This window comes from Arachis stenosperma, chromosome 10 (genome assembly GCF_014773155.1).
Source record: "Arachis stenosperma cultivar V10309 chromosome 10, arast.V10309.gnm1.PFL2, whole genome shotgun sequence".
NCBI lineage: Eukaryota > Viridiplantae > Streptophyta > Magnoliopsida > Fabales > Fabaceae > Arachis > Arachis stenosperma.
Genome location: NC_080386.1, coordinates 114,435,706 through 114,507,794, shown reverse-complemented (window position 1 = coordinate 114,507,794; position 72,089 = coordinate 114,435,706). Strand labels below are relative to the sequence as shown.

The following is a 72,089-nucleotide window of genomic DNA, read 5'->3' as shown; positions in this document are numbered from 1 at the left end:
TCTCCGTGGGATCGACCCTTACTCGCGTAAGGTTTATTACTTGGACGACCCAGTGCACTTGCTGGTTAGTTGTGCGAAGTTGTGATAAAGAGTTGAGATTGAAATTGAGCGTACCATGTTGATGGCGCCATTGATGATCACAATTTCGTGCACCAAATGTCCGAGGACCGGCGACGCACTCCACCCTTGGATCCCTCTCTCTCCTCGGCCACCCGTCACCCGCGGGGCGACGGAGCATGCGTGGACCAGCTCACCCTTGAATCCCTCTCTCTCTCCTTCGTGCACCGCCCTCCTCGCGTCGTGCTCCTCTTCTTGGCGACGCACTCCACGGCGGCAGAAGCATGCATGAACAGTCCTCCCTTCCACCGGCGCTCCCTCTCTCTTTCCCCTCTTCTCTTCTTCCCCGTCGCAGCCCCTCTCCTTTCTTCTTTCTTCCGGTGACGGCGACGGCAGCTCCAAGCTTCGCCGGCGCCGTCCCCTCTCCCTCCCTTCCCCCCTTCGCATTTCCTTTCGGCCCCCTCACCCCCCAAAAACGCGTTTTCTCCCTCACCCCCCAAAACGTGTTCTTTTTTTTTTAAAAAAATTTATAATTATTTTATTAAAGTAGGGGTATTTTAGGAATAAAATTCATTTTTTTTAAAAGGACGATTTTAATAAAATAAAACACGTTAAGAATGATTTTAAATCAAAATATACACTAGGGACGGATTCGATTCCGATTCTCAACGTGAGAGACCAAAACAATACTTATCCCATAATTTTACTAGTTCAATTAAAAGATCAAAACATGCATGAAACTTGTGATAAAACATGTGAATTTTTTAAACAAAAATAATAAAATTGTCTCATTGACGTCTTAATTTATTATGCAGATATTTAGCAATCAAAATTTATAGGAAACATTTGACAATTGCAAAAATCTAATATGGTTCAAAATCTAAATTCTAGGAGCGAAATATAAAGATTTCAAAAAGAAAAAATTTTGAATTTAATTAATAAACAAAGTTAAAAACATTTCACAAATTTCCAAGATGTTTACATATAAAAGAAAAACTCCATAGGAATTCGGAGTGAAAATTACAAAGAATAAAGATTTCAAAAACACTAAAGGTATAATTTTGCAAAAAATGTAAACCGTGCATGAACATAAAATAAAATGCATGAATTGAAAATAAAATGAAAGAAAAGAAAAGATAGAAAGAATCCTATAAAAAGAAATAATTTAGACGAGACTCAAAAATTTGTTGGGATATAAATAAATGAAGTATATTTTCTAGTGAGAAATTTTGACATTTTGTTCGTCATTTATCACCCTACTTATAAACATCCTAAACCAATCCTATTTTACCATGTCTTGATTTAAGTAGACTTGATAACCACCGTCTTGCACACTTCGTTTACAAATTTCTTTAATCAACTTTTCCCTTGTTGACACTACCCCCATCGAACCCCTCAGTCGAAAGTCTCATTGTTGACATTATTTTATCGACTAACACCGAGTTATAGGGAAAAAATGTTAAGTACAGCTCAGTTATAAAGAAAATAAGAATTTGTAACTGCAAATTGATTGTTCTAGAACCTTATTATGATGTCTTGATCATATAGATAAATATTATTTATAAATGATCTTATAAATTACTATTATAGCTTAATAAATGTGATAAAAATATTTCTAGTCAAATTTCTATGATTTAAGTAGGGCCGTAAATAAAGTTTGATGTTTAGGGCGTGGGATGTATTATTGTTCATGAGAGATGGTAAAATTAAAGAACCGTTCTTAATGCCGAAGGAGTGACTATTTATTGCATTGCAAGCTATTGCGAATTCTATGCGTCATGGTATCATTGTTCTTCTACTACAAAGATTCCTCGTGCAACATTATATAGAAATAAAATAAAATAATAAATACGTTTTCCTCTGAGTTTTATTGAGAAATGATCTTCTATAAACAACTTTTAAAGTTGTTCTAAAAAAAAGAAAGGGAAAACTGGTCTAATAATGAAGAGGCTTAGCTTGTGAGATAATAATATACAAGCAAATTAAATAACATAAGAAATAAAACAAAACACATAACCGTAGTTGATAAGTTGATGCATACATATATATAGCAAGATAATTCACCCAAAGAAGAGAAACAATGGGCATAGTGGATATTGAATTAAAATAAGTGTGACATAAATATAGCAAGTGATCCATACTAACACGTCGCTTTTGATTTAATATGTCTCTTCCGTCGGGGCCCTTTGCTTTCTACCTTGTTTCTTTGATCGCAATCTTTGATCATACTTTAGTTTATTCTCTATCTTTTCCTTTATTCCTTCTTCTTTACCACAACCAAATAGTTTTTCATGAAAGCTATAACTCTGCCATCACTAATAAAGAACATTTCATCAATAAATCCATATCGTCGTAGCATCTCTCTATATATATACATTTAACATTTTTGTTTTCGGTTCATGTATATTGCCCATGCCAGGGCACGTGCTACGCACACTCCTCGGGGTCATCATCTTCATGATTTTTTTTATATTATTATAATAAAATGAATTATTTGTATGTTGTAACAGACAACATATTAAATGCTTTTTGGCTTATAACATGTCAACTGCAATTTTATTTAATAAATTTATTGTATTTTGCAAACAGACAAATATTAACTGAAAAATATTTTAGAAAAAGATGTTCGTTTTATATATGTACCGTCAGTGTCATGAAATTATTTAGAAAATCACTCAAAAATCAAAATAATATCAACTAATTAAGATAATTCCTTTTAATTTGAAGATGTTAGAATATATTTAGAATAATATATATATATATATATATATATATATATATATATATAATTGATTTATATTTATTTAGTTTCATATTATATTAATTTTATTATTATAATTAAATTGTATTTTAGTCTATAAATAAATATTTTGTGTATATTTTATAATAATATTTGATATTTATTGTTGAGTTATTATAATAACTTCATAAAAAATACTTTACATCATCAACTAATCATATTCTTCTGCTTATACAACGAGTTAACTTTCATATGCACTCATATAGATAGTGATAGTAATATAGTGCTATTGCCAGAGTTTTCTTAATAGATATTATTCAACATATGGTGGACAAGAAGTTTAGTTTAACTAAATTACTCAAAGCGTTGATTAATAATTAAAATTTATTTAGTTTTGATTAAAGTTATTTGAATAGTAAAATTCTGAATCCAGAAACACATTAGTAGTTAATTAGCTATTACTTATTAATAGTAGCAGTTTAGTGCATACTGCATAGCATGCATGATGCTTATGGAGTTATGGGTGAGGCAAAGAAATATGGCCCAACAAGTATTACATTATCTTTCGATAAAAGGAAATGTATGAACATGCTTTTTTTCGGATTGGAGACCTGTTCTTATAATTTTTTTTTTGTCTTTATAAAAAGAATAAACATTAAAATTAGTTTTTCAAAAATTTTAAATTAGACGCGACAACAACAACAATATCAAAGTCTTGTCCCACTAGATGGAGTCGGCTACATGAATCAAACGACACAATTGACTTTTGTCATGTATCATGTCTACAGCGAAACCGTTTATATGTAGATCTCGTTTGACCACCTCATGGATGGTCTTCTTAGGTCTTTCTCTGCCTCTCACCCATTTTCCATCTTCCATCTCATCTACCCAACTGATTAGGTGTTCTGTCGATCTTCTTCCCATATGTCCAAACCACCTGAGACGCGATTCTACCATCTTTTCCACAATGGGTGCTACTCCAACTCTCTCTCTTATATCCTCGTTTCTTATTTTATCCAATCGCGTATAACCACTCATCCATCTCAACATCTTCATCTCTACCACACTCAGCTTATGTTCGTGCTCCCCTTTAGTCGCCCAACACTCCGTACCATAAAGCATAGCCGGTCTTATAGCAGTGCGATAGAATTTTCCTTTAAGTTTTAAAGGCACTTTTTTGTCGCATATAAAACCAAATGCACTCTGCCATTTTGACCAACCTACTTGAATCCTATGATTTACATCTTGTTCAATCTCTCCATTATTCTGTATGATGCACCCAAGATAATTAAAACTCTTAACTTTCCGTAGGATGTTTTCTCCGATCTTTACCTCTATATTATGGTTTTCCCTTCTCAGACCGAACTTACATTCCATATATTCTGTCTTGCTACGGCCTATGCGCAGACCATACACTTGTAGATCTTCTTTCCATAAGTTCAACTTTTTATTTAGGTCTTCCTTTGACTCTCCCATGAGGATAATATCATCGACAAAAAGCATGTACCATGACACAAGCTCGTGGTTGTGCTTTGTGAGTATTTCCAAGAATAATGTAAAAAGATATGGACTTAAGGATGATCCCTGGTATAATTCTATACCAATAGAAAATTCTTCTGTCACACCACTTTGAGTCTTCACACTAATTGTGGCCCCATCATATATACATGTCTTTAATTGCACGAATATATACGATCCTTACTCTTCTCTTTTAGGCAAAAATTTTAAATTAAACATTTTGATATTTTGATAAATGTTTCTTTAGAAGTTTTTGAAATTTTTTTCGTCAGATAGATATCGGCCATTTTATCGCTTTTAGTTAATTTTTTTAATATGTATATTAGACAAATAAATTTTTAATTATTATAAAATAATTAAATTTCAAAAAATGTATTTACAAATAAAATATATTTAGTTCTCTTTTAACATAATAGAATGACTAATCTATTAAATAGCAGTAATTTTTGAAACTTTTTAAAAAATAAAAATGTATTGGGAAGCAAAATATTCGATCTGAAAAAAGGAACAACAATATTTTCCTTTATGCAGCAAGAATATCCTTGCTTTGCTTAATAATTCAAGCTTATTGAAAATTTCTCCCTTATATTGAGTAGTCCATCATATTCGTATTGATTTCACTCCCCTTGCTGACTACACAATCCCTAATAATATGTCCCTATATCAAATTCCGTGAACACATATATTATATATATACTTGTCATCATTATCTTATCGCTGTTGTTGAGCCTCACAATTCCTTAGCTATAACGATATATTCTAACAGGCCAGATAATAATACTAACACCACCCTCATTCAAATTGCTGAAGGCAAATTCAGAGACCAAAATTAAAGACCTTTCTACGTCAACCAAATTTTGTTCTTGTTCTCCATCTCCAATTAAGAGTGGGTCATGCATGTATATCATTGTTGATATATGTCCTGTGGCAGCAAAACATGAAGGAAACCAAACATTGGAAGACATGTGATGCGATGATCTTGATGACAAGCATAATGGAGGCAAATCCATGGTGCTCAAATTAAAGTTAAGTGCCAATCATAATATGATATGGTGGGGTTTGTTGGATCTTAGTGCCATATTGAATAATATAGTTAATCATGGTGTTGCTCTTTTCTAAAACTTAATTTTACGTACTATTTGCATTCAAAATGCTATGTGTATTCAAAACTTAATTTTACTTTGCTATTTGTATCACTAGGTTAATATATCGGAGGCCACTTAGATAAAGACGCCTAAAACGTCTTTTTTTTAAAGATGTTCTTATGTTGTGTTTTAATTGGTTTCTGTATAATTTATTCGGTGTTCCTCATCACATATTATTAAATTTCTCAAAAGATTTTATTTCCAAAAACAATAAAAAATAATAAATTAACTATTAGATTTTTTTTAAAAGATTATTTACATAAAAAATATATCACATTCATCAAATATATATATATATATATATATATATATATATATATATATATATATATATAAAAACTCAAGCCTCTTAAATTTTTTATAAATAAAAAATTAATTAATTTATATTCGTACAATATATAAAATAATTATTATATTATTATTATATTATAGATTAAGATTCACTAATTTAAATTTTTTTTATTTTTAATATAAGCATTAGAAATAAATAAAATTTTTATAACTAAATGTAGTGTAACAAAATATATATAATATTAATTAATTTTTAAAAAATTTTAAAAAAATAGTTTCTTTCATTTTAGTAAAATAATTATTTATTAAAGTAGACAAATTAATTATTTTCTTTTCATATACAGTTTTTTTAAGACATAAAAATAATTAATTAGGACATTGGTTAAGATAATTAAAGTCACTATTTCAATAAATTTTTAATTTAAAGAAAAATCCTTGTTAATTTTGGTATAGAAATTTCGAATTTGAAAACATTGATAAAAATTATGTTGAATTTTGATTTATTTGATTCTCATTTAAATTAATCACTACATAAGTTAAATTTCTGTTTTGAAGTTATATTCGAGCTTTAATCTAATTTTTAAAGTTTCAATTTACTTAATTTGATTTTTTAACTTAGGTATCCGTGACTCGTATTAGGGTTTTAAGTGTTTAGTTGAAAAAAAAAAGTTAAAAAAAATTTCAATTGTCACATCAAATAGTTGTTAGAATGTATAATGTAGCAGTCGTTAGTCCATCTCAGCATGTCGTTAACGATTTTGTGAGACGGTGACAAAAATAAGATTAGGAACCAATGTGAGTCATAACTATTAAGTTGGGAGACTAAATTGAGTAAATTGAAATTTTTGAAATTAGATTGAAATATAGTTGTTAGAACTGAACCAGTGATCGAACCAGTCAAGCTACTGGTTTACTGGTTTATTGGTTCAACTGATAAATTACTAGTTGAACCGATAAAATCGGTCTCACATAAATATAAAATATAAAATAGTTAAAAACTTAAAATTAAAATTTGAAATACATATATTCACCAACATTTTATGAAGAATCAAGTCTCAACTTCTAAAAATAACTAATATAAAAAAATCATAAAATTTTAATACTACAATAGTATCTTATTTTGACACAATAAAAAATAATTAATTCACAAAGTCTATCATTTAATTATAATATCAGTAGATTTTAACACTAACATCAAAACAAATAACTTTAATCACAATACTAGTAATAAAATAGATCAAGTAAATTAATAAATTTTTAGTAAAATTTATATTTATATTAATAATGGTATATAACTAAAATATAATTAATTTTAAAAATAAAAAAAAAATAAAAATTAAATTAAATTAGATATTTATGTATGCTATACAATTAGTATTTGTCAAATATAGTATTTAGAAGTATAATGGCTAAGTGACAAGTAAATGTTATTTTTGTTCCAAGGTTCTTGGTTCGAGACCTTGTGGAGACATTTTAAAATTTTTTTCAAGCAGACCAGTTCAATTAGACCGGTTTGTACCGATTTTTACCGGTTCACAACGATTTTATTCCTTAAACGGTCTAAGGAGTAAACCGAACCGGACTAGGATCCGGTTCACTAGTTTCCAGTCGAACCAGCCGATCCAGTTCAGTTTTTACAACTATGGATTGAAATACGAACATAATTTTAGAGACTAATAAGTATTATCGCTTTGTTGACAATTAAGTTGTTTTAATAGTAATTAAGATCTAATAATAGTTTATAATAAAAGAAGCATTCTTTTGCAACAATGAACCTATAGTAGTAGTTAGGGGTGTTCATAGATTAGATCATATCCATATAAATCCATAGTATTTATCCGTATCTAATCTGTAATTTGAGAATATGATCTGATCTGTAAGATGATCGGATTGGATCGAATCGGATCCACACTCTAATCAGATAAAAGTAAATATGTTTAAAAAAGTAAACAAAAAAATATTGACTTTTTTATAAAAATAAATTTTTTTAGTATTTTTTATTTTATGGATATATTTGATATCTGATCCAAACATAAAAAGTACAAATATCGAATTTGATCTAATGAGTTTAGTGCGGATTGGATCGAAATTTCAGCCATATCCCATCTGTAAACACCCATAGCAATAATAACTAAAAAATTATAATGATTATATTTTTAACTAAGAGGAAGTGCAAAAAAAAGTACTAAATACAAGAACATTTAATCAAATATTAAAAGAAAATTTTACTTTAAAACAGTTGGACTTTTTTTGCTCATATATATATATATATATATATATATATATATATATATATATATATATATATATATATATATATATATATATATATATATATATGTAATAATAATAATAATATGATAATTATTTTATATATCACACAAATATAAACGTTTTTTTTCTATGATCTTAAGAAATGTTTTGTAAGCCCATAACCTTGTTATTGATTTTTGTAGTGTTAGCCCTCGTATTATCAATTCGATTCATATATAATTCGGATGATAAATTATTTGGTGACATGCTTCCTTTTTTACTATGATATTATTATTATTATTATTATTATTATTATTATTATTATTATTATTATTATTATTATGTACATTAAAAAATAACAGGCCAAATTATTGCCATAATATAATAGAAGTATGAAAATTTATCATTCTTCTCTAATGGAGGAAACAAAATTCTTTTTAATAGTTTATTTAACGTTTAGTAGAATAAAAATAAATTTTATTAGAATAAATTTTAGTACGAATTTAATATTTTTATTCATCATAAAATATTTATAGAATTACTCGTAAATAAATTTCGGCGGTGTATGGTAGTCCCAGTCGGGTTACTAGGCGATCACTTTGGTGCAACCTTACCACTCTAGCCGAGAACATTAATCATTCTTGATGCCTTTTAGGGGATTTTAATGTCATTCTCCATCAACATGAGAGACGTGGTAACAGGTCTGTTAGGATTGCTTCTGGTAACTGCTCAGAATTTCAAAATTATGTTTCGACCTGTGGTTTTATTGACTTAGGATATGATGGTGGGCCCTTACCTAAAGAAGGAACAATTTGGTGAAAAAATTGGATCGTCGGGTCAGTAATTTGGATTGGCAGATTCAGTTTCTAAAGGCGTGGGTTAAACATTTACCCTCTCTTAAGTCATACCATATTGTTAGTAAGGCCAGGAGATACGGATGGTAACACCACTCGAATTCGCGGATATTCTATCCGCTCGTAGTGGGTAATTACTCACTTATTCATCCCGCATTGAAGTAGGGTTTTAGTAGGGCGGATTTTTAGGTAGGATAAGACCGAATTTATATATATATATATATATATATATATATATATATATATATATAGCACATAATTTTAATATATAATATGTGCAATATATATAAAATAATTAGTAAATGATTAATAATGTTGTATCATATTTAAAATTTTATTTTAATTTATGTTATGTAAATGATGATGGTTATATAAATTTTGAAATTTAATTTTATTTATTAGATTTTAATAATTATAGAGGCGGGTTAGAGTTCAAGTTTTTACTATCCGCTGGTAGGAGAGGGGTGGATTCTATGCGGGTTATTGTAGGGTGGGGTGGGGTCGGGTAGAACAAAAATCCTCTCATACCCATCCCGTTGCCACCCCTAGCAGGAGATCATTCCATTTTCTAGCCGCCTGCCTCGTTCACTTGGACTTTAAAAATGTTGTTAATAATTCTTGGAGAACGAGGACTTCTTAATCTGACGGTGTTTCTGTTTTCAAAAAATCTCTTAAGAATTTGAATGTTAATGTGTTTGGCAATATTCTAAAGAAGAAAAAAAAGATTCTTAGGAGGCTCCAAGGTATAACTAAAAGGTTGAATTCAGCATAGAAAATTTCATCTGGAAGACCTCCAAACACAATTCCAGAGGGAGTACTAAGACATTCTGTCTCAAGAAGAAATTTTGTGGTATCAAAAGTCGAGAAGTAAGTGAATTGACTTACGAAATTTTTCCACAGATCTACCATTATTATGAGAAGGAAAAACAAAATTAATTGCCTCCACGATGATGCTGATAACGCTATCATATACCCTACTTGAGAATATGATTTTTAATTTCTTCTCCGATCTTAACAAGGATACAACCCCACTTAATTCTGAGTTTGTGCTTCAAGAAATTTTTTATATTCTTTGTGAAGATGATCTTATGAATATTGACAAGAATATATTTCATTTGGACATTAATAACACTATTTTTTATATGGACAGATTTAAAGCCCTTAGAAGAGATGGATTACAGGCCATTTTTACGAGAATCAACGAGATAAAGTGAAAAATGACCTATGTGTTCTTATTAGCAACATCTTTCAAGATCCGTAAAAGAGTTAAGAAAATAAATTAGACTCATTACACTTATCCCGAAGGTTGAATGAGTGACTAGTTTAAAGTAATTGTGCCCCATAAGCTTCTGTATGTGTCCTACAAAGTGGTAACTATGATTCTTGCTAACTGGTTGAGGGTGTTTATAGAAAAGCTTGTAAGACTTACTATTGCAGCTTTGTTCCTAGACGGCACAGCTCAGATAATATTATTATCACCCAAGAAGTCATCCACTCTATGAGAAATAAAAAAAGGCATGAAACGCTGGATGACCATCAAAATTGATTTAGAAAAAGTCTATGATAGGCTAAATAGAACTTTATTCAGAATACTTTGTTGGATATTGATTTGTCTTCTCAGACAATTAATCTCATTATGATGTGCATTTTCACGGCAAAAATGAGAGATCTTTCAAACAGAGAAAAATTGGAAGAATTCATTCCTTCAAAAGGCATTCACCAAGGGGATTCTATCTCCTTCTACATCTTTGTGCCATGTATTGAGTGTCTTTCTTAGCTTGTTAGTACAACAGTAGAACATGGTTTTTATAAGTTGATTCGTCTTAAGAAAGACGACCCTCTGATATCCCATTTATGCTTCACGGATTATCTTATCCTCTTTGCAAAAGCAGACATGGATCAAGCTAATGTTATCAACAAATGCCTTGAAGCCTTCGGCATCAGCTCGGGTCAAAATGTCAGCTTGGATAAGACACGTATTTCGTTTTCCAAGAATGTTGGAAACAATGGCAGAACCAAAATTAGCGGAGCTCTCCAATTTGCTAATGGATAATCTTGAAAAATATTTGGGAGTTCCTCTATTACATTCTAAGGTGACAAAGAAGATGTTCAATGACATCATTAACTAGCTCAACTCAAGGCTGAATTTATGGAAAGCGTCATCCCTCTCCTTAGTTGGAAGAAACACTTTGATGAAATTTGTTTTATCATCTATTCTATTATATACTACTCAAACTATTTTACTTCCTCCTAATACTTATGATTCTATTGACCATAAATGCAGGAGCTTTATTTGGAAAGACAAAAACTAAAAAAGAAAGATCCACTTGCTATGTAGGGCCAAAGTCAGCAAGCCCAAAAAGTCTAGGGGCCTTGGCATTCATCAATCAAGCAAAATTAATCATGCTCTTATTATAAATCTTTCAAAAAACACAACATTAACTTATCCAAAATTAATATTCACATCATATTTAAAAGAATTCCAAATCAATTACCTTTCCCTAACATTCCAATATACAATACAGGATCAAGCCAACCAAACTTACGAATCACGGCCTCCGGCCCAATGATAACCAACCACGGCCTCTGGCCCAAACATAATCAATCAACACTCAATCTCAAAAGCATAAATTCATTCACCAATACTTAGTCTCAAGATAGAATTAATCACAAGCATAAACAATACAAGGTAAACATAAGTAGAGAGCAGTTACAACAAGTATCACAATTAACAGTTAGACAGAAACCATCAGATAAGCAAACCAAAACACTTAAGCACACCCAACCACTAGCAACCAAATGCGATATGATGTATACATGTTCTAAAGGCCGTGAGCTCCCTTTTCGGTTATAATGCCAAACTTGACACACCTGGCAGCTGAACTGGATATCGTTCTCTTGGTTGCACATAATATCTCGGCATATCGACTGGCCATTAGAGGGAAAGTGTCCTGTCACCTTACAATCCAAGAGAAAGGCACCCCAAGAGGAACATACCTCAGTTGATCGATATAACTGTTAGAGAAAGAGTGCCCTATCTCCTTCTCTTGGGGCCCTGTCACCGTTAGAGGGAGAATGTCCTGTGATTCGTTAGAGGGAGAATGCCCTGTCATCGTGCAATCAGAGAGAACCACGAACAAGCGGCATTAACTAGGAGTGGCAGTGGGGCGGGTAGGGGCGGGTTTTTGCCCTACCCGACCCCGCCCAGCCGTCCTGACAGGCATATACTACCCGGCCCCATAACTACCCGCGGGTAGTAAATAGTAGAACCCGAACCCGCCCTTGCGGGTACCCGCCCCTGTAAAAATTAAATATTTTAATTTTTACCTATTCATATATAAATTAAGACAAAATTTTAAAATTCATAGATAAATTAAAATACAAACATAAAATTCATACAATGTCATTAGCTAAAATAACTTGAAATTAAAAAAAAAGATATTGTTAGATCACTACAAATTTAACACCATAATAAAGAAATTACAATATTAGATATAAAATGATCTTCAACCCTTATTCTTGATCACTTTCAACATCTTCATCATCATTAAAAGTTTGCAAATCAAGATTTAAACCTGAAAATTAAAAGAGATAACAATTAACAAATTAATTGGTACTATGAAAAAAATTAACATAAATGAAGATTAATCAATATATCACCTTTACTTTCCAAAGGTGCCCACAACCAACTTTGGCCACACATAAAAGCTTCAATTATGTCTTGTTTGAGCTTTGTACGATGAGGAGAAATCACATGACCACTTGTACTAAAAGCAGATTCAGAGGCAACAATGGACACCAGAATAGCATATATATCCTTAGCTATTTTTGCAAGAACTTTAAATTTCATCTGATTGTTCTTCCACCATTTCAAAACATTAAAGTTAGGATCATTTGGAGGATGAATTTCCTCCTCAAGATAATGATCAAGCTCAACATTCACATATGAACTCCTTGTCATTTTTCTTCTTTTAAGATACACCAAAATCAAGTGCTTCCATGATCAGATTGACATTTGAAAATTTAACAGCTTTGATTATACTAGGAGAGATCAAAGTGCTAGAAGGAATATCCCTGCTGCTCATATTGATATCTTACCATCAAAGTTCATGCAGATACACCATTCAGGTTAAGGTCATAAAATAATTTAGAAGCATTTCATTTAAGGTGGACCATAATCATATAAAAGTTCATGATATTAACATTTCACTTAAGGTGGACCATAATCATATAAAAGTTCATGATAAAGAAGAACCAAGATAAAAGCTACAAACTTTAGCACCAAAAAGGAAAATGGTCATCACTAGAAATGTTAATACTTACTCCAAGAATGCAGTACCAATCAATGAAAGGTGGCTTATTAGTTTTGTTAGGGACAAGTCTATGAACACATACAATAGAACGTGTGGAAATTGAGCAAATCTCCAATACCAGTTGGCTTTTGTAATCTGATTCTTATCCCATTTGAGAATAATAATAATTGAGAGTAGTGATTAGTGAGAAAAGGGTGAAAGTTCCTTCACAAGTGGTAGTGATTAGTGAACATGGTGTTTTGTAATTTTAATTAGTTTTTGAATGCAGAGGGTAAATAGTATTAGTAATAGTAATAACAATAATAATACTATAAAGAAGTGGAGCGGTTTAGAATAATAAGCAAGCATTGCGGAGTGGTTTTCTTCTTTTATTTTTACTTTATTTAATCTGTTGAGTTTTGAATTTTGAAATTTTAAATTGAAATTAAGTTTGTTTTGGTTGCAACTAATAAAGAAAGCCCTGCAGCTAAAAGATTGCAAGCAAGTGAGCAACTGATACATAAAAGTTCAAGCATTTTTATAGTATTTCAAGATGTATTTCAATATTAACATTTCACTTAAGGTGGACCATAATCATATAAAAGTTCATGATATTAACATTTCACAGAAACACTGAAATCTCCTCCTTTTTCTCCCCTTGTTTTTTACGGTTATAGTAGCATTGCTTTTCGAAAAGTAAATTCAACAACTAAAGACTTATCCCACTTGACGAAATCAGCTACAGAATCCAACGATACAATATCATAAATCAAGTAATTTTCACTTGAGTGAACAATTCTATTACGAACCAGGAAAGTATATTATTTTTTCTTTCACACCATTATCTGAAATCTGAGTACCAACCTTGCGTATGAAGCCTCGGTTCGGAAAACGAGGAGGAGGGCCAGGGTGGGTGTGGTGAGCTGGTAAGGCAGAGAAGAAGCCCTGAAAACTGGGAAATACTCTGGGAGCAGGAAGTGTACGGAGACGGCGGAGTTGTAGGCGGCGATAGCGGCGATGAAGATTGTGAATGCAAGGACTGGAGGGAGCAAAGAGAAGACAACACGGGAGGAGAGGGTCGACCGGAGGAGGCGGAGGTGGCGGAGGGAGGAGCGGTGCTGAGACGAATCAGACGATTTGACGAGTTGCGACTTGCAAAGATGGCAGAGACGACTAGACGAGCTGAGCGGAGGAGGAGCGACAGGCACAGGCGGCTTGAACGAGTTGCGGAACTGGAGCAGATTCGACGGCAAGCACTGGGTTGAACTGAACCGAGGCGGCGAGGCTATGGTCTTGGAGAGGAGAAGAGCTGAGGAGGAAGGGGTTGCTAACCCTAAATCCCTAATCGAGTTACAAACTGAGTGGCGGTGAGAACTGAAGGCTAAAGCTAATCACTAAAAAATGATATATATATATATATATATATATATGCACTCCGGGGCAGGTAGGGGCGGGTTTAGCCTGAACCCACCCCGCCCCGCCCCGCTCATCAACCCGCCACGATTTAGACCCGCCCCGCTCTGGGTCAGGTTCAAACCCGTCCCGATTGGGTAGGGGCGGGGCGGGGATCCGCGGGTACAGGTACTGCTGCTATCCCTAGCATTAACCACCATCCTTGCTCTGGCAGAGTTCAACTTAGTGTGCAAGCAGGATTCACTACCGTCCTTGCCACCGGTACAGTAAACATTAGTTTTAAACCTTCATAACTTTCGTTAAAAAAAAATATTTTTCATCCATTCTTCAAACGTCATAAACTAGACAAATTCAGTTTTCATTCAAAACTCTGCAACTTTAAAAACAACCTCTTTCCAAATCTTTGCTTTAGAAAATAGCACCCATTTCTCATTTCAAGCTTTGAAACCAACATAGTTTTCATCACAAAACTCAAATCATTGACAACATACCAAAAACTTAGTGCATTCACAAATAGCTCACTTCCAAATTCGTTCTTTTTGAAAAACAAGTGAAATCTCCATTTTTACTCAACCAGAAATCTCAAACTAACTTCAAAAAATCATTTCAAGTTTAAACATTTGAATTCAATTGCTTTTGAAAACCACTAAAAATTTTCAAAGCTTTTCCTCAAGGACCCAAAACATAATTCTTTTCTTAAATCAATCCAAGTCAAAATAAGTTATTACATTAAATTAAATTATCTTAAATCAAGATTTATTAAATTAAATTCTATGATAAAGTTCTAAACTTTAGGGAAAAACAACCAATATCATTTTATTTATTATTCAATTTGAATATAAACTTATAAAAATTTCAGGAGCGCCTCCCCTAAAACTCGGACTTTGTCACCCTTCTCAAGTCCCGACCAAACCATTTCTCAAACTCTTTCCAACAATTTTTAAAATCAAACCAATTCCAATATCAAATCATTTTCAAATCTCAAATCATGACCAAATATCAAACCAATTCTAATATCAAATCATTTTTAAATCTCAAATCATTTCCAATAAATCAAGAAAACCAATTTAACAAAGTCAACTAATGTAACACCCTACCACACTGAGCTTTACGCTTAAGCCGTAAAACAGAGGTGGTGTGATAATACGACCTCTAAAACATAATATATACATATAATAGCAGAAAGGTTATAATATACAAGGAGCCTTGAAGAATAGATGAAACAAAAGTCGCAAAATAAAAGCGCAACGCTCAAGAAACGAGTTAACTTACGTGTTAAGAAAAATATAACTATCGAACATAAGATAACAAAAGTAAGAATAGAGTGCCAAAGATACAAAATAACAAGCTCATAACTCAACCTGCGAAGCCAAGGGCTGGCCGGAGAATATTTACACATATATACACACATATCCAAAACCGAAATATACATAAACAAAATCATGTTTCTCCATAAACCTCTAAGAGGATAAAAAAGAACAATTTATAGGGAGAGAAAGCTAAATACACATAAATACATCCCTGTACAACAAAATAACACAGTTGATGGTTTCAGTGGCTAAGAGAAGGGGGGGTTGAATCTTAGCCCCCTTTTTCGAGGCTAACACTTGCTGTCCTTCTGAAGAGACTTTTCTGTTTCTTGCTCGTCACTGGATACGAGCAACTTAGTTTTGTCTCGTCCCTTGCCACGAGACTTTTTGTTTCGTCTCGTCACTTGGCACGAGATAATTCTAGCTTTTGCTCGTGTATGGCAGAAAACAGAAATGGAGTAGAAAGAGAAAGAACTTGCACCCAGATATATCCTGGTTCGGCTGCTAAGTGCAGTGCAGCCTACATCCAGTCTCCATCACAAACATGATGGAATTTCACTATAATCAACCAGATTACAACTTGTAAAGTGCTAACCCAACTTACAAGGGGATTCCAACAGAATCATGATACACAACATAGATGAACAAAGGACCTCTAAGACATCTATGGCTTTTTCTCTTAATTTTGCACTCTCTGCCTTTTTCCGCTCTATGGCTTTTTCATTACAAACCTCACTGTTTGCCTTTTACCATGAGACTCAAGACATGACAAAATTAAACAGAAAAATTACAAAACAGAAAACATTGAAGGAGAAGAGAAAACTGTTAGCTCAGGTAGCTCTGAGAACTCTGTGCCTTGCACTCTCAAATTTTCTCCTTTTTCTCTCCTTGCTTCAAACAGTGGTTGTTCCCCCTTTTTAAAGAAACAGGAAAGCCTCCACACTTGAAGCCAAAACCGAACCAACTCTCTTCCTCCTTCAACAAACCGGTTCGGCCACACAGAGAGAGAAGAGATAACCATGCATTAACCAACATGCAATTACCTCTAGTCCTTTCTTGATCATCAACCTTCATCAATCCGGGCTCTCCATCCTTGGCTTGCTCTCCAAGATGGATTTCTGGCCCTTGATGCCTCATGATGATGATGACTTCATCTGCTTCAAACTCTGCCTCCAACCATCACTTCGCCACTCTAGCTACTCCTTGTGGTGGTTGGTCAGATTCGAAGACAAGCCATGCTCCAAGAATCTCCCTTAGCTGGCCGAATCTTCTTCTTCTATTTTGAGCATGAAAGGCTCAAGATAGCTTCACCAAATCTAACCACATTTGGTAAGCATCCTAGCCACAGCTCATCTTTCTTTTGGTATGTTTTCTTGCCATCATTAGCTTGATGGTCTTGATGCATGCTTCTCTTTCCTTTTCTTCGTTGAAGAACACGGCCTCCATTGTTTCCTGGACAAGGACCGAATAGAGAAGAAGAAAGAGATGAGAGAGAATGAAAGAAATCTGAAGAGAAGAAAAGTAATGCAAAGAAGTTAAACAATTAATTAGGCATAGCTTGCTTTTACTTCCCTTAGCATAGAGTGGCGTGTTTGACATAACACCCATCAATCAATTCAGCTGTATTTTCTCTCTCATGTTCCCCATGCATTAATTAACAATGTAATAGATTTTGAAATCCATCACTTTGTTAAAGCTTGGTTCCGTTGGAAGCATTATGCTTTCATTTTTCTTTTATTTCGGACCAAGCATGGAAGCTATTCTCTTTAGTATGATTTTGGGCTTGTGACAGAATGATCAAAGCTGGCCCATTTAATAAGCATTTGCTTTCCTGATAAAATTGTGTAACGGATCAAGCATGGAAAGCAAACAATAGAGCATTGGGCCTGCAACATTATTATTTATTCTGGCCCATTAATATAAAATTTCAGCCTCATGATATAATGTATGTATCAAGGCTAATTATTGGGCTTAAGTCAGAAACTCCTTTCTCGGCCCAACATAAAATCTGCAACAAAATTATTAATCAAAAAATGTTAAATGAAAGTCAGATTAATAATTTTGCAATTATTTATTTTAATAATGTTTTAGTCATCACAAGTATTATTTTTAGAGTTTTCCAAACTCATCAATCTCCCCCTTGATGACAAACATTATTAAAATTGAAATGGAAAGAAATTAAAATTTGAGTAAGTAATACTCCCTTTGATTTGAATTTCTCCCCCTTTCAAAATGTCACATGGCTCCCCCTCAATATATGCTATTTTACCAAGGGAAGCATAAACCTGTAACATTTAAATCAAGCTTCAAGTAACAATGTTATTTAGCAGATTTTATAATGCTAAATTGCTTGATTTATGAGCAGTTTTAATTGATAATCAAAACTCATTTGATATCATAACTGATTTACTGCTCAAACTTTTCATACAAAAAGATATCCAAATATTTTTCAAATATTTTTCCTATCAGAGCAAAAACAACATAATGAAAGATATTTGAATACAAAAACAAAGCAGTTTTGATATGTTACACAATTAAAGAAACTGCCAAAAATAAATTTTTAAACCAACCAGTTTATCTATGAAGAATCAATCAGCCATGCATCATCATTATCAACCAAATGCTAAAATTGACTAATCATGATAAACAAATATAGTTCAAGCAAGTTCGAACAGCAATGACCATATACAATCAACATGTATAAACAAATGTATTTCAAACAACAATGATCATATGCAATCAACATGCTTTCTTTGAACAAGGGTAATCATGAATTTTCAAAAAATGAAAATTTCAACCCCTGTTTCCTTCCAGCCCCTGTTTCGTTCCATTTTCAATTTTTCTTTTGGAACCTAAATTTCCTCCCCCTTTTGTCATCAAAGGGGCACCTGCACAATCCATGATTAATATATCACAAAAAAGCAACAAGATGCAATAGCAAAAGTGTATCAAAGCATCCTAAAGCAGTGAGTATCAAGTCATGCTTATACAAAAAAGATTGAGCCTAGTGGAGCCAATATCAAACAGAAAAAGAATCATTAATCATCAGAAAAATGCATGTCCTCTTCTTCAGCGCCTCCTTCACTCTCTTCTCCCAAATCCTTGTTAAGATGTTCCATCATCAAGGTGACCCTTTCTTTGCAGTTTTTCCAAGCTTTCTCATTCTCATAGGCCTGTTTCCGGGCTTCTTTATGAGAGCGAAACATCATATCAGCCATGTTTGAGAATTCTCCCAAGATCTGTTGAAAGGACCTGATGGTTTTGGAAGATTCTGGCCTTCCTTCATGCTCACTGTCCGATTTTCTCCCTTTGGTTTCTTTAGTCACGCTTCCACCACGGATCATAGACACTTCATTTTCTACCTTCTCATTCAATAGATCAACTTTAAAGTACTCAAAAATTCCAGTTAAGAACATACCATAAGGCAGATTAGCCTTTCTGGTGCTTTTAACAGAATCTCACATGTGTCTAATCATAATATAACCAAAAGAGATAGGAGTAGAGGTAACCAAAGCAAACAAAATGAGACAGTCAGAAAATGTTACTCGGTTGTGTGAGCCGCTTTGGGGAGTCAGAATATGAGTGATGATTCGATGAAGCAAGGAATTGACTGGTCCAAGCGCTTTGTGAGTGGGATTGGTTCCATGCAATCCGGATAGATTTGTGCAAATGTGCTGAAGAACAGTTTTGTGAGAAATGCCAACTTGTGTGTCCCATTTTTCCACCATGTAAGCTTTCGGTCCTTCATCCTTGAAGCCCAGGGCCGCTCCAATAGTCTCAACATCAAGGGCTATTTGAACCCTTTTGACATAGGAATGAAGGGTGCCATCGATGAGCCGCATGTTAGCATAAAATTCTCTAACAAGACCTGGGTATACTGGCTTTTTGATAAGAAGCAGAGGTTTCCAGTTCAGAAGTTCAAACAGAGAGGAAATGTTGGTGTTCTTGAGATTGTCGAGACTGACAAGATATGTAGTGCACAGATGGCGTTTCTCCACAACCTCTGTATGGAACTCATATGAAGTGCATGAGTTAAACCTGCTTGGATCATAGTGGGAGTGAGACTTGCGAAACTTGTCTCGGAATTCCATGGACTCCAAGTTCGCAGGTTCGGTTGTGTCATTTAGTACAAACCCTTGATCTTTCTTTGAGTCTTTTCCGGGGGTTGTTTTCTTTGGTGATGAGGGAGGAGGTGAAGGAGTAGGAGAGGTATGAGACTCTTGCTCTTCTTCTTCGACTGCCGGTTGTTTGTTCTTTCCTCGGCCTGAGCTTTTGTGAGCAATAACTTTCTTTCTCATGGTGGTGGTTCGCTTTGATGGTGGTGAAGGAGAAGATGATGAGGTTGAGTGAATGTGTATATGAGTGTGAGTTTGAGGCGTTGGAGGTTTCTGAGAAAGAAGAATTCTCTCACTCTTTCTTGGCGCGGTTTTCTTTTTCATATTAATGGAGGAATGAGAATATGAAGAGGTGAGGTTGACAACCGAGTGGAGTGGGAGAGAAGCAAGGTGGGTGATGCATTTAATGTGGCGTGGAGAGAGAGAGGGATGGGAATAATGATCATTAGTGGGCAGTTAATGACCATTATGGGCGGTTATTGCCCAAAAAGATGATTTCCTTTTTAACTTTTGAAATCAAAAACTGAAAAGTGGTTGCCTTAAATCAAGGGATTAGATGGAGAGTAGGATTTGATTTGACACTAACTACTTTCAAGAGGATATGGTGACACAATGAAGAAGATTCTTTATTTGTATGGGAAGGAAGTTAACAAAACTGTTATTGTGGGGTCAGGGAATTTTGGTGGGGCCCATAAAATTTTGAATTCTGCGTTGCCTCCCCCTTGACCACAGCTCTTCCATTGTGCCATTTATTTTTATCTCGTCCAAACCTACGAGCAAAACAGAACAGAGTCACAACTTCACATATTTTCAATAAAACTCAAATCAAACATTCCCAAACTTTTTCTCAATGAACAGAATCTGTCTTCACAGAGAGGTTTTGTAAAAATATCAGCAATTTGGTCTTCAGATTTTACAAATTGAATATCAATAGTACCCTTTTGCACATGTTCTCTAATGAAATGATATTTTATTTCAATGTGCTTAGTTCTTGAGTGCAGAACATGATTTTTTGAAATGTTGATAGCACTCATATTATCACAAAATAAGGGTATACTATTGATTTTTAATTTGTAATCTTCTAATTGTGTTTTTAACCAAATTAATTGTGAACAACAAGCAGATGCGGAAACATATTCGGCTTCAGCAGTGGATAAAGCCACTGTGGCTTGTTTCTTGCTTGACCACATGTTGAGTGAGCTTCCAAGGAAGCAACACATGCCGGAGGTGCTCCTCCTATCCACCCGGTCTCCCGCATAATCTGCATCACAAAACCCTACTGCACAAAAGTCATCAGATTTAGGATACCATAATCCATGATTACAAGTTCCTTTAATGTATCTAATGATGCGTTTAACAGCCGTAAGGTGGGATTCTTTTGGATGTGATTGAAACCTTGAACATACACCCACACTTTGGACTATATCCGGTCTAGAGGAGGTAAGGTACATGAGTGAACCTATCATTCCTCTATACCTTGTTTCATCCACATCTTGGCCATCTTCATCCTTTTCAAGTTTAGTATTGGGATGCATAGGAGTGCCCATTGATTTGGAATTTTCTAGGCCAAACTTTTTGATAAGTTCTTTTGCATACTTTCCTTGATGAATAAAAATGCCACTAGGAGTTTGCTTAATTTGGAGGCCAAGAAAGAATGTAAGCTCTCCCATTAAACTCATCTCAAACTCACTAGTCATGAGTTTTCCAAACTCTTCACACAAGGAAACATTGGCCGAACCAAATACAATGTCATCAACATAAACTTGAACAAGAAGGATATCATCATTAGATGTCTTAATGAATAAGGTAGTGTCGGTGGTTCCCCTTTGAAAATGATTTTCCAACAAAAAGGCACTAAGCCTCTCATACCAAGCTCTTGGAGCTTGTCTAAGACCATAAAGAGCCTTAGTTAATTTAAAAACATGATTTGGAAATTCTTGATGTTCAAAACCGGGGGGTTGAGCCACATACACTTCCCTATCAATAAAACCATTAAGGAAAGCACACTTAACATCCATTTGAAACATTTTGAAACCCTTATGGGCGGCATAGGCAAGAAGCAACCTAATTGCTTCCATTCAAGCTACCGGGGCAAAAGATTCATCAAAATCAATACCCTCTTCTTGATCGTAACCTTGGGCCACTAATCTAGCCTTGTTACGAACAACTTGTCCATCTTCACCAAGTTTATTCTTAAAAACCCACTTAGTACCCGTTACCTTCTTACCATCCGGGTGAGGTACTAATGTCCAAACCTTATTCTTGTCAAATTGAGCAAGCTCCTCTTGCATTGCTTTGACCCATGATGGATCCTCAAGAGCTTGTTTGACATTGTTGGGCTCTATTTGTGACAAGAGAGCAAGATTGCTAGGTTCGGTTGGCCTTTTGGTGGATGATCGTGTTGTTACTCCTTGAGACGGATCACCAATGATGAAGTCATGAGGATAACCCTTCATAGACTTCCATTCTCTAGGCTTTCGGACAGGTGTTGAGCTTTGATGAACTTCTGATGGTCTCACTGTTTCAGTTTCTCGTCTCTGCTCAGGAGACAAATTTGAACTTTCTCCTTCAATCTGACGAGACAAAACTGGACTGGCAGATTCTTCATTCTGGACAGATTTGGGATTTTCTTTGCTAGTTCCAGCTCCTTCTCCATCTGAATCATTATCTATCACAGTACTGGGAATTAAGTTAGAATCACAAAAGGTAACATGTATGGATTCCTCTATTGTCCTATGTTCTTTGAGATAAATTCTATAAGCCTTGCTTGTGGTGGAATATCCAACGAACATTCCTTCATAGGATTTTGGATCAAACTTTCCAAGATTTTCTTTATTATTAAGCACAAAACATTTACATCCAAAAACATGAAAATACTTAAGATTGGGAGGGGTTCCTTTCCATAGCTCATAGGGAGTTTTCTTTAACCCTTTTCTAATGATTGTTCTATTCAAAATATAACATGCTGTGTTCACAGCTTCAGCCCATAAAAATTTGGGAATTTCATTATCACATAGCATGGCCCTAGTCATTTCTTGAAGGCTACGATTTCTTCTTTCAACCACCCCATTTTGTTGGGGTGTTCTAGGGCATGAGAAATTATGAGAAATCCCTAAGTCATCACAGAATTTTTCAAAATCTTGATTTTCAAATTCTCTTCCATGATCACTTCTCAAATGGGCAATTTTCAAATCCTTTTCATTTTGAATTTTCTTACAAAGGGTGGAAAAGGCATAAAATGCATCATTCTTATGAGCAAGGAAAAGTACCCAACCAAATCTAGAGTAATCATCAACCACCACAAGACCATAGTGTTTACCTCCCAAACTTTGAGTTCTAGTAGGACCAAAAAGATCAATATGTAACATTTCCAATGGCCTTTTGGTTGAGATTCCATCTTTTAATTTAAAAGAGGATTTTACTTGTTTGCCTAATTGGCAAGCATCACAAGTAAGGTCCTTATCAAACTTGATGTTTGGAATTCCTCTAACCAAATTCTTTTTGACTAACTTAGAAATTTGGTACATGCTAGCATGTCCCAACTTTCTATGCCAAAGCCATTTTTCAGATTCAAGAGATGTGAAGCATGTTACATTTTGTTCCTTTAAATCCTCAAGAGTTAATCCATACACATTATTGCATCTTTTAGCTTCAAATAAGACATCCCCAGTTTTCTCACAAACAACTAAGCACACAAACTTTTTAAAGATAACATCAAAACCTAAATCACACAATTGACTAACACTAAGTAAGTTATGTTTCAAACCATTTACAAGAAGCACATCATTTATACAAGAAGAAAAGTTTTTACCAACTTTCCCAACAGCCACTATTTTTCCTTTTGCATCATCACCAAAGGTAACAAGTCCTCCATCATATTCATCAAGCTTTATGAAGAAGGTTGTCTTCCCGGTCATATGCCTAGAGCATCCGCTATCCATATACCACATATTCTCCTTTTTCTTGGATGCTAGGCAAACCTGATCTATCTCATTTGCCATAAGACAGTGCTGTGATTTGGTCTCAGACTCTTCATCATCATTTTCTGAGTCATTTTCCAAATCTTCCCATGTGGCCATCAGTCCCTTCTTCTTTACCTTTTTCGGCTTCTCTTCCTTTGTCAACTTGGGACAATCGGATTTGAAATGACCCGTTTCCTTGCAATTGAAACAGGTTATCTTGCTGAGATCTTTCTTTGTCCTCCTGGAGCTGCTGCCTTTGCTTTTGAGCTTTGCCATTTTCCTGAATTTTTTTGCAAACAACACAAACTCATTTTCAGAAGAGTTATCACTGGATTCATCATCCAGAGGGTTAGTCACAGAAGAAAAAGCAATTCCTTTCTTTTTTGAATCTCTTTTCAAATAGGAGTTTTCAAAAGCAAGTAAGTTTCCTCTCAAATCATCAAGTGTCATAGAATCTAAGTTACTACTCTCAGAAATTATTAAGGCTTTTGTTTCCCACTCTTTTGTGAGACATCTCAACACTCTTCTCACTAGCACAGATTCTGAATGTGTGATTCCAAGAGCATCTAAGCCAACAGTGATGATATTGAACCGTTCGAACAGTTCATTAATGGACTCTCCTTCCGTCATTGCAAACATTTCATATTCCCTGTTTAACATGTCTGTCCGAGACTTCTTTACAATGGTAGTTCCTTCATGAGTGATTTGCAACTTGTCCCAGATTTCCTTTGCCGTTGTGCACCATGATACTCGTCGGTACTCCTCAAAGCTGATCGCACAGTTGAGCAGATTGGTTGCCTTGGCATTTAACTCCACCGTCTTCCTATCTTCCTCGGTCCAGCTTGCTTCAGGTTTAAGAGAGACTACTCCTTGAGCACTTGTTGTAGTTGGAAATTTAGGACCCTCCAGGATGATCTTCCAAAGTCTGTAATCCACAGCTTGTACAAATATCTTCATCCTCTCCTTCCAATAGGTATAATTTTTCCCATTGAAGAGGGGAGGTCTGTTACTTGATTGACCTTCAGCCAGATTGTATGATAACACATTTGTGCCACTGTTTTCTCCCATGAGGATCTTTACTCCAAGCTGCAAAGCTTGATCTCTTTGAGACCAAGCTCTGATACCAATTGATGGTTTCAGTGGCTAAGAGAAGGGGGGGTTGAATCTTAGCCCCCTTTTTCGAGGCTAACACTTGCTGTCCTTCTGAAGAGACTTTTCTGTTTCTTGCTCGTCACTGGATACGAGCAACTTAGTTTTGTCTCGTCCCTTGCCACGAGACTTTTTGTTTCGTCTCGTCACTTGGCACGAGATAATTCTAGCTTTTGCTCGTGTATGGCAGAAAACAGAAATGGAGTAGAAAGAGAAAGAACTTGCACCCAGATATATCCTGGTTCGGCTGCTAAGTGCAGTGCAGCCTACATCCAGTCTCCATCACAAACATGATGGAATTTCACTATAATCAACCAGATTACAACTTGTAAAGTGCTAACCCAACTTACAAGGGGATTCCAACAGAATCATGATACACAACATAGATGAACAAAGGACCTCTAAGACATCTATGGCTTTTTCTCTTAATTTTGCACTCTCTGCCTTTTTCCGCTCTATGGCTTTTTCATTACAAACCTCATTGTTTGCCTTTTACCATGAGACTCAAGACATGACAAAATTAAACAGAAAAATTACAAAACAGAAAACATTGAAGGAGAAGAGAAAACTGTTAGCTCAGGTAGCTCTGAGAACTCTGTGCCTTGCACTCTCAAATTTTCTCCTTTTTCTCTCCTTGCTTCAAACAGTGGTTGTTCCCCCTTTTTAAAGAAACAGGAAAGCCTCCACACTTGAAGCCAAAACCGAACCAACTTTCTTCCTCCTTCAACAAACCGGTTCGGCCACACAGAGAGAGAAGAGATAACCATGCATTAACCAACATGCAATTACCTCTAGTCCTTTCTTGATCATCAACCTTCATCAATCCGGGCTCTCCATCCTTGGCTTGCTCTCCAAGATGGATTTCTGGCCCTTGATGCCTCATGATGATGATGACTTCATCTGCTTCAAACTCTGCCTCCAACCATCACTTCGCCACTCTAGCTACTCCTTGTGGTGGTTGGTCAGATTCGAAGACAAGCCATGCTCCAAGAATCTCCCTTAGCTGGCCGAATTTTCTTCTTCTATTTTGAGCATGAAAGGCTCAAGATAGCTTCACCAAATCTAACCACATTTGGTAAGCATCCTAGCCACAGCTCATCTTTCTTTTGGTATGTTTTCTTGCCATCATTAGCTTGATGGTCTTGATGCATGCTTCTCTTTCCTTTTCTTCGTTGAAGAACACGGCCTCCATTGTTTCCTGGACAAGGACCGAATAGAGAAGAAGAAAGAGATGAGAGAGAATGAAAGAAATCTGAAGAGAAGAAAAGTAATGCAAAGAAGTTAAACAATTAATTAGGCATAGCTTGCTTTTACTTCCCTTAGCATAGAGTGGCGTGTTTGACATAACACCCATCAATCAATTCAGCTGTATTTTCTCTCTCATGTTCCCCATGCATTAATTAACAATGTAATAGATTTTGAAATCCATCACTTTGTTAAAGCTTGGTTCCGTTGGAAGCATTATGCTTTCATTTTTCTTTTATTTCGGACCAAGCATGGAAGCTATTCTCTTTAGTATGATTTTGGGCTTGTGACAGAATGATCAAAGCTGGCCCATTTAATAAGCATTTGCTTTCCTGATAAAATTGTGTAACGGATCAAGCATGGAAAGCAAACAATAGAGCATTGGGCCTGCAACATTATTATTTATTCTGGCCCATTAATATAAAATTTCAGCCTCATGATATAATGTATGTATCAAGGCTAATTGTTGGGCTTAAGTCAGAAACTCCTTTCTCGGCCCAACATAAAATCTGCAACAAAATTATTAATCAAAAAATGTTAAATGAAAGTCAGATTAATAATTTTGCAATTATTTATTTTAATAATGTTTTAGTCATCACAAGTATTATTTTTAGAGTTTTCCAAACTCATCAACAGTAACCACTTCACTTCAGGAGTCTAGACGCCTAACGAGATGCCTCTCGACCTGCATCTGAAAAACAACAACATAGTATGGGGTGAGAACCAGAGGTACTCAGTATGGTAAAGGTGCCACACACAAAATATATAAGGTCCTGGGAATGCCAGAGGCAATCCTAGAACGCCGACACTCAGATTATAGAGCTTAAAGTATTAAATAGAAGTCATAAAAGGTGGTTTTCTAAAAGTATCTAAGCTTAACTTAACTTAATTTTAAATCTAAGTCCCATACTGCTATCCTTCCATATCTCCATCTCCGCCAGCATTTCACAGACAAATAGATAGATAAAGACAAGCACGAGAAGGTTACAAGTACTGCAGGTACCAAATATACACTTAACATAGTAAATGCACTTAGGCAAACCCAGTTAGAGCACAATCAAGTAATTCAAATAATATGCACGTGATGCATGCCTGTTCTATGGCTAATGAGCTGATCTGTCGGTTATACAGCCAACCCGACAAGTCCAGTTTGCTAAACCATTAAACTGTCCCCCGACGTGCATTCCCATGAGTCTATGCATAGCTTTTTCTCATATATATATATATATATATCAAATCGCTCAATGGGGGTACCATTCCTGGGAATTTATAAGTGCTCAGTCACCCTTACGTCGTAGGGTCAATAGAGTACCGAGTTTTTAACCCAGTACACGTGGTGGCAAGCCACGGTACTTTACCCGGAGAATCTCGTATCTCAGATCATTTAATCATTCAAGCCAAGTATCATACATGATCATCCGTAATATTTTATAATCAATTCATCACTTTTCAGCTTTACTTCCCCTCCAAGTTATCCCTATTTCCTAGCTTCATCTGATTGTCAGGTTTAACACCACTATTTATGACTAAAGGAATGAAAATAAAGGTTTAGAGGTTTGAAATAAGGTTTTAAAACTCAAAAATCATGTTTGTTGGAACAGGGGCCACACGTGCACGTGGCTCACGCGTACACGTGGGAGTGTAAAGGTGCAGCTCGCGCGCGCGTCCCTTGTCATGCGTACGCGTAGGTGAGTACCTCATGTCACGCGTACGCGTGAGCCATGCATACGCGTGGACATGCATGCTGGCTCATTACGCGTACGCACAGGGCTTTTCGTGTACGCACAGTCAAATTGCATGCCACGCGTACGCGTGGACGTGCTTCTTTCCAAAAAAAAATTAGATCAACCAGAGAGCTGCATAAACATGGAAAACTCACCTACAGAATTACATATTACCCTCCAAAACTTCCAATGAGCATAACTTTATCGTTTTAAATCATTTTTCTTCCGTTTTTTAAACGTCATAAACTTCACGGAACCAATTTTACTTTAAAACAAGTTTGAAACAAATTGAGGGTCCGGAAGCCAAGTTATGCCTCACTGAAGTTTGGCCAAAAACAAACTGTTACAAAATTCTTCAAACCTTATTTTCATTCAAGATTTTCCATTCCATGCATTACCAAACCTATCGATACCAACACAATACCCCAACAACAGTACTCAAATAAACTCTACATCATCTCATCAACCACCATTCAATAATATTACACAATTTTATGTTCATCATGCTTCCTTCAATACACTTGTAACCATATAATCAATAATTCAAATCACCAACACAATCTCCACCCCACAATCAAATCACCAAACCAAATCAAACATGTTCATCAATCAAATTACTAAACATTAATTATACACCTGCGTTCCAGCTTATCCTATGGTCATCTAGCCTAAGTTTTCACGGAACATTATATATTAAATGCAAGAAACCTAAACCATACCTTGGATGATTACCACGTAGCGACCAAAGCAATTTAATTAAAACCAAGACATCCCCTCAAAAGCTCAATAAACTCTAGGCTCAGCTTCCTCCAAGTTCTAATATTCACAATTTCAAGCTCTAATTATTTATTCATAACCTAATATACATTTATAACACACATATATACCCAATTTAATACTCAAAACATAAATTCAGCAAAAATAAAATGGAATTATGGTATCCTCACCTCACCCAAGCTTCACATAAGCAAGAGGGAATGTTTTTCTCAAGCTAATTGGATTTTAAAACATCAAAGAGTAAAAAAATTTAATATCTCCACTTAATTTTTTAAAAATTGGGGAAGAAGAGGCTGAGGGTAGATAAGCAAGTTACCAATTAAATTATTCCGGTAGAAACGTAGAGCTCGACGCGGTAGTCGCGTGGCCGCAAATGGTGCAGCAATCGGAGCTCGGACGGATGCTTTCACGTTGCTCTAGCTAAAGTGAGGAAGAGAAGCGGCTTGGGTTCATTTAATTGTAGAATTGGTTGGGCCCACGGGCCCAGTTTGGCCCATTTGATCCAATTTTAGACCGAATTCTTCAAAATTAGTGTCAAAATTCTCGTTTCGATGAGCTCTATCCTAATTTAATATATATTCATATTTCTAATCTTCTTTATTAAAAACTAATTTATTGACTAATTATCTACTAATTTAATGGGATTTACAACTAACAAACCAAAATGCACAACCTTCTCAAATAGTCAATAAATCAACCAAGCAAACAATTGCAATCATCCAAAGCAACTCGAGTAGTTGAATCCCGAAAACTATAAAACGCATTAAAATCCCCTTTTTCTCCCAACCAGTAGCAAAAGCAGCTGTAACCACAGCTCTATTCCACTTTCGCAACAACCGTAGCGACTTTAATCACATATGCAAGAACTGAAACTCAACCCTATGGTAATAATACCGCGAAAACCTCAGTAATATATAACAGAACATTAATTAAAAGAATTTTTAGAGCAAAATAACTTACTGCACAAAAAAAAAAACCAAAAACAAAAGAGCTGCAGCTCCGGTGGTGATTCCGGCAAGCTCCAGCACTAGCGGCTTCCGTCGGTGACAACTCAGACAAGAGCGATGGCGGCGGTGCAACTCAACTGTGGTCGGAGCAGCTCCGAACAGAGAGCATTGGAGGCTTCCTTTCCTCCAGCTCGCATGCAGCAACACCGATGAAGGACGTGACAGCGGCGACGGTGACATGCAACCGGCGGCGGCACTTATCCGACTCCCTTCAGCTCGTGCATCTCTCTCTCCTCGTGTCTCTCACCCTCAGTGAACGGCGACGGCACTCCAACAGTGGTGACGATGGTAGCAACAGTTGCGACGGCTTCCCAACAACGACGGTTCTCCACGCCCACAACCGTGACAATGATGGTGATGCTACTCTTCTCTCTCGTGAGCTCTCTTTCTCCCCCTTTCTCTTTCTCTCTCTTTGCGATTCTGATTATCTGGCGACACAACGGCCGCGACAGTGGAGCTCCTCACCGGCGCCATCATCCCTCCCCTTCTCTTCTCTCTTTCCGTTCTCCCTCTTCTCTCCTTCTTTTTTTCTTTCCCCGGTGGGTGTATGTGTGTGTTTAAGGTGAGGGTGGTAGCTAGGAAGAAGATAGTGGAGTGTGTGTATTAAAATGAAGTTAGGGTTAGACTAAAATTAGGATTTGTTTTGAGTAAATAGGGGTAAGGATAGTGTAGTAATTTCTAATAAAAATAGGGATAATGTAATAATTAAAAAATTAATTTTACTCCAACAATAATTATCTTTAAAAATATTATTTAGTAATCAATTTACAAATTATTTTCAAATAAATACTCTAATTTTAAAGTTAGAGGTAATTAAATAAAATTTTTTTAAAATTATAAAAAATATCATAATCTAATTTCTAAAAATATGGAGTCTTATATTGTTCAAAGAAAAAATAGCTCAAATCTTTTGAAAAGGAATCTGCAATGTCTGGGAAGATATTCAACAACATATATGGAAGGCTAGTGATAGATCAAAGATAAAGTTTTGGAATCATAGTTGGATCCCTAATCTAGGGAGCTTAACTTAGAGCCTCATGCTATTTAGGTAAGTTTCAAAATTGATATAGAGAGTAATCAGACAGATTTCTTGTCCATTTCAGGTTAGTGGGATACCAGCAAGCTCTGCCTTTGCTTACCTAAGGATGTGGTTCAAAGAATTATCGTAATGTCTCCACCGTCTTCTTAGAAGAAGCCAGATCATGTTGCTTGGATTTTATCCACTGATGGAACCTTCTAGCTTAAGATTTTCTACCATGCTCTCTTCAATAATCCTCAGCCTCCAAATAAAATCTTCACTTACATTTTGTATTTATGTGATCCTGAGCGTGTTAGATAGTTTCTCTGACTGGTTGCCGTAATGCCATCCGTACTAACTCAGAAAGAAGGAGACGCCACCTTTTTTATTTTGCAGTCTGCCCCCGATGCAACCTTTGTGAAGAGAATGAAAGAAAAGAAAATAATTCTAAAGATATATTTTGTGCTTAAATTTTATTCAAATAAGATATAGATCATATCTAAACACTGTTGGACGCTTTAGTAAAAATTTTATTCTTCGATTGTAAGAAGACTCTATGTGTATCCATACCGAGACCAACATTTGCTGTCAACTCCTTGACCAATGGATATCTGATCTAAATTGAGAAACCTCTTTGCAACTCTTTGCATACCATAAAATTTTTCTCCAAGAATTAGACTCACATACATCTATGTATATAGAGGTAAAGGAATAAAACTCTTATGTTGGTTTCTTATTTCCTCTACTCTTGTCATACATATATATATAGTATGAGATTTGTTACTGATTTCAAATTTGAATCTCATTTCAAATTTAAATCATATCTTATTATTTTAAATTTTAATATTTTAAATTTATGAATCATATCATAACTCAATTTAAAACAGAATCATTTAGGATCTCATCCAAATTTAGAATAGAATAACTAATTATTCTCAAGACTCATTTAATATTCTCAATTATCATATTATTATTATATTCTTGGTACTAACAAAGAATACAATAATATTCTATTTGAATTAATACAATTATTTATTTGATCAAATCAAAATAATAATTAAATAATTCTACAGCAAAGATTAGAGTACTCGTTAGTGTGTGACCCCATAAGTTCAATACTAAGTGGGTAGTAAATTAGTCATACTAAATTTACTAATTAAGGTTGGTGTCTAACAAAACTCCTCAATGACCCAATAGTATGAAGTAATATATTTTTACTAAGAACTCAAGAAGAACAAAATATAATTCCTTCCATATTTTTAGCTTATTGGTTAACCCTTAAAGTATGGTTTAATTGTCAAAACTCTAACTTGTTACCATTACTATAATGAATTGTGAATGACTTAAGAAATTTATTTCTTCATTCATTCAATTCCCTTGGCCAAGGTTTTATTCATCTCGGATAGAGCTCAAACTCTTTACCGAGAGTTGACAGATTCCTTATTGACTAATCATTAATTCTTCAAGTATTTAAATCATACCCAATATCCATTCAACTAGCACCCTAGGGTATTAGGTGTCCGAAATCAAAGTATAATAAATACATTGTTAATTACTATGACAGTCACAGGTTAAAGAAAACTCTATAACTATGTTCATCTTGAGAATATCCTATTGACAAATATGCGATAATTATAACCATTAGGAATTCTCAAAGTGAGTCAGTTTAATTATTATATCTCTATATGCACCATCTATATATATAATTTTATAAATGAGATCTATTAATCTTCATCCAATGAAAACCATTATATATTGATCTTTCCGGATTATTAATGTCTTTTTAATAATTCTATGACCAATATTAAATTATAAAAAAATTTACTCTCTCAATATTATGATCACAATCACAATGATAAATCTCTAAATTTAATCAAAAACCTTATTATATTAACATTTTAATATAATAACAATAACAAATTATTTAACATATAATTGATTGGATTGTGGTCATATTACTTATTTCCAACAGAAACAGTTACTTACGTGCTTAGAGACTGCGCCTTTGCGAAGAATATTTGGGCTCTTCTACTCTCTCAGACTTGCAGAATTGATTTCTTTAACTTAAATGTACCTAATTGGCTGTCTTTAAACCTCTTCCAGAATGAGAATTGGCAACTATTCTTTGGCATGATCATCTCTTCTATTTGTTTCCATAGAAATAAGTTGATTTTTGATGGTGTGCGAATCTTGACTAGAGTTGTGCTTGAACAAATCAAGACCTGGATTGATGAAGTCTAGCGCCTATCAAAGAATAGCCTCTATAAGCACCCTCAAGATTTAATTCAGAGTCACTATATCTGTTGGAGACCTCCCCAAGAGAACAGCATCAAACTCAATGTAGATGGATCTTTCATGAAATACAGATACCCACAGTTATCTATAGATAGTCTTTGATTTTTTTTTTAAAAGTTAACAAAAAAAAGTCATAATATAATAATTATAAAATAATCAATTCAATATAATTTAACACAATTCAAAATATATTCATTATAAAAAATAACATTTTAAAATTAAAGACATGAGAAGTGTTAATAGCAAATGAGAACTTAAAATGATATGTAAGTAAATTAAAATGATGTATTTAATGTGATTTGTAAGAAAAAATTTTCGTTATTCAAGTATAATATACGTTTTATTATTTTGTACTAGACAATATTAGTTTTAATTTTATATATTATTATTATTATTAGGTATTAAAAATGAACTGTGTTTGTATTATTAGTATTTTTCTGACCTTCCTCAACTCTAACCGTAATTAGATCTCATTCACCTCATTAGAAACAAATATAATCTAATAAGTGTCTATCTGATAGTATTATACATTCGGATAATCATAGGAGAATTAACTTTAGCGAGTTAATGGTACAATATTAGTCACCACAAGAGTATTTTTAGTTTTTTACACAAAATTATCAATCAATTATGTATGATTTCTGATAAAAATAATATATTCAACATGAATGTTGTTTATTAGATAAAAGATAACAAATTGACAAAGAAAATTTATTGCAATGGATATATTCATTTTAACAAATATTCTTCTATACAATACTATAAAAATACACTGATCACCTTAATTACTATACAAATCTAACTTCCATCGGCAGGGATAAGATGCTTAAATTGAATCATTTTTAGGTTATGGTATTCGTCAAACAAATAATCAATGAAATATTTATTAATGCCTTCTCATTTTGAGTACATTTATACATAAAAGAAATTATATATAAAGAAAAAAAAAGCGTTGAAATAGTAAGAGCAATAAAAATGATGATTTTTAGAACAACTCTAATGGGATCAATTTTAGGTATCAATTTTGACCTATACAGTAAATGAATAACATTATTTTGTTATAACGTTGTAACAAAAACTCAATTAAAATTTATTCAAATAAATTAGATGTACTTATTTGTACTTTGTATTTTATTATTTTATTTTTTATTATCTTATCAATTTAGTAGAAAAATAGATCCAAATCAATTTAATGTATTTTTTTAATTATTTATAAAATTTTAATTTTTCTCTCAATCTAAATATAATATATAATTATTAATTTTGTAATTTTATATTTTTATTTTAGTTAAATTTTGATAATTTAATTAAATTTATTTAAAATTTAAATTGAAATAAAATAAAGCATTGGACTAACAAATTTTATATTAAATTTTAAATAAAGTCTTATGATATATAGTTCACAAATATTTATATGGCATCTTGTGGGACCTAAAATAAAATAAAATTAATACCAAATATTAGAGATGTTCTTATAAATTTGTTTGACTATCTATATACAAAAGATCAGAAGATTATAATTATCTAACAAAATTAATATGTATTTATTACATTCAATTTGAATAAATAAAAAAATCTTATTTTAATTTGGTCTTTAATTCACATGATTTGAATTTGACACAGTAAATATGATTTAATTTAATTTGATATGATTATTAATTGAAAATATCTCAGTTGCCTATTTTATTCATAAATTTATTATTTAATGAATAATAAATTAATCAAATTAATTAATTAATACATATAATTAGTATAATTAATTTAGTTTAATAAATTAAAGATATTATCAAAATAAATTAATATAAATTATAATAAATTGTGTATTATTTAAATATTTAATTAAATTAATTAGTTAATATAATTATTTATTATAATAAATTATATTTAATAAATTAAAAAATAAATTAAAAAAATATTTTTAAAAATATATCATATCAACTTTATTATTAAAAACAGAAATTTAGTTTTTATATAATAGAATCGATAAATGATAGAATATATACTGTAAACATATATAGAATTCAATTAAATCCTTAAAAAGATTTTTATGATGAGACGAGGGGAGAGTCAGCTAGAGAAATAGATATTTTAGTTGCCATTAATACCCTATAATGTGTCTATTGATCTTTGTAAAAATTTTATTTGAAAAATAAGAATATACAATTTTAGAAATAAAAAACTAATTTGAATTTGCTGAATGGTTAATTTATTGTTCACTTAAATAAAGGTAAAAAATTTAAATCTTACTTTTTATATATATATAGTAATTTTCTGTTATTATGTTTTTCCTTCTTGCTCTACAAAATTCTATTTGTTCAAAAAATATATATATATATATATAATAATTTATTAATCAACAATAAATTTTTAAAAAATAATATGTGAACTACACAAAAAAAAAATCCTTACGAGTCGTTAGTATCATAACATATTGAATGCAACATATTTTAATGGAGGAATTACCCTATGTGACGCGTATTCTTTGTTCTTTTAATTTTCCCCGTTATTTTTTAAGAATAGGCGGTGCGTTTGCTGTTGTCAGCATTCATGATTTTTTAGGCTGTGTTTATTTGTAGAGATAAGACATTGAAATAAGAATATTAAGAAGTAAAAATATATTTGATAAAAAAGATAATGTGTCTAAAAATATTGAATTAGTGTATTTTGTGTTTATCATGATCAAAAAGATACGAAAGTATAACTTATTTTTTATTTTTTCTTTTATTATTCTTATTAATTTTTCATAATTATATTTTTTATTGTTATATTTTTTATCTCAAATTTTTTTAATAAAAAAAATAAGAATAAATTAAATTTTTATAATTTATTTTAATTTATCATTAAACATAATACAAAAACACAATTTTATATTTCTATCCATCAGTGTTTTATTCTGTCATATTCTCAATGTCTTATCTTATGCTGTTATTAGAAACAAACGCAATCTTAATTAAAAATTTCTAATAATTCTATCTCAAGTCCATAGACAAATGTTCTTTGGTCATAACTGATGGCTGGTAATTAAAATAAGACATGTTTCAAGTTGTGCAAAACTTTAGGAGGTCAGAAATTAATTTTATTATGGAGCCATCGTTAGTGTAGGACGCAGATAGGAGGGGAGGAGAATTTTATCGGGCTGTGATGTCAGGAACACAGTAATCGGATCCTGCGAGTTGTTGATGGGAACTCAGACTCTCCGATTTCCTGTAAATTAAAAAAAAATTCCTCTCAAGCAGAAATCGGACCCAGCAACTAGTATAACAAAATAAAAATAAAAAAAACCAACAAAAAAAACGGACCTTTCGTTTTGATGAAGACATATCGCAGAGTCTGTTTTCTCCCATGTGAATTTTGTATACAAGCAAAACAGATCCTCCGATTTGCTTACAAAATTTTCAAAACAAAAAATTCAGAAGGTCCAATTTCTTCCTTCCCACAATTCGGTATAGCACCTCCACATTACATAATCCGGCACAACACCTGTCCCTCTTCCATAACAAAAAAAATTAGCCTTAAGAGGTTTCATTGCAAGAAAAATGAATGAATGACGCAATATATTTTCTCTTGGGCAACAACATTATTATTGAGGAAGTTATTTTTACTAATAAAATTTGTGTTTTCTTTAAGTAACCGTTACGAGATTGCGCTCCATTAATACTGATTGTAATGAATCAACGACGAATTAAGAGGCTCCTTTAATTTGTTACAACTTACAACACACGAACAATTTCCTGATATTTTTCTTAGTACGTAAAAAGGTAAAAAGAACAAATTTACAGGCTCCCTCTGTAAAATTAATTGCACGCAAGAGACCCCTCTTTCATTTTTCCGTGATTAAAGTTTTTGTTTGTCTGATCCAGTTGTTTCTCTTTTACTACGTACCTTTTAAATGTCATATCTATTTTGTTTGGGAAATCGAGCTTCTATAGGTTCCAATTCTATTACTTAACTTTCAAATTTTAAAAAAGGTAAATAGCTGTTCAAAAAATAATATTTTCACCTGCACAAAAATGGTATATTATTATTACGTTTTGAATTAACTCAATTAAGCTAAATACCCTTTGTTAAAAAAAAAAAAAAAGAGTCCCGTCTAATTAATGCATTTAAAGACGATTCTAATTTTACCCGGATAAGATGGTCTTTCAAAAGCGACACATTGAGTAATTTTCAATTTGCACTCAACAATTTCAGTTTTGTTGCCTAATTTCACCTATTTGGCTAATTGATTGATCTGTATAGTTAGCTACTAGGCGCAAGAGTCAAGCCATTTTAAAATAATTCGTTAATTTGTAGTGTCAAATCCCATATCAATCACTGTTTATCTACTTATATATATACCAACCATAACAAACCGACCTCTCAATGCATATTCGTCTTTTGTGGGCTATAGTCCAAACCATAGCTATATAAAACCAAGGACATATGATTAGTGTCAACATTATTTATCATACTGTTATGTTGATTTTGTTAATTGAATTATTTGAATAGGTTTTGATTGAACTAAAAAAACACTGAACCTTACCTAGAGGAATATATATAACAACATTTGATTTTAATAGTTTATCCCTTACCTAACGAAATTTTATAATGGCCTTGCCAGCTTAATTGTAATAAGAAACTAATTAATGGTGCGCGTATAATCCGTTCAATATCATTTACTAAGGGATGAAATGAGAGAACCTTAGAGGCCAAACTGAATAAATACAAATTCAGATTGAATGAAATAACTGTGAAGTGCACCAAACCCGTAGAATATAATTTAATAGTAACTGCTGAGCCATATGGTAGGTCTGTTCCCTTGTTAGAATGTTAGTTCATGGTTCATGCACAAGCTACTAATTTGGTAAGTAATCATGTACCAAAGCATACACGCTTTCGTCTCACTAATACTCAAAATTATTACATTTTGCCTATTTTAGCACGTGGGTCCTCTCCGTTAGGAGCTTTGACAGGTGTACAACTACCAACACTGTTTTCCAGCATTTAACCTCATCAATCTCTTCAACTGCTGGATCAACGGATACTAATTCGAATTTAATCAAGCCGGAAAGGAAAGAGAAAATATGCATTATCTTAAATTATAAACATATTATTATACTTATGTTTAGGAGAGTAATTAGCTTAAAAGATGAATTAAGATGTGTTTCCCTGATTGAAGTGGCACATGAATAGATGCGAAACTTGCAGAATAGGGAGGGGACCCCCCTCCCCCATGCCTCATGCCCCTATATAAAGTGCAACTCTTCCTCTCATGCCCCCTAACTACAACAAACACCATCTTTCCCTTGTCTTCTTCAAATATGAACACGCTCACACAACACCACTCTCAATACCCTTCTTTCTCTTCCACCCTCCTCGATAAGATTTACCGCTCCATTGACGAAGGACAAACCACACACACCACACCCATTCACAGCAAGGTTACAACAACAACAACAACGCGTCACCATCGTCATCATCTTCATCACAACAACTTCACCACTTCTTCTGAATCTACTAGTTCTAGCTCAGGAGGCTTGTCTTCTTCCTCCTCCTGCTTCGCGCGTTCCAGGCCTAAGCCTGTCAGAACAACAACAACAACCACCTCCATCGATGATGGTGAAGAGGTCTTCATCAAGTCCAAATCCAGGGCCCTCAAAATCTACAACAACCTCAAGAAGGTGAAGCAACCAATTTCACCCGGTGGAAGGCTCACCACTTTTCTCAATTCTCTCTTCAACACAGCCACCAATTCCAAGAAAACTACCAAACCCACTTCTTCTTCTTCTTCATCTTCTTCTTACTATGATGCCACCGCACACACAAAAGCTTCTTCCACGTGTTCCTCTGCCTCCTCCTTCTCGCGCTCTTGTTTGAGCAAGACTACTTCATCTTCCTCCAGAGACAACAACAACAATAATGGTGTCAAGAGAACGGTCAGATTCTACCCCGTGAGTGTGATCGTCGGTGAAGATAGCAGGCCCTGTGGCCACAAATGCTTGTACGAAGAAGAACAAGTGTCTGTGTCGGTTCCCACAGCATGGAAGATTGGACGCTCATCTTCAAAGAAGAGCGACAAAGAGCTCAAGTTTCCGGCTATGGAAAAGAGAGATTTTGACGAAGATGATGATGAGGATGAGGATGATGATGCTGCAAGTGATTCAAGTTCTGATCTTTTTGAACTCGATCACCTAGCGGTAATTGGGAATCATCATCATCATCATAGGTACTGTGAGGAGCTTCCGGTTTATGAGACCACTCATGTTACTACTAATCGCGCCATTGCTAATGGCCTCTTAATGTAGTTTAGTGTTTATGTTATTATGCTCCCTAAAATGTATAGGCTACAACACAGAGTCTGTTCTGTTTTCTAGTTGCTTTTTCTTACTAAGCTTGGATTCTAATTTCTAATTTCTGTTTTGTTTGTTATTGCCAATTGGAAAAGCCCACAATACACTCCGATGTTTGTTCCCCCAAACTCAGATATTGATTCCATCATTTCTAGGCCCGATGAAATTGTTGTATAGAGTAGTAATTAATTTGATACAAAATAAGAAGATTTAAAAAAGATTTTATGATAATAATTCTAGTTCAAATGAAATCAGACATGTTTGATTCTTTCTTAAACGATTTTTTTTGTTGGAACCACATTGCTTGCTGCTAAAAAAGGTTCAAAGTTGCAATATGAACAGAACCTGAGTTATTTTTTCTTCTACATGAGTGTAAATGTAAAGTAAGCATCAAAGATCAAAATTAAAGTAGTATAGGTGGATATACAATAACTGTCACAGAAGGCTTTGCCTTACCAAGAAAATTATTTGGAAAAAGGTAGAAAAGAACAATAGATCAAATGGTGATGAATAAAAGCGTGTAGCGCGTAGGGTACATGAATAGATTTTGCAAAAAGCGAGAGAGAGGTAGGGATCGGATGTGTTCACTTCGATCATGATCAGAAATTTTGATAAATACTGACAGTGTTGTTGGAGTGAGAAAAAAGAAGATTCGAGATTGGTATTGAGAAGCAAAACGAGAGTGTGATGGAAAAATGAAAAAGGAAAAGGCAGATACATCTCTTGTTCATTCGCCCATGGGAATAGAGAAAGTGAAAATACAAATACTAGTAATAAAGTTCTGCTCTTTGATGAGAATTGAGATCATGCTTTCATTCTGTCACTCTTTTTTTTTTATTGTATTGGGCACCGTACGTTACTTGCTGGTTGCGCTACCTCTAAGATTATTCAAGTTCAAGATTAGTTACATTTTTCACACGCTTTGCTTTGCTATGCTTTTTCATAAAGAAATGTTGTCTGCTTTATTAGGATGGTGATGCATGCTAGGTAGGTTTGTATATATATACCAAAAAGGTTGTGATCTAAGGTGCGATGATGATCATGATGAGGCACGCAAGAGTGATGGTAGTTTATTAATTTGGTCCTTTTCTTTTGTTGTTTTGAGCACTTAGTACATAGTACAACTTGCAAGCTCTGCTATGCTAATTAAGAATGATGATGTTGAAAGCTAAATGGTTGTGTACAAGGACGTTGTGATGTGCGGTAAAGTAAGCAATTATTGCTCTGCGTGTTAAGATGCTCCTCCTTCCCTCATTTTATCACTGCATGCCCACGCTGCCACTCCCTCCCTTTTTTAACATTAATATATTATATAGGGTAGTGCTAGGGAGCCAATAGCCTAAGAGTACAATGTGTACAATGGGTTAAATCTTTGATCCATGAATAAAATGAATATCACCCATACTATCCAGAATAACCATCCGGATACCAGGATAATAAACATCTCATGTCATAAAATCACTCATCTCAAAAAATTAAGTTGATTTTGGAATTCACCAAGAATCGAATCCTTGACGTTTCGGATTTAGAACTCTAATACTTCCTAAACCTCTATTGTATACATTGTACGCTTAGGTCATTGACTCCCTATACTTTCTCTATTATATATGGTAAATATATATTTTTTTTCCTGAAGTTTGTGATTTTTTTTTAAATATTTCTAAAGTTTACTTGTATTCAATTTTATTGCTAATGTTTTGATTGTTTTCGATTTACATCAAAGTTATTCTTTAACGTTAACTTCATATAAAATGTTATGGAATAAAATTGAACACTTCCAGAAATAATTTAGACACAAATTAAAAATATTAAAGACAAAATTAAATAAATCGAAAACGTTAAGAATAAAATTGAATAAAATTAAACGTTACATGTATTTTTTTATTAAAAATGAAAAATATATTTTATTATGTTATATATTATTTTTGCCCTATCTTTATTCTACTATTATTCATAGTAGTATAATCTAATCTAATTACTCCTTTTTTTTTTAATTATATGTAACTTATTTATTCTAAAGTCTATACCATTTCTAGGAACTTGGACTAGCAACCGTTTTGGTACTGTTAATTTCATTCAGAAACCATGTTAATTAATACCACACCAGGGAGATAATGTTTTATCTTAGTTTTTTATCTGTCAAAATATTATTTATATACTAAAATAAATTATTAAAATTAACTTAATAAAAATTTGTATATATATTATGTATAAATATATATTATTTAAATTTATAATCGATATATATTTTATATTTTAATATATATTTTGAACTAATAGCTATATTAGTGGTTGTTCACAATAATTTCAAAATGAAATTCAAGCATATTTCAAATGTTTCTTCATAACCACTATTCCAAAAGAACAATAATAATGCTGCTGTAGGTTTCATTGTTAATTAATAGACCTAATAATAGCCTACTCACATAAAGTATATGATTAAGATTACTACGTGCTGAGCATATATGCACGAGGTATATCGAAATGGAAGAATTGAAGACCCACTTGAAAAGAATCTCTCGTTAGTCAAAAGTGTTAGCTACTTAACTAATCATATTATTTAGAAACTACTAACTAAAATATATTATATCAGTTATTAATTTAGAACTATATTTTAAGTTGAAAATTAGTTCTAAATTTGTTTGTGTATTATAATAAGAGTAAAAAGGGTGGGGATAGTTCCTATAATCTTCGTTGGTTGTAGATTCCGTACAGTGGGTGAGTTGGAGAAGTAGCCACGCAATGATGAGAGGAATAAATATTTTTTGCTGTCTCATCCAAAAGACTTCGTCTTCTATTTTCACTTAAAAAGAAAGAGAACGTTCAAGAGTTCGCATAGATCCTAATAAAAGAGTGTAGTTAATTATGCCCAAGTGTGCAAAGATCTATATTTTATTGAGAGCACTAGAGTTTAACTTTCTAGTTATATATACGTTTAGGGGAAAAACGAAAAACAATTAGGGGAAAAAGAAAAGCAATTTTGCTTATGAATTAAAATTTGTAAGTGTGCTCATGTTGATGAGCTTCATTATGATATAATTTATCTTGAATGAAATATTTTTTTAAATAAATAAGCTTAACACAGTAAAGTAGAGCGACAGAAACAAAAGAATTCAGACAACAAAACAATCTGAACACAATTTTTATTGTTATTTTCGGCATTGTCATCAACAACAGAAGGGATCCGCACTACTCCACTCTCTATAATTGGTCAAAGATTTGTGAAACACTTCTTGAACACTGCTTCCTTGTTGTTAAATATCCGTCCATTTTTCTCAATCCAAACATTTCATATAACTGCAAAAAACATATGAGCTATTTGTTGCGTTCCTCTTTTTTGCTAATGACACCCGTCTAACTCTCAAAGTGCTCGTTCAGATCACAACATCCCAAATTCAGATAGTCATTCACACCACACCTGTCAGGTAAACTCACAATAAAAAAACAAGTGGTAAAAATGTTTCACATCTTTTTTACACAAGACACACATGTTATCATCGTCGTTAATAATACCCAGTCTATGCAATCTTTCTTTACTATTTACTCTTTCTATTAAAGCAAACCAGATAAATAACTCCACTCGTGGCGGAACCAAACCTTTCCATATAGTTCTGGTGAAACTGTTGCTGGTAATATCCTCCGGAAGCGTTTCTAACTGCAGCATTTGCACAAAAGAGTTAGTTGAAAAAATGTCTTCTTTGTCAAACTTCCAAACAACTCTATATTACATATCACGTGCTATCTTTACTGGTCTTAAAGTCTCATATAATTGATCCACTAGTTTCAACTTCCAAATTCACCCTAACCCATTCCAAAACTCACAATCCCTTATAACAGACCTTGTTTGGTTTGAAACAAAGAAAAGCCTAGAAAAGCTCATCTTAAGCGAACCACTTTGTAACCAAATATCTTCCCAAAATCGAGTCCTCCTTCCATCAGCCACCTCCATAGATAACTCAACAATCATTTTATCTCTCACATTAGGGTCTTTACACTGTAACTGATAGATATTCTTTCATGGACCTCCTCAACTAAGCAATGCCTGAGCTGACAATATTTTATTAGGATTCAAGTTATGATAAGAGCATACAATCTTTTTCCATAACAGACACTTCTCTTTTAAAAAACATCACCACCACTTGAACAAAATTGAATTTGTTTTTTCTATAACAATGATTTATGTTTGCTAGCAAAAATATACCGAATATATAAGTACATGCAAAAATATTTCGATATTTAAGTAACAAAAAAATAATAATTTTATGAATATCTTATAAAAAAATCTATCCTTATTTCATTTTTTGTTTTTATAAATTTGTTATTAAACATATCTTTTTACGAATTTTCAATTAGCGAATTATAAATAAATGATTATATATAATAAAAATTTTATTAGGTAGATAATGATTTTTATGAATAATGAACTTTAAAATTGATTCAATAGAGTACAAATACACTGTATCCCTAAATTACCCACCTAAATCTTAATAGGAAAAGTATAGGTAGACAATGAAAATATTAAACAATGTGAACAATAGATATATCGAATGTTTAATTCACTAGGTATGCAGATGGTTATCCTAATATTAAGATTTAGGTGGATAATTTGGGGGTATAGTGTGTTTTTACTTTATTGGGCTAATTTTAAAGTCCATTGTTCATATTGTTTACAAAAACCATTATTTACTTAGCAAAGTCCATGATGCTAGGTAGCCAAAGAATAATTACAATATAGAAATATTACGTAAAAATTCTCAGCAAGTGACATACACCTCCTTATCACTTATTTTTCTTATCACCTACCATTTCGCTGCATGCTTGGAGTTATTAATGTTCTTTCCAAAATCAATTTCAATTTTTCCCAAATCAAATCCTTAACATCTCTCAATCACATTATTATCCATTAAAATGCAATAATTCTCTCCAAAATCTATAGAAGTTAAATTAAAAATTTTTAACAACTTCTACTATACAACTTATACTTTACATATAGACTATTAAAAAATAAAATATAAAATATAAAATATAAACAAAAATTAAAAAATAATTATTAACTCGTCATATTAAAATTAATAAATAAGCATACATATGAATATTAAATAAAAATATTAAAATAATTAAAATCATAACCTATTAATACACATATGAGATAATTTGAAAAATACAATAAGACGTATAGTTTAAAATTTGATCATATTAATTATAAAAATTTATTAATTATTGACATCATATGTATGAAATTAAGAATATTATGAGTACAAAATTATGGATGTTATTAATATGAAATTATAGATGTTATGTGTATGAATTTATGGATGTTATGGATAAATTTATCAATTGAATAAATTAATTTAAAAATTTGACATTTTTTAAATTCAATATGATAAAATTTAAAAACATCTATGTTAACTTTATAATTAGTTATGCAATAACTAAAAAATAATATGTGTATGGATGTAATATCTAATAAACATGAATTTAATTTTTAGATGTTAGTTGTATGTAATTATGGGTGTTATGTATATGAACGTATGAATGTTATGTGTATAAACGTTATGTGTATGAACTTAGTTAGTACAATATAATTATAAATAATGCACATAAAAATACACAAAAAAATTAAATCAGTTTATTATCATATCTCATCAAAGCTAGTGTGGTTTTCCATATTCTCAAAAATTTGTTGATTAACAACAACCTCATCGGGTGAGTCCATCTGTTGTTCAAATTCTTCAGCACCTTCTATCATAGGGTACCGTATTAAGGTCGAACTCAAATGCCATACTATTTGCAATGATAAAGATGCCTTCTTGTAAAATTCCTAAGTCTATTCTAATTGTGCTTGCAATGGTATTAGAGTTGTGAATTTTGAATGAAAATAATTGAATTAACGGAAACAAAATCGTATAAGGGTAGCTTTCAGATTTTGTATCTCCATTAAATGATGATAAACGACTTAACAAAAACAAAAATCAATTACAATTAATTCATTTAATACAAATTATTATTATCATTTTTTATAATTATTATTAGTTATTCTTAAATATAAAAATCAAATTATGAAAGGAAATATTAAGTATTAATTACAAAAATATCTAATAATAAAAAATATAATATTATAATTAATGTCATTAATAAGTAGAACTGATAAGAATACGATAAGTGAATTAATAAGAGAGTGAAATAAAAAATAAAACTATTATTAAGTTATATAAATAAAGTAAATTACAGAAAATTTTGGTTAATTATAGTTAAAAATTTTTTGTTATCAAATTTTTTTCATTTTAATATTAAGATAGCTATATACATACATAATAAATTAAACATCTAATATATTTATTATTCATATTATTTAATATTTTTATTATCTACCTATATTTTTTCGATAAGACGTTCAGCATTTTTTCGAATTATAAAGCTGAAACAATAGTTACTTTTGAAATATTTATTAGTTAGAACCGAATTATAATGTTGTAATCAATAAGAATATGGCATATCGGTAATAATAATAATAGAGTAGTTCCTTTTCTCTTCCTACACATGATATCCATACATACCTAACCCTTATGTTAAAGATTAGACTAACTGCTAACTGATTAGGCAGCAATAGTAAAACTAAGAAAGTCAAAGTAATATCGAACGAGACATTCTTATATATGGTATATATATATTTAGTTGGTGAGTTTATACTGTGCATATATAATGCATGGTATAGAAGAAAACGAGACAAACAAGACACAAAGGGTATCTCCTAATTATGTGCCGATTCCAAATAGGTATCTTCTGGTTAGCATTAAGTAACCACCAGTGACTAACCACTACTTTGTTTTTCTTTTACTATAGCTAGCTAGAGTTAAGCATGCAACAACCACTCTAAATAAAGCCTCTCCTATACTATGTAACAAATAACAAAGGATGAAGGAAAAGGTTGGGCCGGTAACATAAAATTAGTGTTTATATTTAATTAACGCAACCCTTGCTTATTGAACAAAAGACAAAGATTAATTAAAGATAGTGTAATTGTATAGTGATTGTTGATCCCGAGGAGGGTGTTTGGAGTTTCCACTAAGGTGTTAAACCCATTTCACTTTACCATACAAAGTACAAATAAAGTGAGAGAAGGGGGTGAAGATGATGATTTTGTGTCTACTACTGTCTAGCTTTACATAAGAATCTCTTTTTCTGTTTCTGCTTCCCTTGCCATTCCCTTTCAGAACCCAAACTTCACACTCTTGCTTCCAGTGTGCAAGTTACATCTCTTCACTGCTTTTTACGCACTTGTTGGGAGCAAATTAAAATTGAAAGAACTATTTGTTTAACATTTTATCATTTCGGTAGTTGAAGATGGATTAAGAAGTCCTAAAATATGTTCCAAAAATATCCAAGTGCTAAAACTGTAGGAAGATATGGTTAAAGTTGCCGCTTTAGAACTGTTGTTTTTGGAAAGAGTTAATTAAGTGAATTTTTAATGCATTATTAATTATTTAATTCACGCTCACCATTTGCATTGGCGTTTTTCTATAGTCAACACTCTGCTCCGCTATGTAATACCGTTTTCAATTTAATATATATAAAAATATTATCCATTTTCGAATTTCACAATAACATAGTGATGGATAGAGCAATTTCTTGAATTTCTTAGCGTACTAAAGAATTGAATAGTTAAACGTTCATAAAGAAGTCCGTCAAGATTATTGTCGTGAGGTATTTGGCATATGAATGAAACAATAACCTAAGCTTAATTATGGTACGGTGAATGCATATATACTTAACAGTTAACACGAATGCAATTACAGTAGAATCCACTCAGATAGAAGAGACAACAATTGAGCAGAGAAATGAGTTCTCCAACAATTCAGTCACGGCAGTCATCAAAGGTGGTGAGGCAGGAGCCGCCTCGCGTTGATTCCGGTGGATGCTGTCGTCGAGTCAGAACTGTGGAGTCCACTACCTCGCCCTTGGACCTTCAGCAGCGCTATGACAGATTGGATGCTAAGGTACACATTATTATGTGAATTTTCAAATCTTCTTTTTCAATTCTTTTTTCAGAATTCCATATATCTTAAAGTTCATGATGTTTCATGTTTTATGGGCCTTTTTGTTATTGGGCTTGAATTATGATAAAGAAATGGGCCACTGTAGTAGTCCATGTATGCTAGTTAGTTATTTTGGCTGCTGTGTAGGCGGCAGGGCTGGAAAAGGAGGTGCAAAGGCAAACAGAACTACGAGCGATGTATAGGAAAAGAATGGAAAGGACCCAAGACTACCTAAGGTACTGCCTCCAAGTTGCACAAGAAAAAGGAATCTTAGGCCTCATTGTCCAAAACAAAGGCGAATTTCAGCAAGCAATCAACTCCACTCCACCCATCCCTCCCATCCCCACTCCACCTCCTCACCACCCCAATCTTGCCACCATTATTCATCAAGCCAAAATTGCTGGATGGTATATTCATCCAACCGAGGTTAGTAGTTAGTACTCACTAAGTACTCATTGTTTGAACGCTAAAAAGTTGTGCTGTTATCTTCACGTAAATAATGTTTTCATACAGTTTTCAATTATCCAACCTTTTAAATACAGTTGACACTAAATTTTCACCTTTTTTTTAATAATGTTTTATATATCTCATTTATTAGACATGATTGAACAGATTCAGTTGGAAGAGAAAATAGGGCTAGGAACCACCGCAGTGATTCACAGAGGAACATGGCGCGGATGTGACGTGGCAGTGAAGTGCATAACATCGGAATTCTTCAACACAAATGCAAACGGCGTGGCATTCTTCGCTCAGGAGGTAGAAACCCTATCGAAGCAGCGGAACCGTTTCGTTCTCCACCTAATGGGCGCATGCCTTGAGCCACCTCATCACGCGTGGGTGGTGACGGAGTATCTTAACAGCACCCTGAAAGAGTGGCTGCACGGGTCCGGCAGCAGGCGAAAGGGAAGAGGCGTGCCACTTCCTCCGTTGAAAGAAAGAGTGAGCAAGGCATTGGAGATCGCACAGGGCATGCAGTATCTCCATGAGCAGAAGCCAAAGCTCATTCACCGTGACTTGAAGCCTAGTAACATTTTCTTGGACGATGCCATGCATGTTCGTGTTGCTGATTTCGGACATGCTCGCTTCTTGGATGACCATGAAATGGCTCTCACTGGAGAAACAGGAACATACGTGTATATGGCACCTGAAGTGATAAAATGTGAGCCTTATAATGAAAAATGTGATGTGTACAGTTTCGGTGTCATACTCAACGAGCTTCTAACAGGAAAATACCCCTTCGTTGAGACAGATTTTGGTCCCGCCAAGGTATATATCATCATCACCACTTATTATTACTTTATACAGTTAATTAATCATCAATTTAATTAGAAATATTATATATTTTTGTAATTAGATTGCAATGGAAGTAGTGGAAGGTAAGCTGAGGCCAATGCTTGCATCATCAACATCATTAGGGAATGAAAATGATGGTTATGATCACCATGACCAAGTGCAAGTGGAGGAACTCATTGATCTTATATGCCTTTGTTGGGACGGAAATCCATCTAAAAGGCCATCATTCGCAACTATTACTCGCACCCTCAAAAGCTATGTTAATTATAAATAATGTATGTCAGTCCAGCTTGTCATTAGAGAAATATGTCAAGTAGTGGGAGTGGGGAGGATTCAGTAATATTATCTGTAGATCTAACACAACAACACATCGTACCTCATTATTATTCATTCATTTATTCTCTCCACCGTGGCCATGTTTGTCACTTTTTGCTGCGCATCTTTGTTGAATCCAGTGATACTCGCATGACATTAGGATAAATCTTTTTTTTTTTCAATAATAAAATAATACTTAGTTTTTTTTTTAATTCTCTTTTAATATCTGTTATTTTTCTATTTTGTCGACTCGATGTTAATTAAAAGAAAAATTAATTTCTTAGCAGAATCCCTTTTCTACATCAATTTAAACCATTTAAGTAACTTTTTAAAAAAATTTAGAACCCACTTTTTTTTTTTTTTGCAAAAACTCAACCAATATTTCTTTTTCTTTTAAATTATTTTCCCCTCATTTTAATTTTTTATCCACTACTTTATTGGTTTATTGCTAATTTAAAAAAAATCTTTGGTAAATTCTTAATCAATTAATAATTTTTCTTAAGCATGTGCAGGTGGAATAATACAGTCCATAATGTCAATAACCATATAACTAAGATGCCACTGGTCGATGGCCTTGGCTGTGGCTACTTGAGTTGCCATAAAGGGGACAAAATAAAATATATAAATGTTTCACTCAGTGGTTCCTAAATAGAATTGAGAAATGAAGTTTCTAGAATGGTTACTGATCAGAAGTTCATAACCCAGCTAGATTTCAAGCGCAGATGATGATTTTTCCGATAACATACGACAATGATTGGGTTAAAAAAGCAGCATAGTGGAGACACCACTGACATGGGTCTCGAAATTTGACAAGGGAGGTGTCCCTCTTAATAATTTAGAGTCACTTTTGTGGCTATTGATAAGGATTATATCGGGTTATTTTATCTTAAGCATGCTCACAAAAAGATTTCCTTTTTAATAAACCTAAATAATGTGTAATAAGGTCATACATTTCGGCCTTGCCTAATATCAAAATAATGTATGCAAGTTCGTAAGATAGCTTTTTCATTAAGATCTGAGTTTTAAAAGAGAGAGAGAGAAAATGGGAAATAAGAAGTCTAAGGTTTGAAATTAAAATAGAATGGATTATGATGATTATGGAAATCCTAATACTAATATTAAAAAGATTTGGTTGAACGGAAAGTAAGCAGTGCCATTACTTTATTAGCTGTTGCTTGCTGAGTTTTTCTTCTTCTTCTTCTTGCCGTTGCTGCTTCATCCTTTGAGTCGGGATGCAAAGCCACTCTGTCCCTCCACTCCCGTTTCACATTCTTCTCTGCTCTCTTCTCCTTCCATTCATTTTCTTCTTCCTCTATTTTCTCTCTCACAAAGCGTAGCTCTTGTTATTTGACTTCATAGTTCATTATTCATACATGTCATGTAAGCACACACTGTGACACATCTCAACTCAAAAAGTCTCAATCTCTTCACTCAAATTCAAAAGTCGGTGCTGAAATTCTTAATCTCCTTTTCAACTTTTAACTATTTTATTTCATCTCTCTCTCCTCACTTTCACTTGATCACTTTCCTAATTTCGTTATTTCTAAAGAAAATAGAAATTAAAAAAAAAACTCAAGCATTTAGAATACTCTGTTTTTCAGTTTCCTCTGTTACTTGGGGATCATGAAATATGTTACACGGTCAAAGGTATGGTTTTGATAAGCAAGTTTATTAATTTGCACCAAAGCCTTCTTCATTGTTGTTGATGAGAATAGGGTCCATGGATGCTAATAATAACAACAGCAGTAAGCAACAAGGTCCTCCAAAAGGCGGTGAAATAAGCATGTGGGAGAAGCAAACAACAGAAGTGGTGGTTGCGATTCCAAGCGAGAGCCAAGATTCCAAAGGGGTTACTGAATCTTTGACACCAAAGCATAACAGTAGAGTTGACTCCCCTCTCACAATGCACAACAACGACAACAATGATGCTGCTTCAGTGTATGGAACCTCAAAGTCACCACCTTTGAACTGTGCTTCCCCTGAAATAAGGTTCATGCCAAGCCCTAACAAGCCCCCAAGAATTCCCAATTCAAATGCAAACCTTGTCAGAAGGAAATCACTTTCAAGGTCAGTGTATTCCAAACCCAAATCAAGGTTTGGTGAACAGCCTTATCCCATTGATGGTTCTGTTTTAGATGACAGTAATGTTAGTGGCATTTCAACTTTGCAAGAACAGTTAGCTGGTAACTCACCGTATAGGACCTCATTCAAAGCATCATCGCCTAATAACAAACCTGGGACTGTTAATAGAACAGTTTCCATCACTTCCGTGACTCCCAAGACGCCTTTGATGGCGTCTCCCGGTCCTGCCGGGGAGGATGAGGATGAAATCATTTACAAGAAAGTTGAATTGAGTAAAGAGAAGCGTAAGAGAGTGACCACTATGGTTTTGATTGAATGCTTTGTGTTTGTGTGCCTTGCTGGTACCTTGATAGCTAGCTCGACAGTTGAAAAGCTCAGGGCGACGATGATTTGGGGGTTGGGGATTTGGAGATGGTGCGTTCTTGTGTTGGTGACATTTTGTGGCATGTTAGTTACAAGATGGTTCATGCACCTTGTTGTTTTCTTGATTGAGATGAACTTTCTGTTGAGGAAAAAGGTGCTCTATTTTGTCCATGGACTGAAGAAATCTGTTCAGGTCTTCATTTGGCTCGGTTTAGTTCTTCTCACATGGGTGCTACTAATCAATCGTGGCGTGGCACGATCTAAATTAGCCTCGAAAATCTTGGATGGTGTGACATGGACTCTTCTTTCCCTTCTAATTGGAGCATTCTTGTGGTTGATAAAGATATTGCTGCTGAAGATTTTGGCATCGAATTTCCATGTCAAGTCTTTCTTTGATCGGATTCAAGAATCGATATTCCATCAGTACATTTTGCAGACTCTGTCTGGGCCTCCGCTTATAGAAGAAGCTGAGAAGGTTGGGGGATCATTAAGTATTGGTCAATTTAGTTTCAAGAGTACAACAGGTAAAGGTGGCACAAAGAAAGAGGTTATTGATATGGCAAAGCTTCATAAGATGAAACAAGAGAAAGTTTCAGCCTGGACTATGAAGAATTTGATAGATGCTGTGACAAATTCAGGTCTGTCCACGATCTCTAATTCACTAGACGAAAGTTTCGACGATGGAGTGACTGAGCAAACTGATAAAGAGATTACAAATGAGATGGAAGCCACTGCTGCTGCCTATCTCATCTTCAGGAATGTTGCTGCCCCCGGTTGCACGTAAGTATAAAATATGCATTTTCACTTCTATTTTTCTGAAATAGTATTTGTTCTCCGATTTTTGGTACTTGTCTCTCTTGCTGCTCCTAAAGAGTTCTCCACTTATGAATAGGTATATTGATGAGTATGAACTGAGGAGGTTTATGATCAAGGAAGAAGTTGATTTAGTATATCCTCAATTGGCACAAGCAGAGACAGGGCAAATTACTAGAAAGTCATTAGCAGATTGGGTGGTAAGGACTTCTAATTTTGTGCATCTGAAAATTTTTCTTGTTTAATTGGAAAATATTTCACTTTACAACTAAAAGCAATTTCACTTCATAATGTTTGAAAATGTTTATTGTTCATCAGTTGAAGGTATATCAGGAACGAAAAGCATTGGCACATGCCTTAAGCGATACGAAAACAGCCGTAAGACAATTGAACAAACTTGTGACAGGGATCCTAGTGATTGTGACTATAGTAATTTGGCTTCTACTGATGGAGATTGCAACGACAAAAGTACTTGTTTTCCTCTCTTCGCAGCTAGTACTTGCCGCTTTCATGTTTGGAAATACATGCAAGAACATTTTTGAAGCTATCATCTTCGTGTTTGTGATGCATCCATTTGATGTTGGTGACCGATGCGTTGTAGATGGCGTGGAGGTAATTTATAGAGGCGGAATTTCGTTTCGTTTGACAAATGAATTAGATACTATTAATTATTACTCATGCCTTCTGATCTGATACTCTTGCAGTTATTGGTTGAAGAAATGAACATACTGACAACAGTGTTCTTGAAGCTGAATAATGAAAAGGTGTACTATCCAAACTCAGTCCTTGCCATGAAACCAATTAGCAATTATTATAGAAGCCCGGATATGGGTGATGGAGTAGAATTTGCCATCGATTTTTCGACGCCAGCAGAGAAGATTGGTGCACTGAAAGAAAAGATAAAGAGGTAAGATAATGATTTCCTCTTGAAAATGTAAATGAGTAGATTCATGAGATTCTGATGTGACATAATAATATCATTTTGAATCAGGTACTTGGAGAGGAATCCACAATACTGGCATCCTAATCACGGGTTAGTAGTGAAGGAGATTGAGAATGTGAACAAGATTAAGATGGGTGTGTATGTGGTACACACAATGAACTTTCAAGAGTTTGGGGAGAAGAACAAGCGAAGAACTGAACTGGTGATTGAATTGAAGAAGATATTAGAAGAGCTAGATATCAGATACAACCTTCTTCCACAAGCTGTTCATGTTAGCCATGTTGAATCAAATACAAGTGCCGTCAAGAGATAATGATGATGATGTTGGTGTTTGTGTATGTTTCTAATTAGCAATTTTACTTGTACGTTTGGTTATGAAATTATGAATTTTGGATCGTTAGGTTATGAAAAGAATTTCGTTTCCACCATTGCACTAATCCACGGTAAGAAAAAATTGAAAAAGGATAAAAATTTATTAAAACGCCGTTGCCGGGGATCGAACCCGGGTCACCCGCGTGACAGGCGGAAATACTCACCACTATACTACAACGACTTTGTTGTTAATAATGCTAGTTTGGATTTATTTAATAATAAACTTTTGTAGTGGTATCTAAGAGATAACTCGTTCATGGCACAGAACGCTTGCCTTATCCAATCTCCTCCCTAATTTGATTTAATTTAATAAAAACAAACTATAAAAGATCCAAACAGAAATTTTAGCTCAGGTTAAAGGTTGAAGGTTGAAGGCAATGGCCGTGTCAACCACCACCAGCGCCACCGGATGCATTCGCAGTAACATTATTATTGTTCCAACCAACCAAACACAGAAAAGCATAATAAGTTTCACATTATTGAAACCGCGCAGATGCAGATGTTGCATCGTGAGAACTAGTTCCAACGATGTATCTGCAGAGATCAGTGCCACAGAGCAAGTTGATGCAGAGACAGAAGAGAGTTCCATTGAAGTTCCTGAAGAATCACCGTCTTTAATCTCCGCTCTGAACGTTGAACGTGCTCTCCGTGGCATACGTAAGTGGATGTTGCTAATAATAATTTTAATTTTATTCCTCTCTTTAAAAAAGTACATTTAATTCAGGGAGATATAGTTTAGGAGTGCAGCAATTACAGACGCAGATCATTACGGTAGACTTGGCATTCCTAGAGATTTTCCAATTGACAAGGTGAATTAATTAAGAACCACTGGCCACCTTGTTTTCTTTTTTTTTTTTTTGTTTATTAATTTGTATGTGTCTTTAAATCTTCATGAGAGTTGACAGGTTGTAGTTGCATATAAGAACAAGGTTCAGGAACTGGAGGGCCAAGGTCTAGAGGAAGACGAACTTAACAAGAAATTGGAACTTGTCAAGGTCAGATATACACTCTCTATGAAACAGTTTCTATATATGCATCAAATCACATAATACTGCATCAGCAAAAAATAACTACGTTATATATGGACAGCAAGAATGATTATCCAAGATAAATATTTATATTCATACATATTTGAGTGACATTATAGAGTGATGATTTAATTGCATGGTATTATGTACAGGAATCATTCAGGATCCTATCAACGGTAGATGAAAGAAGAATATATGATTGGAGCTTGGCCAGAGCGGAGAGTGCAGACACTTACATTTGGCCCTACGAGGTTGACAAAACTACACTCACTTCAAAAGAAGAACCTCCAGCACAGGTAATAATAAATAAAGGGATAATAGTCAAATGAGTTTTAGAATATAACACATTTTTTAAATTTATTTTTGAAAGATTTTTTTAATTAAGTTGATCTTTCAAAAATTATAAATTAATCATATTTGTTATCCAATCATTCCATTAACAATTTTTTTTAAAATTAATTTTGTAAAACTTTAATTGATAACATATATAATATCTGATATGTCTAATTAGATATTGACAAAATATATTTATGAAAATTTATTAATTTAGTCATTTTTTCCAATTACAAAAATCTTATTCATAATATGACATAGTGACTAAATTAATAGATTTTGATAAACATATTTTGTCATGTCTAATTGAACATATTATGTGTCATGTATTCTATCAGTTAACATTTTACATTATCAATCGTTGACAAAAATTGTGGCGGGAGTAAGTGAAAGGCAAATATGATTACTTCGTAATCTTTGAATGACCAATTTGATTGAAAAAATCTCAGGGACAAATTTAAAAAATATCTTATCTTTCAAGGACTAATTTTACTATTAACCCAATAAATAAATAATATGGTTTCCTCTTCACTGACCGAATTAGTTGTTATCCTTAATTATTAATTTATTTATCACAGGAACCAGAGAATGTCCAACCAACGAGACTAGTTGGATACTTCATATTGGGATGGATCGTGGTCTCATTTGTGGCATCTATTGCACTAAACTTGTAGAAAAATCTTCACTAAACTTTTTATATACACTCCCGAAAAAATAATATAATGTATGATTATTTTAGTGTTAACCAATGCTGCCTGAATTTGATCTGAATCTACTAAACTCGGCTCACTACAAATTAAGACATGTTTACAGTACATTGTAGCTAGCTAACGTAATATTGCAACTAAGCTTAATTAATTAGGATGCGTAAAGTTAGCTCAAAATTTTGACATAATTGAGCAGAGAAGATTTTGTGGAATATTGTTTCCTATTTATGTTTGCATTGTTGCTGCATAATGCCTAGAGGCTGAGCATAATGGCTTCATAGGCTCTATAGTCAGAAGATTGTGAAAATGTGTCCCCATAAAGAATTCATGGTTATGTACGTTCATAATCGTATAGCATAGCTTTTATGGGAATGAATTATCTTAATTTATTTCTCTCAATTGTTTCGTCAAATATGATATTTTATTATTTAATATTTTTTTATATATATATATTTTACTCTTATTTAAAAAATATATGATGAGAGAGTACACTTAACAAAATAAATAAAAAAAGAAATTAAGATAATTCATTCCTAATATTTTAAGAGAATGATTTATTGTTTTGGTTAATGAAAAGAAACTAAAAAATTTTAAAAAAAACGTGACTGAAAAAAAAAAGACAAAAGTAGATTGATTTAAGTAAAAAAACTTTAAGGTAAAAACTCATATATATTTTCATACCATGGTTAAAAAGAAAAAGAAAAATTTATTTTATATAAACAAATCACTAATTATTTATTTAAATTGGTTAAGTATGTTAATTAAAAAGACAATAAAATTAGGTGTCTAAACTTTTTTAAATTAAGTCTTCAACTAAATTGGTCACGTGCTTTTTTTCGTATGTATGTATTGCCGTTATTTCTTTTTTTTTTTCTCCTCTTTCTTTTTCTTTTGTCAATCATCATAGCTGTTATCACCACCACCGCCTTGGTCATCTTTTTCTTCTTTTTCTTTTTCAACGTCATCTTCTTCTTTTCTTGTTTAATTTTTTCTCTTTTTTTTTCTTCGTCTTTTTTTTATTATCATTATTATTATCATTTTCGTCGTCGCCTTTTTCTACTTGTATATATATGTTCAGCGCATAATTTTTTTTTACATTAAAAACCAAGAAACCGATAGAAAAGTAAAAAAAAAGTTAAAAAATAAAAATAATACCCAAAACAATCAGCAAAGACCTTTGAGACTACTTTCAAGAGAGGGTGGTTCCAAAACTTCTCCTTATAGTTCTGGTCCAGAATCAAATTAGCCAATCCATCTACTACTTGATTGGCTTTTCTATAAACATGATTCAAATCCACCTTCCAGTTTCGATTTAAAAGATTGATAATTCTCCTTATGGGCCAAGTTAGACTAAGATAGATGTTGGGAGAATTTCGAATCAGTTGCAAGGATCCTTTAGAGTCAGATTCAAGAATAAGGAATTTAATGTCTCAACTCCAGACAATTTTCAATCCATATAGGATCGCTTCTATCTCAGCTTTCACCACTTTGGCGCTAAGGAGTTGCTTTCCAAAACCACAGATCCAATCCCCTGTTTCATTCCTTATCACCCAAGCAAGACTAGCTGGTCTTGGATTACCTCTCGACACACCATCTATATTGAGGTTAAACCAATTTTTTGGAGGAGCATACTAGGTTATGTGCAAGGCTTCATTTCAGTACATAAATTTTGATGTACAATATTAAAATTTTAATGTACAACACAAAAAATTTGGTGTTTAATATAGAAATTTTTAAAGGTCTACTTAAAATATTGACATCCAACTAACAAAATATGCACGTCATATAAATTTTGGTGTATAATACAAAAATTTTGGTATATAACATAAAAAATTTGGTGTGCAGTACAAAAATTTTTAAAAGACTATATATTTAAAACATTGACTCACCCGACTAACAAAATATATTCGCAGCAAAAATTTATGTGTTATATATAAAAATTTTTATACTATCTTAATAAATTTGTACTATATCAATAAATATTTGCGTTTTCTAACAAAAATTTATATATTACAAAAGTATAAATTTTTTTTGTTAGACTTATACTAATTTAGTTCGACATTATTATAAAAATGGTTATACATATAGCATTATGGTTAAAAAAATCTTCCAATTAAGAGTAACGATAAATACAAATATGCTATTCTTGTTAACGGTTATTAATAAATAATTAATAATTAATACTATTATTTACTTAATATACTAAAACTGAGTTTTTCTCTAATCTATGGTGTACGGACACTGACACGGATACGGGACACAACACGACACGGGACACGCATATATATAAAATATAAAGTATTTTTTAAATAAATTGTAATGATATTTTGATATTTTATTATTATTAAAATATAAATTAAAATTTTTAATTATTTTTAATCTCTTATTTTAATTATATCAAGTATTTAAAATATTTTTTGTTTTAATAAATAATAATATATACTATATCTAAATTTATTTTAAGAATATATGTTAAGAATAAAATTGAATACGTAGACACGTAATGGTATTTAGGTGTATCCAGAGAAGAATTTTTTTTACTATATCTAAATTTATTTTAAGAATATATGTTAAGAATAAAATTGAATACGTAGACACGTAATGGTATTTAGGTGTATCCAGAGAAGAATTTTTTTTATTAAGACACGGATGGACACAGTAGACACGCGTATCGAACGAGTATCGATGAGTGTCGTGTCCGAAATGTGTCCGACACGCGGACATGATAACTCAGCGAAGTGTCTGTGCTTCATAGCCCCCAACTAATAAAAGTGAAGTGTCGATCCCTTGTGACTCCGTTTTCTCTCCAAAATGAATGCACTTTTCTCTATTCTAAATTATTTTATAAAAAATATCTTTATTATAATTATATTATAATTAATATTTAATGAATAATACATAACTATACTAATTTAGGAACATATTATAATTATATCAAATCAATATTTAATGCATTACTAAACTACTTATCAATTATCAATTAAAAATATTTTTAATAATTTTAATAATAATAATAATAATAATAATAATAATAATAATAATAATAATAATAAGAAAAACTATATATATATATATATAGTTATTTAACAAAATTAATTAATATGTAAGGTTATGGATAGTTCTATCTAAATTTGACAAGAATAAAATGACTTACATAGAAATGGTTCTCATGGATAATAAATTAAGTTGATTATTTTTCATGATTCTTTCAAGTGATGTTAGGTCTATTTTATAAATATTTTTTGTTCATATTTTAATATTTTTAATAACCAGTAACATAGAATTTAATAAAATACAATTCATATATTTTTTTTATGTATATGTATAGAATTATTTATGTATATGTATGTATATTTAAAAAAACTACCGTAATATATATATATATATATATATATATATATGTGTATGGAATTATTTAACAAAATTAATATATAAGGTTATGGAAAGTTTCTTCTAAATTTGACAAAAATAAGACGACTTACATAGAAATGATTCTCATGCATAATAAGGTAAGTTGATTATTTTTCATTATTCTTTCAAGTGATGCTAGGTCCAATTTATAAATATTTTTTGTTATATTTTTAAGTTTATTTGATAAGTAAACCCTTGCACGCAAATCAAAGACAGTGCGATTTTATAGATTTATAAGTGTTAATTAATAGCTTTTATATTTAATTTATTTTATAGTGTGATAATAACCAATATATTTATTTGTGGATTTAACTATTACTATATTATTTATGATCATATTCAATATATATATCTGATTTACTGAAGAAAGTAGATTATTAAAACCGATTAATAACTATTTTAGAGTTAATCCAATTAACACTAAATTAAAAAAAAACAAACAATATATAATATGTTACTTTTTTATTAATTAAATTATTACAATTCAAATTAATTTTAAAAAATAATTTAAAATTATAATTTCAATCTTATTATACACGGGTAATTAACTTGTAATTTCACTAAATCGGTTCCATGCATTTTGGCAATCTTGAAGTGTCATTCCGGAAAAAAAAACTGCTTTAGTGACTTAATTTTAATATATTAACGTTATAAAATATTTTATATAATTATTTAATTATTTATTTTTTAATAATTATTTATATAATTAATATAAAAAATTATTATTTTTATTAATCTGGTTTACATAATCAAATATATATTTTATATTAACAATATATAATGAAGCTTGTTGTAGCCTCAAAGGGCCAGTTACTCTAGAAGAAGTTAAGTCGACTGTTTTCGGTATGCATTCTTTTAAGGCGCCGGGCTCTGATAAGTTTCAGGCTTTCTTCTTTAAAGAATACTGGGAGATTATTGGTTTTGATGTTTGGACTATGGTTCGTCATGCGTTCTCTGGTTTGGATATAGATCCAAGGATGATGGAAACTCTTGTGGTTCTTATTCCGAAGGTAGAAAACCCGGTTTCCATGAAGGATTTCCGACCTATTAGTCTTTGTAATGTGGTTTACAAAGTTATAACGAAGGTCCTGGTCAATAGATTTCGTCTCCATCTTAAAGAGATTGTTGGGCCCTTTCAATGAGGGTTTATCCCGGGGAGAGGAACCCCAAACAACATCATTGTAGCATAAGAGGTACTCCATTTCATAAAAAAGACAAAGTCAAAGAAAGGCACCCAGACCTTTAAGATTGATCTGGAGAAAGCGTACGATAGAGTGGATTGGGGATTTCTGAAACAAACCCTTGTGAGTTTTGGCTTTCCTCTTCCGATAGTCAATCTGATTATGCGTTGTGTCAATGCTTCCTCACTGTCTATCCTCTGGAATGGAGATAGATTAAATAGCTTCACTCCGAGCAGGGGTCTTAGGCAAAGAGATCCTATATCACCGTATCTGTTTGTATTGTGTATGGAGAGATTGTCCTGTTCTATTAATCAGCAAGTTGATAAGGGCTTATGGAAGCCGGTTGCGGTTTCTAGAGGGAGTCCAAGAATTTCTCATTTGATGTTTGCCGATGATTTGCTTATTTTCTGTAAGAGTAAAGTATTGTTTTTGTCCCCAACGTTTGGGGTAAATCTCAAAATTGTCCCTAACGTTTCAATCGTCCTATTTACGTCCCTAACGTTTTAAAATTGACTCAATGTTGTCATGCCGTTAGGGATCCGTTAATAAAATTAACGGCGGGACAAAATTGAGACAATTTTGAAACGTTAGGGACGTAAATAGGACTAAAACGTTAGGGACAAAAACGATACATAGAAATAAATTTTAATTTTATTCTTCAGTAATATCAATTTTTATTATACATAGTATTCAATTATTTTAATCATATTTACACTTAATCACCTTATTTTCATTCTAAATAAATTAATTTTTTTATAATTTTACGCTTAAAGTAATATAATTTATTTATAAATAAATAAATTTTATACTTTCATTCTAAATAAATAATGTAATTTTACTTTCATTACTTAATCACATTACTTATATTTTTTTATAGTTTTACACTTTCATTCTAATCACATTACATTATTTATTTAGAATAAAAGTGTAAAATTTATTTATTTATAAAAAATACATTACTTTAAGTGTAAAATTAAAAAAATAAATTTATTTAGAATGAAAATAAGGTGATTAAGTGTAAATATGATTAAAAATAATTGAATACTATGTACAGTAACAAATTGATATTATTGAAGAATAAAATTAAAATTTATTTCTATGTATCGTTTTAGTCCTATTTACGTCCCTAACGTTTCAAAACCGTCTCAATTTTGTCCCGCCGTTAATTTTATTAACGGATCCCTAACGGTAGGACAACATTGAGTCAATTTTAAAACGTTAGGGACGTAAATAGGACGATTGAAACGTTAGGGACAATTTTGAGATTTACCCCAAACGTTGGGGACAAAAACAATACTTTACTCTTTCTGTAAAGCCAAAAAATAGCAAGTTCAAACTGTAATGGTAGCTTTAGAAAATTTCTGCAGAAAGCTATGCTCCAGGAATGTTTCAGCGACAAGAAAAGAGATTTTCACCGGAGTGTCCTCCATCAGATTCGTCCAGAACTTGGGCAAGTATTTAGGGGTGAACCTTAATCACTCTAAGGTGACACGCGCAACTTTCAATGATGTTTTGGACAATATTCGGGGAAGACTAGCCAGCTGGAAAGGGAGATTGCTTAATAAGACAGAAAGACTCTGTTTGCTCAACTCGGTAGTGACTGCGATTCCTACTTACCGCATGCAAGTATCTCTCTTCCCTAAAGGGGTAACTAATAAGATAGAATCCATGATGCGAAACTTTCTATGGAAGGGTCAAGCTGATGGTAGAGGCCTGAATCTAGTTAACTGGAAAGTGTTGGTCACCCCTAAGAAGTTTGGAGATCTGAAAATTAGAGACCCTTTTTGTGCTAATATTGCTTCTTGAAAAGCTAGTTTGGCAACTTTTTCACCATCTGGACAAGCTATGGGTTCAACTGTTGACAGAGAGATACCATTCTTCTAAGGATGATTGTTTCAGCCGGTCTAGAGGAAGGAAATCTTATGTTTGGAAGAGTATATGTCGAGCCTGGGATATCCTGAAGGAAGGTTTTATTTGGTGCATTGGGGATTTGGAACAGAACTTTTGGTTTTCTAAATGGAGAAAAGAGGGGCGACTGTGTCAGGAGATGGATTATGTTCACATTTCTGATTCGGATCTCAGGATCTTGGACCTTTGGTCATCTGGATAGTGGAACCTTGAGAATATATATTCTCCTCTAAATCAGTCTCTGCAGAGCAACATTAACTCTTACAACCCGGATGTTCAAGCTGGTTCAGAGGTCGGTTGGTGTTGGACTGGTGTGGCTTCAAGGTTTATGATGCTCGTAGTGGTTATTTGTGGCGCAGTAAGAAGATGTTTAGTTGGAAGGATAGGGGTAATTGGCTTTGGCTTTGGCATCAACATGTTCCAGAAAAGCACAAATTTTTGGCTTGGCTATGTCTTCGGGAGGCTCTTCCTACTGTTGCATTTCATTTTATGAGGGGCATTTTGTACACGGATAGCTGTCCACGATGTTTCTCAGGTCAGGAATCAGTTTTACATTGTATTCGGGATTGTCCAAAAGTTCAACTAGTTTGGCAAGCTTTAGGGATCTCCGATCAACCAGTGGATTTGGTGAGTTGTTTCTTACATAACAGCAAACAACGCCCCTTTAGATTCTTTTCTGGTCTCTGGTGGATTTGGCGTTCAAGGAATAACGAGATCTTTCAACCTCATGAGCATTGGACCACAGACAAGGTAATTGGTATGGCTTTGTCCTTGGAAAAGGAGCTCCGAAATAATTTTGAGTTGCAACGACTGTCTATCCCCTCCACCATTAGTGGCTCTTGGATTCCCCCCTCAGTAGGTATCTTTAAGATTAATTGTGATGCTAGCTATCTTGGCAATGGTGCTCGAGTTGGTTTTGCTTGTGTTAGCAGAGATTGGAAGGAAAGGTGGCAACAAGGCTGTCTGGGAACAATTAAGAGTCGTAGCATTTTGCAAAGAGAGTTATTTGCTATTTGGAGAGACTTTCTTTTAGCATGGGACTCGAGACAAAGAGACATTATATGTGAGACAGACTGTGTGAAGGCTTTTACTATTGTCAATAATTTACAGGATTACTCTGGGTTTATTGATCCTTTGGTGTTAAAAATTCGAGATATCATGTCTTGGAAATGGCGTGCTGATCTTTGGTTAATCTTGAAAGATGCAAATACAGTAGCAGACATCATGGCAAAGACTGCAATGAGGACCATTTCTCCCCAAGTGGAGCTTCCGTTGCCTTGGAAGGAGTTTGAGAGTAGTATTCAGCGGGACTGTCTTTCTTAAGTAGTTTCTTGTTTATTTTTTCTTTCTTAGTTGTTGTTTATTTTCTTTTAAGTCACCAAAAAAAATTAAATTTGTAGATATATAAATAGCTATCAAACAAATCATTCGACGGAAAAAAATATAAAATAAATTTATGAGCACACAAATATTTGAATTTGAATTATATATACTGAGTGTTTTAAAATATATATAATCAGGCATGTTGAAATATATGATTCTTTTCTGGAATAAAATAAAAAAAAATATTTCTCTAAACATGATTTTTGAACTTTAACTTTTGAAATATGATTTTTTTTGCATTTAAGACAAGTTCGCTGCACTCCCAGCGAACTCTATAATTTATATAGAGCTCGCCGCACTCCCGGTATGAAGTTTGTCGCACCCCCTTGGTTGAGTTTGCCATACTATATAAGCATGGGGCCATTTTCATTTGTCACTTTCCTTCCAAATTTCTCCTCCAAATTCACTTTGTTCCTCCGTCGCTTGTGATATTCAGATTCTTCTATACGAGATTTTCTATCTTTTAACGTCCGTGAAGTTCATTATTCACTACATCGTCAGTTTCAAGTTAGCATATATTATGTTAATTAGAATTACGATTTTCATGTTAGTTAGAATTACTGTTTACATGTTAGTTAGAGTTACAGAATTACTGTGTACATGTTACTTTGAGTTACAGAGTTACTATTTACATGTTAGTTAGAGTTACTCTTTACAATTTACATGTTAGTTAGAGTTAACATTTAGTGTTTACATGTTATTTAGAACCAACTGTTTACATGTTAGTTAGAGTATATAACATGTTAGTTTGCTATTGTTTTTAAGTACAGTTGCTGTTTATTATTTATAACATGTTAATTAGAATAAGTTATTAGTTAATTACTAATTAGTTTAGTCAGAATAATTAGTTTAAGTTGATTGTAATTAGTGGAGTAATTAGTTAGATTAGATTAAAAGAGAACATGATTAGTAAAATTTAGTTTTCAGATAGTTATTGATTAGTATGTTTATAGAGTTAGTTGACAGCTTCATGTGGCTTATATTTTAAATAGTAAGTTTAATATAAACTGATTAAGATGTAAGGTAGACAATTAGTTGGTTTAAATATGTCTTTTAAAAATTTAGTCAATGTGAAAGGAACTGAGTTTAGTATATGTTATTTTATTTTATTAGAGTGTGGTTAGATGGAGCAACGGTTATTAGGCTACGAGGATACGCTTTACAGATTGGATTAGGCTGAGCACATATCTAGCAGACTTGATCGAGTGGTACACTTTTATCACTCTTGTTTATTATATTGTAGTAAACAGCGAATTTGTTATTTTATGTATTGACCCTCCTTTTTTTTAATTTTTTTTCATTTGGTAGGCGCCTTGGATCTTGTGCATCAGACGAAATTTGATGAGACGCCTGCCTGAACAGATTATGCCATATCTCAAGCGAGCCGGGTTTGAGCATGCGGTGTATATGGTGGAGTTCGAGCACGATTGGCCATTGGCGTCGGCATTGATAGAAAGGTGGAGACCTGAGTCTCACACATTTCATCTACCATGCGGGGAGATGATTATCACCCTGCAAGACGTGGCCTACCAGATGGGATTCTAGATCGATGGTGATCCTATTAGTGGTTGCATCAGTGGGTGGGAGTAGCACCATCAGGGACGATCCATTGAAAACTTCTGCCAGCAACTATTGGGTGCTGTTGTTGGCCCAGAAGATAGACAGTCACAGATCAAGTGGACTGTCAAGCTCACATGGTTCCAAAATATGGTATGCGGAGAATTGGAGCAAGACACCACTGAAGAGCACCTATTGCGGTACACGAGAAGGTATATCATGCAGGTAATTGGGGTATCTTATTCATTGATGCATCTGACTCTCGAGTACACATCAGGTAGCTCCCCCTCCTAGAGGACTTTGATAGATGTGGCGGGTTATCATGGGGCTTGGCTGTACTGGCACGGCTGTACCACCAGATGTGTCGTGCCACGGAGTATGGCCAGCGCAATTTGGATGATTGCGTAAGTTTGTTGCTCTTCTGAGCCTATCATCATATTACTTTTGTTATGAACTTGGAATGTACAAATAGTAAGTGGTGACAACCATTGACATTTATTATATTTAATATCATTATTTTAACTTTAAAGTTCAAACAAGTGTTCCATAAACAACTTTTCTTGTGTAGTAAATTACATGGTGCAATGCTTACAATCATAGAGTGACCATAAACCCTAAAACAACACTAATAACTAACGTCGACTCGACGATGCCCCTCCACCATCGAGAGCGATACAAGTCCGACTTGTGTGACTGACTTGACGACACAATCCGCATGTCTTCTCCCCGATATGCTCAACGTCATCCATGTTGTTACGAATCCTGGAGCTAAACGGATGACCTCTTTTCACTCTCATCATCTTAGGGTTGGGCTGAATACGGGGCCCATCATAGGATAGCCAATCATCATCGTGACCTATGGGTCGAAACTCTGATCTGTAAACATTAAAGACCGACTCCATGCGATACATAGGATGTACATATCGCTTCCAATCAAGTCTTGTATGAGAGAAAGCTGCAAGAACGTGATGGCAAGGAAGATGAAGAGCCTGAAAATAGCCATAGTCACACTTACCCTCATCAAGTAGCACTTGGAAATTCTATTGTTTGGACCCGGGCATTGCTGCTAACTCTTCAACCGTGAAGGTAGTCCTCGACCGATCAAACTAGTAAACATTCATAGTGTTAACGTGCTTCGAGTTGAATTCTATGACCTTCATGAACGTCTGTAAGAATTTAGAACCGAGTTGAAGTTAGGCAAAGGCCTCTAAACCCTTCCTAGCAAAAAGTTCACCCAAACGAAAAATAACTTGACTTAACAAGAACCGTGATTGGCAAATTAGGAGAACCTTTCACGACCACATTAATGCACTCCGAGATATTTGTCGTCATGTGACCAAACTGACGAGCTGCATCCGCATACTGCGCCCAATGCAACCGAGGCATTTCTTCAAGCCAGTTTGTGATTGCTACATTTTTGCCCCTCAGACAGCCAAAATAATGAGTGGACTCCCGCTGCGACTTCAAATACACTGCGTTAGCTAGAACCTTCTTCAAGTCCTTGTTTTTGAAGTGAGTCATGAAGTTGGCAGCAATGTGTTTTGTACAAAATGACTAGAAGGCATAAGGTAGTTTCCATAAACTTCCCTCAGCGTTCAACGCACCTTCAATTGATTTGTGTCTATCTGAAATCACTAAGATGCTGGGTTGTGGTGTCACATGCTGTCACAGATATGAAAGAAAGAACAACCAAGCCTCCTTCGTCTCACCCTCAACAACAGCAAATGCAATAGGCAAAATATTTGCGTTGCCATCTTAAGAAATGGCCATCAGTAATGTCCCACCGTATTTGCCATATAAGTAAGTGCCATTGATGGAAATAAGTGGCTTGTAATGCTTGAAAGGCTCAACACACGGTAGAAACTTCCAAAAAACCTGATGAAACATGACAGTGTCGGCTGAACCAGGCCAAGGCTGTGTCATAAGTTGCACCGAAGTGCCTAAAGATCCATCAACAGTTAGCACATATAGTTGATTTCTTTATACAAATCTAAGCACAATGAAATGAATCTTACTGGGCAAGTACATCTGCATAGCAAATAACTAACGAGGAAGCTCATTGTATGACTCCTCCCAATCACCATATATTCTAGCAATGACTCTCTGTTTTGCAAGCCAAATCTTTCTGCAGGACGCCTTGTAACCGAAGTAATTCTCCACACCTCCTTGAAGAGCCCTAATGCTAATTGTTGGATTTGCTTTGACCATTGTGAAAATGTGTTGAGCAATCACCTTTGAATCCAACCTACGATGGTCTTGTCCCATCGATGTTTGCATGTAAGTATGAGAACCAGTGTATCTCCTAACCTCCCATTTTTCTTGCTTTCAGCGATATGATATGAGTATGCTCCAAGAACAACTGGGCCCGAACTGGATACACTGTGCATTATACCTCAACTGATCACTCTCTACTATTTTATACTTTGTAGCCTTCCTGATGTTGTACCTCTTAACTGCCAACATGACTTCTTCCTTGTTCTGAAATTGTTGTCCAACCTTGAACTCATTGCTTTGATCCTCTTCAGGGCCTCTTTGGGTAAACGACCAATCTAAAGTTATTGCATTGAGATTCAACCTGGAAGTGATCCGGCCGGTCATATGATCGAGAAATGGCAGGCTGTGTTAGAGCGATTTGTGTGTCACCGTAGTAATTCATCTCTTCTTTCTCGTCACCATCATCAGGAATTTCTGTTAGTTCATCATCAGCATCGTCTCCGTCATTGGAGTTAACTTCATACTGATCTATCATCGGATCCCTAATAGCAGAATCCTCATGACTTCTAACATTATCTTCCATTATGTCAGCATTACCAACTTCAACGTTAGACCCCTCTTGACTACCTTTAGGTGGTATATTTAGATCGACCATCGTCCTTCTGATATTCCATCTAACAGCTCCACTTAACGGACTATTATCGACAGTATCCGCAGATGATCCTCGTCCACCCAACTTAACGAGGAACACGAATAATTCCAACAGATGAACATTTGTCCATCGGTTGTGCCACAACCTTATAAGACGACGTACGTCTTCGTTATCACGTAACCGATACCTAATTCAAAACAATTGAAATATTTCTCAAAATCGTGGTCTAATAAACATACTAACAACAAAGCCAAGCCAACTGTGGCATACTTTTTATAAAACAAATTGTCATCTACTTCGGTTAGATATCTATAGTAAATTTTTTTTACTCTTTTCGTCTGTTGCTGCCCGACATAATGAAATATCTGATTCTTCAACGCTGTTAGATTGTTGACTTCCGGTGTCAGATACGTAATTATCGGTTGCTCAAACCTAAAAACAATAGAACCTTTTTCATCATACACTATTTCACCATCATGATGAACGGATAAAATGGATTCATACATTATAAAAAAAATGCCAAGAATGAGAATGATAGTGGATAATGAAATTGTAATTTTGAGCTCCGTTCTTGAGCATATATGCTTTTATTTTAGAAATTCCAGCTAAAGTTCGCCGAGAGTGCAGCAAACTCTATATAAATTATACAATTCGTTGGAGATGCGGCGAACTTATTCTAAATGTAAAAAAATCGTATTTAAAAAATTAAAATTCAAAAATTTTGTTTGAAAAAATAAATATTTTTTTATTTTATTTCAGAAAAAAAATCATGCAAGAGAGTTATTCAATTTCTTGAAAACTTCCCTTTGTTAAAGAAATTTTCCGAGGGTGAATAACTATCAAACAAAATTAGTTACTAGAGAGAATAAAAAAATATTATGCACCCAGAAGATTTTTTTATTGAGTAGTACTGATCGAACAGTATATTTTACCAACTCGAAGACAAATAATAAGTACAAAATTCAATAAACTAATAACAACTCAAGACAAATAATAGGTGCAAAATTTCAATAAACTAATAACAGAGTTTGCCTACGAATTACGGCAATTAAAATATAAACAATTCGGGTTTTCTTATCTCTAATTACATTCAGATGTATATGCCATATGACGGGAAAAACGACGATTTTCCAAATAATATAATTTTGTGCTGACCACTTCCATGTGACTCTTTCACCTGTAGAGTACTATGTGAATAACCTTTCTGACTTGCCGAATCCCATAAGCCATATATATACTTCTGTACATTATTGTCTTTAGAAAAAAAAGTATGTTTTTAAAAGAAAAATTTTGAAACAAAATAAAAAATCAGTTCAAAATAACAGATAGTCTGAAGTTATTTTATTTGAAAAATATTAGGAAAATCAATATTAATTAACACTTTATAAAATGTCAAAATTTTGAATTTAGTATTTAGTGTTTAGAAAAGACTAAATATTGACTAAAAATAATAATTTTGTTAGTTATATAACATTTTTTTATTTTATTTTGTATTTTTTTATTATTTTTTACTTTATTTTTGTATTCTTTACCTATCTTGAAATAATTAAGTAGTATTAATATAATAAATATAAAATTATAAATATTAAATTAAATAACATTAAATTATAGTCACTCGATATTACTATTTATAAATTTAAACCACCAAAAATAACCATAAAAGATTGATTCGCTGACAAAAGTAACCATGGAAGATTAAAACTCCTCAGATACCCACAATTGATTTGGTCTGTTAGTGGAAAATAGCCAAATCTAATGTAACCTTAACAGAATGACATACGTGGACGGTTTACCTTGACGATTATACGTGTTGGTAGACATACGTGTATTCAATACCATTTAGGGTCAATTTAAGCACTTATAAGCATTTATAAAGTTCTAAAAAGGAACATCAATAACTGTTTAAGTAGTGTATATAGCATACGAACATGACATGATAATCCAAAATAAAAATAGTAAACATAACTGATCCTTAGCAGTAAAGTTTTGAGCTAAATTACATACATATAGATTCCAAAAAATATAAAGACTGTTAATTTTTTTTTAATTTAGTGTTGAGTTGTTGCTCCCACTGGATAATCCATAGGCTGTGCTTTGCATAGTAGTAGATGGTCTGGGTGGTCTGAATCCAAGAACTGGATGATCTTGGTGTTGGCATAAACTGTGCGAACCTAGAAGTTATGCCTGCACTGGCTCCTTGCATTGTATATGGGGACACGGTGGGTGGCTTAACAGATGCATTGAATGACTGCTGAGAGTGTTCAAAGTTGGAACCTGAGGCACAGGGGTCTGAACTTGTGATGGAAGAGGCCTCTTGGTGGATCTCTTTGTTCTCTTTATTTTTTGTGGTTGGTGGCCTAATGTGTGGTGGCACTTGCAGTGTATGCGGCATCTTAGGAGATGGATTCAATGTGATAGTGGCCTATAATTTAAATTAGACATGAATGTAAGTAAACTTAATAGCTCAAAAAATGTTTAAGCAATTTAACAAATTTATATATTACCTGTGGTTGGGTTTCGGTACCCAGAGATGCCTCAAATTCAGCTGCTGCAGCATCCAAGGCTGCCTCTTTTGTTCTCTCCACTACATACATAGTTTTTCCATCTTTTGTTCTCTCAAATTTTTCTATGTGATATATCTCCAAAGTGATATGTAATGTAGCCATCTACACAAAAGAATTTAAAATCCACTACTAGTGGCAATCTTACAAACTCCAAGTTACTCAAACCCTAACCATCATGATATCTAACTTCACTATCAATTTGGTTTCAAGAATAATAATTACCACAATATTCGAACCATAAAAAATTATACAGCTTAAATAGAGGAACAAGAATATAACGAAGTTACCACAAATCCAAACCCTATCAGAAATAACTACAACAACATAACTAATTTTTTCAGAACGAACAATTCTTATAACTTAGAGATTACAATCATGACTTAGTTCATAAAAGTATTATCTCATACAACTTTTAAGTGTGACAGAGTATGCCTCTATACATGGTCCGTTGGAGAAGCAGCAACCTCCTCCTTCTCCAATGTCGTTACAGGAATAAAATCAGAGTACAATGGGAGTACTAGAGAAGAAGAAGATGAAAAACTGCTCTATTAGGACATGATTAATGTCACGCTCAAAAGAGAGGGATAACACCTCTTTCTATTTTTCTAATCTCAATACTTGAAGAGTAACGTATTCCTTCTTTTAATAAACTAAATAAATGTAATTAAATAAATGTAATTTTAACAAAAAAAAATTAATCCACGTAAGGTATTCTTTTATTATGTTACAATGGATGTGGACATATTGTATAATTTAACAATATTTTATTAATATTTGGTCATATTTAACAAACGGAACAAATTAATTGTGGGTATCTTAAGAGTTTTGATCTTTCATGGTTATTTTTGTCAGCGAATCAATCTTTCATAGTTACTTTTGGTGGTTTAGTCACTTATTAATTTGTTTGAGTAATTTCAACTTATTTCTTATGTAGTTATGTATCTTACATTTTAAATGTAACTAGAACTCAAAATATTAGGGAGACAAAAAATCATAACCAGTAATATTAAACACGCAAAATTCATAATTCCTATAAAATCGTGCACTTATGAACAAAATCCATTTAAGTTTGGTTTGTAAACCGCTATAAAGTACGGACACTTTGCTGAGTTGCCGTGTCTGCGTGTTGGATATATTTTGGACACGATATTTATTGATATTTGTCCGATACATGTGTCTGCTATGTCCAAACCGTGTCTCAATAAAAAATAAAAAAATCTTTTCCGGACACACTTGGACACATCTAAATATCATCACGTGTCAGCGTATCCGATCTTATTCTTAATATATATTCTTAAAATAAATTTAGATATAGTATATATTATTATTTATTAAAATAAAAAATATTTTAAATACTTGATATAATTAAAATAAGGCATTAAAAATAATTTAAAAAATTAATTTATATTTTAATATCAATAAAATATTAAAATATCATTA

The 72,089-nt window shown here is 33.3% G+C and overlaps 5 protein-coding genes and 1 non-coding gene across 6 annotated transcripts; 4 read left to right on the top strand and 2 right to left on the bottom strand.

Moving 5' to 3' along the window:
* Positions 1-38,010: 38,010 nt before the first annotated feature.
* On the top strand, positions 38,011-39,745 carry LOC130954732 (protein BIG GRAIN 1-like B). The gene has a single exon (XM_057881495.1). It carries the CDS (start codon positions 38,385-38,387, stop codon positions 39,447-39,449), a length of 1,065 nt encoding a protein of 354 aa, XP_057737478.1. The 5' UTR covers positions 38,011-38,384; the 3' UTR covers positions 39,450-39,745.
* A 7,430-nt stretch (positions 39,746-47,175) lies between these two features.
* On the top strand, positions 47,176-49,294 carry LOC130956521 (serine/threonine-protein kinase STY17-like). Its single transcript, XM_057883572.1, has 4 exons — positions 47,176-47,491; positions 47,678-47,956; positions 48,143-48,796; positions 48,885-49,294. Exons 1-4 carry the CDS (start codon positions 47,333-47,335, stop codon positions 49,095-49,097), a joined length of 1,305 nt encoding a protein of 434 aa, XP_057739555.1. The 5' UTR covers positions 47,176-47,332; the 3' UTR covers positions 49,098-49,294.
* An 896-nt stretch (positions 49,295-50,190) lies between these two features.
* Positions 50,191-53,807, top strand: LOC130956481 (mechanosensitive ion channel protein 10-like). The gene is made up of 5 exons (XM_057883534.1): positions 50,191-52,363; positions 52,476-52,596; positions 52,715-53,008; positions 53,101-53,303; positions 53,388-53,807. The coding sequence occupies exons 1-5, from the start codon at positions 50,844-50,846 to the stop codon at positions 53,650-53,652; spliced, it is 2,403 nt and encodes an 800-aa protein (XP_057739517.1). The 5' UTR covers positions 50,191-50,843; the 3' UTR covers positions 53,653-53,807.
* A 13-nt stretch (positions 53,808-53,820) lies between these two features.
* Positions 53,821-53,892, bottom strand: TRNAD-GUC (transfer RNA aspartic acid (anticodon GUC)). The gene has a single exon. It is a non-coding gene; the product is annotated as a tRNA-Asp (tRNA).
* A 130-nt stretch (positions 53,893-54,022) lies between these two features.
* LOC130956483 (NAD(P)H-quinone oxidoreductase subunit U, chloroplastic) lies at positions 54,023-55,817 on the top strand. Its single transcript, XM_057883535.1, has 5 exons — positions 54,023-54,368; positions 54,459-54,520; positions 54,617-54,706; positions 54,892-55,035; positions 55,651-55,817. The coding sequence occupies exons 1-5, from the start codon at positions 54,089-54,091 to the stop codon at positions 55,744-55,746; spliced, it is 672 nt and encodes a 223-aa protein (XP_057739518.1). The 5' UTR covers positions 54,023-54,088; the 3' UTR covers positions 55,747-55,817.
* Positions 55,818-70,013: 14,196 nt separating this feature from the next.
* On the bottom strand, positions 70,014-71,275 carry LOC130957984 (uncharacterized). Its single transcript, XM_057884854.1, has 2 exons — positions 70,590-71,275; positions 70,014-70,507 (listed from the first exon to the last, which is right to left on the bottom strand). The coding sequence occupies exons 1-2, from the start codon at positions 70,749-70,751 to the stop codon at positions 70,118-70,120; spliced, it is 552 nt and encodes a 183-aa protein (XP_057740837.1). The 5' UTR covers positions 70,752-71,275; the 3' UTR covers positions 70,014-70,117.
* Between the last annotated feature and the right edge of the window lie 814 nt (positions 71,276-72,089).

Excerpts from the sequence above, each read along its gene's own strand:
- LOC130956483 (XM_057883535.1), top strand. The coding sequence starts at position 54,089 with ATGGCCGTGTCAACCACCACCAGCGCCACCGGATGCATTCGCAGTAAC. Across the intron at positions 54,369-54,458 it reads ACGTGCTCTCCGTGGCATAC|CAATTACAGACGCAGATCAT; the intron begins GTAAGTGGATGT and ends TTAGGAGTGCAG. Across the intron at positions 54,521-54,616 it reads GAGATTTTCCAATTGACAAG|GTTGTAGTTGCATATAAGAA; the intron begins GTGAATTAATTA and ends GAGAGTTGACAG.
- LOC130956521 (XM_057883572.1), top strand. The coding sequence starts at position 47,333 with ATGAGTTCTCCAACAATTCAGTCACGGCAGTCATCAAAGGTGGTGAGG. Across the intron at positions 47,957-48,142 it reads GGTATATTCATCCAACCGAG|ATTCAGTTGGAAGAGAAAAT; the intron begins GTTAGTAGTTAG and ends ATGATTGAACAG. Across the intron at positions 48,797-48,884 it reads CAGATTTTGGTCCCGCCAAG|ATTGCAATGGAAGTAGTGGA; the intron begins GTATATATCATC and ends TTTTGTAATTAG.
- LOC130954732 (XM_057881495.1), top strand. The coding sequence starts at position 38,385 with ATGCCCCTATATAAAGTGCAACTCTTCCTCTCATGCCCCCTAACTACA.
- LOC130957984 (XM_057884854.1), bottom strand. The coding sequence starts at position 70,751 with ATGGCTACATTACATATCACTTTGGAGATATATCACATAGAAAAATTT. Across the intron at positions 70,508-70,589 it reads GTACCGAAACCCAACCACAG|GCCACTATCACATTGAATCC; the intron begins GTAATATATAAA and ends TTTAAATTATAG.
- LOC130956481 (XM_057883534.1), top strand. The coding sequence starts at position 50,844 with ATGAGAATAGGGTCCATGGATGCTAATAATAACAACAGCAGTAAGCAA. Across the intron at positions 53,009-53,100 it reads GCGTTGTAGATGGCGTGGAG|TTATTGGTTGAAGAAATGAA; the intron begins GTAATTTATAGA and ends ATACTCTTGCAG. Across the intron at positions 53,304-53,387 it reads CTGAAAGAAAAGATAAAGAG|GTACTTGGAGAGGAATCCAC; the intron begins GTAAGATAATGA and ends ATTTTGAATCAG.